This window comes from Poromitra crassiceps (assembly GCF_964638095.1).
Source record: "Poromitra crassiceps genome assembly, chromosome: 7".
Taxonomy (NCBI): domain Eukaryota; kingdom Metazoa; phylum Chordata; class Actinopteri; order Beryciformes; family Melamphaidae; genus Poromitra; species Poromitra crassiceps.
In genome coordinates, this window is record NC_139628.1 from 15,877,965 (window position 1) to 15,950,053 (window position 72,089).

The following is a 72,089-nucleotide window of genomic DNA, read 5'->3' on the forward strand; positions in this document are numbered from 1 at the left end:
ATCATGACTGTCTCTTCCTTCCGGTTCCTACCCAGCCTACTTCCTACTCCAACCTTCTTCCGAATATTATACAGATGCCTACCCGTTTTATTTACATCCCAGTGCTCTTGCCATACTTTCTGCATATATGTTTTAATAATTGACTTACCCTCCGCTTTACTTATTGGAACATCCTCGTTTTCAACTTAAGTGATTGCTTTGCTAATATGTCCACATACTCATTTCCCTCTACCCTTACATGGGCAGGAACCCAAACAACAAACCCAACAGTCATATCTCTTTTATACAGTTCATATTGTAACGTATCGGTGATACGCCAAAGAACGGAGAGTTGTAGTTGGTACAGGGTCTTTATTCACAGGCTTCGTTAGCTCCTAGCAGCTAGCTTCACAACGCTAGCTCCACACACAGCAACCGGTCTCGCTCCCTCCATAGCTTGACTGACCCATAGACATATATAAGGCTAGATGGCTTAAGGCGGAGTCACCAGCGTCGTTGAAGCGCCGCCATCTTGCTACGGCAGGCTTTCTGGTACGTTCTCTGGTAGCTGTTGGAGGGTGCACAGACAAAAATACTCATAACTTGCTGAAATCTTGACGGATTTACAAACGGTTTGGTTTATTACAAGCATATTCCGTTCCCGAGATATGGCAACAACAAAACAAAAAACACAAAAAACACTATATTTTTGATGGGCTCCAAATTACACCAAAATTATACCGAAGCATCTATGCCATGAGAGGGATTCAGGCACAAAGTTTCATGCAGTTTCATCCATTTCCCTAGGAGTTATGATCATCTGATGTGATAATACTAACCCAACAACAGATGCTCATAGCTCCTAGCAAAATGGATGAAACAGCATGAAACTAGGTGCGTGAATTCATCTCATGATGATGATGCTTCAGTTTAAGTTTGGTGTAATTTGGAGCCAAAAATAATAATAAAATGTTAGCGTTTTTTTAACCCATAGATATATATAAAGCTGTGGTGCCGTAGCAAGATGGCCACCATGCGACGACGTCGCTCTCCATTGACCGGCAGCGCGGGTAAGCCATCTAGCCTTATATAATGGTGCGTTCCTTTATCGCAAAAATAACTGGGATGTGGAGGCTAAATGACATCACATCCGTTTTGTTAGCGTTCCATTTGCAGAAAACTTGAGCTGGGAAGTTCACTGTTCATTGGTCAGATCCAGTCGCTAGCCAGGCTAGCCATTGTTAGCCATTGTTAGCAATAAATTTGACAACATGGCATTTCGCGGCAATTTGCGCATACAAACACTGCAGCCTCATGTCCACACAGATAGATGTTAGGCAGTGCTGTGTGTACAGCTGATTTAATGAGACACAAACAAAACAGAAGTGCTAAACAACATTACTACGATTATACTACTACTGTTGTTGCGCGGCGCAGCCATCTTGGATTTTTGAGGTTGGGGCTGCTGAGACTCCTACGAGTTTGGAATGGGACATACCAGCTCTGATGACGTCACCGCCCAGCTCATGACCTTTGAAGTCGTAAGATTACCAGTCCCCAGTTATAAAGGAATGCACGATATGTCTATGGACTGACCCCCGGCACAGCGGCCGCTGGTCCGACCCCGTTTCCCCTAGGAACACACCCACATACATTAGTTCCTAGCTACCGTTGAGACACTTATGTTGCACATCACATTACAGGTAATACCTGGATTACCCGAACACGTTACAATATATAAGATGATGAATCATAAACACAATATCTTGTCTACATGACTTCAAAGAACTAATACTCGCAAGTGCTGCCCAGCTGTCAGAGGCAATTACTGCATTGTTTTTCCTATCGTCTACCAACCATTGCAAAGCTGTTCAAATAGCTATGAGCTCCACTGTGTATACTGACATATGATCTCTGTAGTCCTTTTCTTAATCGGTAGGCCTCATGGATGACGTCCGCTCAGCTCCCGCATCGTCAGCAGACAGGAAGCATGTGAGCGCCCGCAGCCTATCAAACTGGTTAACGCTGTTTATACAATCTATGTGGGAAAAGACGCAGCTCAAAGTAAAAAGGTAAACACGTTTCATATCAGAGACACTGCGTAACGCGTCATCATTCAGAAACCACGCCCAAGACGGGGGAAAACACAAACTCCTGTCCAATCCTGGCGTTCTCCTATGTCACGTGCATGGTTGCGTGTTGCACCAAAAGATCGTATATACGGAAGATGAACACTCCAACTTACTTCTTGACAGCTAGATCCACACTTTTCTTCTCGCCAATTCTCAATGGCTTCCTCGTTTTGCTCAGCAGTACAAACAAACTTTAACTGGCGATTTTTTACATTTGTTGTCTGCGCAGCCCACCACACAACAGCTTTTAGCTATATGTTTCATTCAAGGAAAATGACGCTGGTGTGTGGAAATGAACGGAGCTCTTGATGGGCGTGGCCTATTACATGCAGCGTCTCCATTTACCACGACCTCGCATTGTTGCTCGCGTGACGTTCCACTAACCCGGAAGAGCAACACTGGAGGTCACTCATGCTGGCTGGAGTGTGGGGAGGGAGTGTTGTTGTTTGGTAAACTTTGCTTTCTTTGTTTCATACGGCTCTTCCATCGACACACGTCGTTTGAGAGATTAATCTTCAGAATAAACGGTTCCATCTCTGAACAAAACAGCTGACAGGAGTTTAGCTGTAACCTTACACACCAACAACAGGAATGTGTTGACACTGCGCATCTGGAGAGGCAACCTGCCCATCGTGGACACTACAGTAATCTTTATTCTTATATCCTCTAACTGGTAAACGCTGGTTGGATTATATGGAGTGAAAATGGCTTTATTTCATTTGAGTTCCACTTGTGCATGTCTGAAAATACCTACACACAGGCTGGACAGAGCTAATGTTAGCCGCAGGCACAACATGATGCTAAAGCTATATCGCTAGCCGCAGAGTTTAGGCTGGCTGAGTCGCGCGTCGACGTCACGTCAGCTAACGTTTGCATTATGTTGTTTAGATCAGGGCTGCGCTAATGGGTATTTTAATTGTCGATTATGTTCTCGATTGATCGATCAGTTGTTTGGTCTATAATTAAAATGTCAGAAAATGGCCTGTTTGTTGAACGAGTGAAATACTGGAATTCTGACTGAGGCTACCAAAGCCCACGATTTTGGGTTGTGGAACAAGACATGCAAACATGAAACAATTAAGACATTGATTTGAAATCGTCATTCGCCTTTTTCACTTGCCACCCAATTCACACAGGAAAACACTAAACCTGGATCACCAAATGATTGGACGTTGGAAACCCTCATAATGAGTCATTAGTGTTTTGCTTGCACCTATGTTATTTCCTGCCTATTACACAAAATGGGTGAGTTGGGTGGGAAGTGAAAAAGGCTAATGGCGTTCTCAAATGTCTTGTTTCATCCACAACTCAAATATATTCGGTTTACTGTGATAGAGGAGTAAAGAACCCACAAAATAATATTCACATTTATTATATATTTTTTCCTTAGGAAGTTACTCAAATAGATTAATTGGTTATCAAAATAATTTAGTTGCCGATGAACAACTAATCGATGACTTGTTGCAGCTCTGGTTTACACATAGCCTTAAATACTGAATTGTGATGTAATGTTAGATGCCAAATTAACTGTGGACCCACCCCTCTCTCATTCATGTCCTGCTAAATGAGCTGCTTAGAAAGCAGTCATGAAGTCTGGGGGATTCAGACTGCAAGACTGAAGTTTTCCTCCTGTGTCGTGTTTAGAAACTATGATTTGGACACAATCATGTTATATCTCCAATAGAGCTGTGCATCTTCACTGATCTCACGATTCGATACGATTCGATTATACAAGTCTACGATTCGATTCGATTATACGATGCATCTTAAATCGATGCATCACTTTTTCCGCAATACATGATTTATTTTTTCTCACTTCCTTTTTTCTCACTGTGTGGCTACTTTTAAAATAAAAGTGCATTTGGAATTGCATTGTATTATGATCCATAATTAAAATAAACAACTGCATGTACTTACATTCTATTTTATTTGATTATTAAAAAAAAAAAAAAAATAATTAATAATCGATTTTTGATATTTGTTAATCGATTCAGAATCGTCCTATTAAGCATCGCGATGCATCTCTGAATCGATTATTTTCGGCAGCTCTAATCTCCAACCACGGCATGGGCAAGAAGGAAGAAATCCTTATTTGTTTTAACTTGTGATATGAATGAGATATTGGATACTACGGTACAGTATTTCATTGTAATACAGTATGTAATTTGAAAGTGAATTGTTAAATTCAGTCAATCATATATGAGACAGGATGCTGCTAATTGTCGCCTTTCTTTTAAATGTAAAATGTTAATCTTCTGTGATTTTAGGCCTCTTCTCCTTTGAGAGAGATTTCCCGTTCTGTGGCTGCAGTGGAGAAGATGACGCCCCCCAGAAGCCAGCAGCGGGGACCTTCTGGGTGGACTGGTGGACTGGTCTACTGCATGATTCCACCAGAGCTGCTGGGAGGAGCCGTGGAGGATGCAGGAGGTGAGGAACCAGGATGTGAGGATGCAGAAGGTGAGGGGTAGGGGGGCATATACATCCTGAACGGTTGTGTTAAGGCTCATTTATACTCCATTTTCATACAAAAATAAATCTGTCCGTTTCAAACTGTGTAATCGTCACTGCCCACATACTTCCATGCGTCTTTCACGTTGGTATCATATTAAGCAATACATCCACCAGTGGGCAGTAGAGAGTCAAATGTCTGAGTGTGTGTGTGGTTTTGCTCCGTTTCATGCGTATCCGTAATAGAGTTGCGCGATCTTGACCTCAGTCAGATCGTCCAATCGCCAATGCACAATGTCATCGCAAGCGTGCAACTCCCCCGTGGGCAGACTGTGTGTGTGTGTCATTGGACGCTGATGGCAACTTGCAGAGAGATGCGTGGCATATTTTGACATGTTTCTGGTGTGTGTGTGTGTGTGTGTGTGTGTGTGTGAGCCAGCTGAGCCTCAGGTCTTATTGCAGCCGCTTGTGCTTTGCGTCTCAGGCCGTCTCTTTTCTCACTCTCGTTCTCCACTGGCTTGCCTGCTCACCATCGGCTGGGAGTAACGTTGATAAGATAAGATACTAATAATCTTAAAATGAACAGTGATATGGTCGCACCAATTAAGCACATACGCACACGTAGCCTACAGACCTTTAAAAGTGAGCCTCCCCCCACACAGCGACTTTCATCCCCACCGTCATCTCCGCAAATCTCATGGCAGTTTAAATAATAGCAAACATGTAAAATATAACGCTATACTAAGCAAGACTGTCTGTCTGTCTGTCTTTTTTTTTTTTTTTTTTTTTTTTTGTGTGTGAGTGAAATGTTGCATTGTCTCCCCTGATTCTAAGTCTAAGGCTTTATTAATTAATAGAAAAAGCTTCTGCTGTGGATTTTTTAGCTCAAACAAGCATTGCACCACTGAAGTAAAGAACATGTTACATGACATTGACATTTTCGAAAATAAAAAACAGTTTTAACAATCATGAGTGGTTCATTAAATATTTAGTAGGCTCAGGTCTGAGTGCCAAAGGGGTGCCAAAGTCACCCCCTCTCCCTCTTCATAGGATTTCATCCGCCATTCATTTTCCCATAAACCTTGCTTAAAATGCTTATAAAAATTGTTTTACTTGCTCAAACCAAGCGATTCGACTATACTTAGAATCAGGGGAGACAATGCAACATTTCACTCACATTTTTTTTTTTTTTTTTTCGAATTTCGACTTTCAATAATAAAAGTCGACCTTGATAATAACAACGATTATTCGAAAATTCGAAATTCGATGCCCATCCCTATAGGCTAGTAGTGTTTGTTAACACTTTGAGTGCCACGGCCCTTGGGCAAAAGGTTGCTTGCTGTGCCACATAGGCCGCAATGCATTTTAAAACAGTCATATAATTTCTTTAATAATTACTATGTAAACACTGAACACGCACAAATAACGATGAGACTCTCTTCTATCACCTGCAAAAAAAAGTTTATTGATCCCATTTTCCGTTCTTTAGTTATGAGCCGGAGAAGATAGCTTGATTGAACGAAAAACAGACCTTTTTTTCTACGAGCTGAGATAATGAGCCTTTTGTGAAATTAAACATTTCAAGCACATCACTGACTCTGAAGCTAATTTTCTGATGTAGTCACACCTCAAAAATAATTTCCTTCAATAAAACAGTGAAGGCCAGCGAATTTTGTTTGGAAGAATAATATTTTTAGCTGCAACCAGCAGCGCTGGCCCCTGCGTGCGCTGCTGGTTGCAGCTTCTTGCTTCTGCTGGTGGGCATCGGATATTCTGGCTTGCGTTTGCCAACCCTATCCTGCTGTCTGGGTCTGTCTGGGTCAGTGCTGTGTGCTGCTCTGCGTGCCCCACCTCCCCCCCTCCTCCTCCCCCCCCCCGTTGTGGGAGGAGTGTCTCTCTGCTCTGCTCTGCTGTTTTCTCTGCGTGTGCTCAGCACTGAAAAAGTCCGCTAGATCCAGCTTTTTTACAGCCGCGTGTACCAGCTCCCATGCTTCCAGTTGAGAATAATAACAAATCCACGGCTGATCATGCGAATGGGCTGTTGCAGCGACACGGAGGTGCTCAATTGTGATAGCAGATTGGCTGCTGCAGGGGCACAGCTAAACGTTATGCTTCAATGAAGCAGCTGCATACGGACGGATGCGATGCGATTTCCTTTTCCCCAACACTTCTTCTGTGTGTTTCACTCCACGTTCTCTCATCTGGAGTGCGCTGTTGCCACCTAAGGGTTCTGTAAAATAGGTTAGACACATTCAATAGCTCTCATATTGTAAGAGGCGATGTAAGAAGCTGAGATGGACACCCCCCCGTCAAAAAAACAATTTCGAGTTATTGACGCCATTTGGCGTCGCTGGCACTCTACGGTAAATTTCTAATGACGCCATATGGCGTCGCTGGCACTCAATGTGTTAATGGTCTGGTCTGATCAACATCCATGTGGCAGCGTCACTCAGGTTACTGATCAACACACACTCTGCTCAGTCAAACTGCTGCGTCGCATCTCTGCGGTCAGGGAGCAGCCACACACGGGGGGGCGGGGCCGATCGAAATCGCCTATGGAAAATCAATCGTCATTTCAGCCATTGAGTCGGCAATATACGATCCGATCGCCAATCGGCACAACCCTAATCCGTAAGCTTTCAGATGATGGACAGAAAACGCACCAAATGAAGGCAGAGTACGGACAGAAGGCTCTGTTCGCCTCCGTCTTTAACGTGGCCGAACACAGAACTTGAAACAAACAAAGCCCACATACTCAATTTTATATGTAGATAATCAGGGATGGGTATCAAGCTCCTGTATTATTTGGTACCGGTGCCTGATTGGTCGGTACCAGCAGTATTGACAACGTCCTGAACGTTCGGTGCTGCTATCAGTATTTTATTTTGTTATTATTTTTTTAACGTCCCTAACGATGACGAAGCGCACCAGGCGTTTACACTCCTGTGCTGTCATTACGCTTGCAGCAGGTTTAAAAGATTTAAAACATGAGTAGGCTAGTTTAGTATATTTGGAAGAAAACATGTAGCGAATCACACAACAACAGAGTCTGATAAAGTGAGCGACTGCCCTGTGATGATTGACAGAGAAATCTCTGCCTCGCGCTGCACAAACGTCACGGTGCTTTGCTGAACCTGACCAATTTTCTGACAGTCACAGACTATTATGTGGACTTTACTTTGCCAAATCTGAAGAACTACAAACAGTGACAGTTTTCACTTACCTGTAACGTTACGTTAGCTTGAAGGCAGCTAACGCTACGAGACTGAGCCATCCGTTCAGATAAAGTTGGTCCACGAACTCCACGTAACATAACTCCATCGCGCTGGTTTGTTTCGTAATCCTTTGATAACGGGTGTGCTTTATCCAGACTCGATAAAGAAAACGTTTTGCAAATGAAAAGAATATGCCCCAGTAAAGAGATATATTGCAGGCTACATTGAGTGTCGAGTTTCAATTGACGTGCGCAATGCATTCTGGGTGTTGTAGTATGATTCCCCCTTAATTGGTTAAATGGCTCCAATAAAAAAATTGAATTGCATATTTCTACCACATAGGTGGCCTATTAGGTTTAATAAATCATCATATTGACAGCGGTGAAATAGGCCTTCTCAGGAATTTTCCTTGTAATAAGTAATAGCAAAATAACTGTTGAATCTATTCACATCTTTTCATGCCATGTCTTTATTTTTTTGCACCAAATTATGGAGATTAGTATCGATAAGTATCGGTATCGATAACCAGTACCGATACCGGAACCGGTATGGATAAAATCCAAACGATACCCATCCCTATAGATAATGAGGATATAGGTGAATAGGCATACGTTTAACGGTACCTTGTTTAATGATGATAATGATGATATAGGTGAATAGGTGAATTGTACGACTACGTCACACTGGCATCACGCAGCGTCAGATGCGCATGACGGAGGTAGAAAGACAGAGTCAGCGTCAGATGCGCATGACGGAGGTAGAAAGACAGAGTCAGCGTCAGATGCGCATGACGGAGGTAGAAAGACAGAGTCAGCGTCAGATGCGCATGACGGAGGTAGAAAGACAGAGTCCGCGCAGCCCTGGGAAGGAGCAGATCTGTGGCTGGAACCTAGACGAGCTAGACATGTCTTCGTGTTGTGCAGTGGGATGCCAGTATCAGAAAGCTATTGTACTAGCCGATAGGGTTGTGCCGTCCGGCGATCAGATTGTATATTGCCGACTCAATGGCTGAAATGACGATTGATTTTCCCTAGGCGATCTCGGTCGGGCCCCGCCCCCCCCCGCGTGTGGCTGCTGCCTGACATGTGACACAGCGGTGTGACTGAGGGGCCCTTTACACGAGGACAGTTTCTGGAAGAAACGACACAATAGCGTTTTCTTCACACCTTTAATGTACGCCGTAATGTACATGCCAGGTCGCTAGGTGGCAGTGTGATCACCTTATTCTTTGCCCATACAAGGACGCTTCTGCATGACGTAATTTCGTAATCGTCTTTCCGGGTTTAAACACGGAAGTAGAGTACGCCTTCCGCAGTCATTTAGACTTGCCAAAAAGCTTTTTCAAGCTAAAAAAAACCCCAAACTGTTTTAAAGTTTTAATATTTGTCGGGTGAGAATGTAACATATATGTGACCAGTTTATCAGAATAACGCCTATTGGAAATCTTTAACGAGCAGCGAGGACCGGGAGCGCTGAGTGTGCTATCTGTCAAACCCTACTGTAGTTAGGCTACTGGCAGTGAGAAAACACTGTCGACGTGCTTTTGTAACTAACGTTAAAGGCCGACCGGGTACAGCCATCGGCTCCTCGCAGCAGTAACGTTATGAACATGTAACTGAAGTTGGCCGCAGTGTAGCTTAATTCTGAATGTTGCCAAACTTCATTCATACTGACGTTTTATTTTGAAAATGGTTGCCAACTCGCGCACGGCTATGGCGTAATCGCGTGTGTCGCGTGTGCAGGCACGTCAGAGTTTCTGAAATGTGCCGTCTCAAAGCGATTACATGGAACGATCAGCGGGGGGCGTCTCAAAGAATTTCACTCTGGAAGGTGGTTTCAAAATGTGTCGTTTCCTAAGCCCAAATTCGCCGTCGCCGTCTAAAAGGGAGGCACTAACGATACAATAATTCCCCGTCACCATAGGAAACCGTCCTCGTGTAAAGTGCCCCTGAGTGTGTATTCTTCAGACTATTAGTGAATACATGCTACTACTACTGTTTATTTAAACATGCTTCTGATGTCTGCAATGGGCCTTGTTATTAAAATCTTTAATGACAAATCTGTTGTCATTGTCGGTTGTCGTTTGATCTGTCTCATCTCGTTGTTGTTTTTCTCATTCTCCACATGCCGCGCCGCCTGGCATGCAAAACTAGGCTACTCTGTGCTCAGCTCCATAAGAGTAACGTTATATGTAAACGTAGGCAGGCACAATGACCATGAATAAAACGTTGTTATACCGTAGTTTTGTGCTGCTGTTTTTGTGCTGTCAGAGGCTGTAATTGATCTACCTACCTGTCATGCAGTGCTGTGGAGGGAGCATGAAAATCATGACATCGTGCATTGGCGATGTCAAAGGGTGGCAATTGGACAATCCTACTGTGGTCACGATCGCGCAACTCTAGTAGCCGAGTATTCAGGTCGGCCTATTCACACTTGGTTAATAAAATAATAAACGATAGAGCCAGGCTGTAACGTTATAGCAAGCTTCACCTTTATTCTCCCCACATATCCTGTTCTACGGCAACCCTCGAGGGAACATACACAGCCTCGCATACATGCAATAGAACACAACACAACACTGAACAGTCTGTTACACTATCAACAAAGCAAGGACTAAAGTTTTACCAAATCCCGTCAACTCCTACTCCTTTTAATGCTAACCGTAGGCGTCTTTGTTTGCAAGCCATTAGAAGAACTGATTGGAACGAGGACATAATTAAAAATGCCCGACTTTGCAGTGCTCATTTCATATCAGGTAAGCTGTAGCTGTAGGCTGCTAACAGCCACATCGCTCGGTTAGTTAACAACCAAGTAACGTTAAATAATGTAATTATTGAGTTGTGTGCATTATCAACATAACAATATATCTTTGCAAGTTACAGAATAACTGTATATATGCTATGTAGTGCTGGCCACTCTAGGCTTGGCCATTTGCTTCTCGTCTTTTATCCATTGACAGCGCCAGTGCGTATGGGTCTGTAAGACATATCCCATTAACCAACGTTAATTGCGATGCATAACATTGCTTATCACTAGGCGATAAGCTGTGGTAGTAAGCCGAGAACTGCATTTTAAAACTAAAATCTAACTGTGTGTCGCAGATGGGCACAGAGCAGTCCTGACAGCGGCGGCTTTTACACAGCTCTGTCTCTGTCTTTGCCGGGATCCCGGCTTTTTGACTCCTTGCTGTGCGGGCAGCTCCAATGTTGACAGCTGTATAAGCGGTCTATAGGTATAAGTTTAACCGTAGCTTGTTTAATGATGATAATGATGATATAGGTGAATACGGTAGGTATACGTTTAACGGTAGTTTGTATAATAATAATGATGATGATATCGGTTAATACAGTGGTTCTCAAAGTGGTGTCCCGGGACCCCCAGGGGTCCTTGAGGGGGTTCCAGGGGGTCCCCCAGCAAAAAGGGCAATCATTTATTTTCCATCAGTAACACAATGACGGAATGTATCATATATTTTGGCAGCCGCCCCGTGAAGTAGTGTTTGAGCGGACGACAGCCCAGGCTGCAGGGCGCACTGACAAAGTGCGCGTCACTACAGTATCTTCTCTTTTAGCAATAGTCTCACTAATTCCACAGTGGTTTACCTGCTTTTGAGATCTGCAAAAAATAGTTTGCTTCTGTCTCACCCGTTCTCCCTCTCTCTTTACACACGCGGCGAGGGCTGTGCTCTGTGTGTCTGGCAGGGCAACATTATAAAAACGAGTCCGCACTCCGCACGCAGTCTCTTGTGAAACAATTTACCCGAACTGCCATGTGTTGGACAGTAACGTTAACGTTAATTGATACTTTTCAATCGTCAATTCGACCGCTTCATGTCTGCAGTTTTGTAACACGGTAAAAACTACTGTCTCATCATTGAGTGCGAGCGCATGCATGCGTGTGCCTGATGAACATGCACTGCAGAGAGGGAGGGAGAGAGAGTTAGACCGAATGAGACAGTGAAGAAGTAATGGCAGCACATACGGAGTTAACAAAACTATAGAACATGTATGAGCTGATTGTTTCGCTGCCGGGTGTGTTAAATATTCTGAAATGGTCACCGAGCACATCTGAGCTGTGTGCTCAGCAGCAGAGGGGCGGGGCAGTCAGTGCGCTCACTTCACTGTGACTGCAGCAGGTGTGTGTGCTTCGCTGCGGAATGCGTTTGATCAGACATGTAGACAGTAGGGCTGTGCGATTTTGCCTAAAACTAAAATTGACGATTTTTTCTCTCAAAACTCGATTTTCGATTTCGATTTCGATTTATTATACTATTATACTTCTCTAAACATTTGTTGCCCTGCAGAGCACTTTTCCCCCCTTTTTTCCATAATTGACAATTTACGCTTTTACTCTGAAGGTAGAACAACTCAACTTCCTGTTTTAGCTTGCCGCTGCTATGCTTAACTTCCTGGCTGTTGCTTGCTAACTTGACACTGGTGGATTTGCGTGTTCCTCCGTGAGATAATTATATTAGTGTCTAAGCGACCACCCGTGCTCGGAGTTATATCTGTACTAGAATAACGCAAAGTCACAACAGGAATGCGTGGAACTGCGATAGCAGTTAGGGGGAAATTCAGACACACAGGGACAGGTGAGTCAGCTGAGGCTGCTAACTTACAGCCATGAATACAGCCAATCTATCAGTACTCGGTGGCCTGACGTGTTGTTTTGTTATTATGTGAACTGTAAAGGCAACGTTTCATCGTCCGGTGATAACGTCTGTGTTCGTGTGCGCGCGTGAGTGTGTTGTGGCAATCGTTATCTTGTAGGCTACAGCCCGCAGTGCAACAAGCTGCTTTTTGGTCGGAGGTGTTGAAATAAGTCCATTGCGCTGCTGTTTTTAGTAGCCAGTATCACAGCCTCTAGAGAGACTTTACAGCTGGGAGAATGGACAAGTAGCAGCATGCGTACATGAGAGAGAGCCGCCCCGCGTAACGTACTTACCCTAGTTAAAGTGAAAATTAAATTAAAAAAAAAAAAAAAAAAAAAAAAAAGATTTTTCGATTTTCATTTTTTTAACATCGTCCTAACTAATTAATTCGATTACGATTCAAAATCGATTAATCGCACAGCCCTAGTAGACAGGTAGATAAAATCAACATTAACCATGTGTTTATTTCCAAATCTAGCTTGAGTAACACTTGCCCCATCGTTTAATATACTTATGTTACATTGCTGACCATGAAGGAGGGGGGGGGGGGGGGGGGGGGGGGGGGGGGGGGGGGATCGCCACATTGGCAACACTGTTATATGCAAATTAACATGGAAATTGACCGTTTAACCGACATGCTTAACCAACCAAAGACGTTCTCGGCGGTTAACCGGTTAACGGTTAACCGTCGACATCCCTACCGTAGACTGCAGCTCACCGTCTGTGTGCTGCAGCTCACCGCATCTGTGTGCTGCAGGGTGCGCTCGTTTGTGCTCACAGCACGTGCCGGTGTGAGTTCCTGTGTTCAAAACAGGCCCGAAGGACCCTTTTTGACCTTATCTCTCTCTTTTCTTGTCTGCCACGTCCTTTCTGTCCACCTTGAACCTCAGAAAATGCAGCACAGCAGAAGAGTGAGCAGGTGGGTGCGTCCAAATCCAAACCCAAACGTCACTGCTGTGAACAGTGTGGCAAAACCTTTGCCAGGAAGGACAGCCTCAAAAGACACCACCAGCTCTACCGCTGCACACAGACACCTAATCGCCGCAACCCCGACGGAGGCGACGAAAGCGAGAAGCGACGTTCTCATACGGGGAATAGTGGAAAGCAAGTGGCAAACACCTGCAAACAAAGTGCTGCAGGAGCTGAAGCAGAGCCGGATGCAGGTGAGACGGCCACAGAACCTCTGCTGGGAGACAGAGGTAAAATTCTAAACAAGTGTGGCAGTTAGGTCCTTGACACATACATTTAGTTTGCATTGGTAGGCAGTTAGGTCCTTGACACAAGCTTCGTGTGCATCGGTAAACCCCACTAACTGTGGTCTCAACCTGTCTTTGCGTCCGCATTGCTGTCTTTCAGACGCTGTAGCGTAGGGCTGGGCGATTAATCACATTTTAATCATGATTACGATTTGGGCTTTCCACGATTATGAAAACAAGATAATCGACATCAAACGATTTTGCGGCTCTTGTCACTCGTTCTGTCTTGTGTTGTAAATCAAGCGCACCCCTTCCTTTGCTCGGCCCCTCCCCCAAAGCCCAAAGCACACCGTTTCGTTTCAGCTCAAGTTGTGAATGACTGTCATGTGAAGAGTCACGGCACGTTTATCCTCCCCGGCTATGTCCTTGTTAGCACAAGAATAAGATGACAGAAGTCACAGAAAGAGAGCCGCTGGTCGAGAAGAGAGGTAAAACAACCTATGTGTTGTGGAAACACTATTTTCACCGAGTCAGACAAACACGACCGCGCATATCTTGCATACTAGTATGCAAGATATGCGCGGGCGCGACTGCACCCCGCAACACGACCGCTCTCCCTCTTTGTTTAATCACTTGAAATCCACTCACAAAGTGGTCTATGACCAAGCAATAAACGCTAAACGAACAAAAAGACAAAGCCCCATCTAGTTACTCCTGCCACCGCAACACAGTCATTGATTCAGGACGCTCTTTACAATGCGACCGCATATTCAACAGCTAACGAGCTCACAGATAAACATTAACAATAGCCTATTATGAACCTAAACGTGTTATTGTAAGTCGCTTTGGATAAAAGCATCTGCCAAATGAGTAATTTAATGTAATGTAAATGAATGTTACTCAATAGCGTTCTCATTTGGTTAGTTTTGATGAAATATGAAAGCACTAATTTGCTGTCTGCAACATATGTCCCGACTGTTTTCATTTCACTTAATTAAACAACGGTAAATAAATACCGTTTTCACTGATTGATCACATTGATTTTGGCTAGTGTGAGGTTTAAGGCCTACTAGTTCAGATGTTTACCAACATATTGAATGTAGATTAATAGTTGCAGTTGGTTGTGGCAGTTCACTGCAACATAGTAGGCCTACACTGTATATTTATTTTAGTTTTTATTTTATTTCTAAATCTTTGCACTTTCATTATTTATTTTCACTTATTTATTTATTTTCAATTATATCTAAAATCCAAAGACATCCAATGTTAAAAAGAAAAGCCAGTGTCAATGTTCAATAAATTCATGATGTTCTCAATGTCAATGAGTAATCGTGTTAAATAATCGTGATCTCAATATCAATCAAAATAATCGTGATTTTCAGGACTCGTGACTCGACTTGGACTTAAAGTCCCTGGAAACCAGAAATATTTTTTTATTATTTAGCATTTTGAGTTCATCACATCACAGGAACCTATGTTAACTCATTCACTGCCAATATCTGACTGGCATTTTTGGCACAGGCCAAGTATTTCCATAATGTTTGGTCATCTTTCAAGACCCACAGTAAATTCTGTACTAGGACTACAGTGATGTCCAATACCTCGAAATGAAGATCTAAGTCTCTACTTTCACCCCCAAAAAGAAAGTTAGCTTTTAGCATGTTCTGTACTCTACTTATAACCCTTTTTATACACCCCATGTTCACCAAAAAAGCCTGTCTGGGAAGAGAAAAGGGAGAAAAAAGCATTTTTGTAAAAGGGCACAATCTCAGGCATAACTCACTCTCAATTCTTTTATTTTGAACTGTATTGACATCAGACATGTAAATATTATTCGTTAGGACACAAATGACAAAAAAAAAAAATATATATATATATATATATATACACACATGAAGTGCTTTTTTTTTTACATTCAACAATACAGTTTACTCGGTGTGAGTGTGCAGACAGACAGACAGACAGACAGACAGACAGACAGACAGACAGACAGACAGACACACCGACAGACAGACAGACAGACAGACAGACAGACACACACACACACACACACACACACACACACACACACACACACACGATCCCCCTTTTAGATTTCTAACCCAACATAGGATAAGCAATAACCACGCCCTGTGGCGCTGGGATTGGCCAGGAGCAACACTGGAGGGCGAGCAGCCCAGCGATTTCATGAACCAACTGTAGAGCTCTTGAGAAGGACAGCGGGCTGCTGTGAGTGCCTTCTGCCCGCTGCTGCCTAGCTGTTCCTGTGTTTATTTTGATTTGTTCTGGTACACCGTCCTCGTCCATGTCTCCCTGTCATATCTATGATCGTTCCCGTTTTCCCCTCGGCTATTCAACACGTCCTCACCGCCCTCGCAAACTGATCGATCATTTCCTCATTCCTCCGATGATCAAACACATCTCTTGATTACTTTCTCCCGTTTTCTCCTGGCTGGCACAGAGGAAGGCGACTCCAGCTCGGCGTTACAATGGCGTTTCTCCTGTCTGCACACGGAAGCGTTACCCGCTCTCTGCTATTCCTCTTGCTCAATTTATAAAACAACAGCTGCGGTATGTGTTTGATCGCGTGCTGTCGGCTACCCTTTGAAGGCAGGGACCTGTGTCTGTGTGACAGGCTGGGCAAGTGTTTGCTGCAGGCGCTGCACCAATAAAAACAAAAACACGTCAAACACGTCCTTGGCGGGGAAGGCCATTGCTGATAACACGTCAAAGACGTCATTGGCGGTGAATGAGTTAATAAGCCACCAGCCAAATTTGAACGATGATGAACATAGCAAAGTATATAAATTTAGGTTTGACAGTCATGACAAAAGTCATGAGAATCAATTTTCTCCCGCGGACTGTATGGGCGTGTCCCGTGTGTGTGCGTGCAGGACTGCAGCAGGTCTCCGAGAGAGAGAGAGAGCGAGCGAGAGAGAGAGGGAGGGAAACAGAGAGAGAGGGAGGGAAACAGAGAGAGAGAGAAGGAAAGAGAGATGGAGTGTGTGTGTGTGTGTGTGTGTGTGTGTGTGTGTGTGTTCGCTCGTTGCATACTGACAGAGAGGAAGATCGACTCTGCCGCTGCGAGTGAACAGCGCTACTGTGTGTGTGTCAGTGTGTGTGTGCGCGTGCGTGCGTGTGTGTGATTCGATTAAATCTTATGACGTGATAAGATCATGCATTTTAGCACCGCGCGCACCGCTCTCCTCAATGAGGAAGTGGAAATCCAGACCTTGTAGAAAAGTGGCGATTTTGGGGGTTAGGTTTGAAACGAATGTCCCCTACTTTCTGAGGCACACAATTACTCACATAAGACCCAAAATTTAATACGGTAGTTAGAAGGTTTTTGTGGATTTTGGTTTCCAGGGACTTCAAGGCACTGATGACTTGGACTTGAGCATTCATGCATTTGGACTCGGAAGTTGGAGACAGGGACTCGCCGCTCCGACTTGTTAATTGATAACTCATTTGTAATAAAGTCCCTGCTTGTTGGAGAAGAGAGCGGAGAGGGGCCAGTGAGTGGAGCGAGCACCGCGTCTCTCCAGCTTCCTCTCCGCTCAGACTGGAGCCCCCCCCCCCCCACCCCACCCCCAAGCACAGACACACACGGGTCAAACCGCTCCGAAAATGCTGTTGACTGAAAATCAAACCTGTTCCAAAAACTTCAATGATGGACGAAAGTTTCAGAAGTCTGTGTAAATGTGAGTGTTAGAACATGAGGTCATATTTATTTTCAAACGTGCGACAATTTCAGATGGAAAATACGGACTTGGTGTGCAAAAGCTTTAAGACCAGAAAGAAGTCAAAAGAACAATCTAATGCTAACCAAAAGCCCAGATATATCTAGTCAATAATCACAATATCAATTAGGGATGTTCATATTGAACAATTTCCATAATCGAAATTCGGGAAAATTAACGATCAATTATCGATTATCGATAGCGTAATAAACAAAAATGTCAGGTTACATGATGTAAGGCAATCGGCGTCTTCCAGCTTAGCTGACAGCAGAGTCAAACCCGCGGTAATGTTGACAACCACAATCAGTTTTGTTGGCACAAAGGCCCCCGCCCAGCCAGAAAACTAGAGACTATATGAAGCTCCACCTCACGTTAGTCGGCTGTGCAATGGAGTGGGGCGAGGAGTAGACTCAGCTCTCAGTCTTAATCCGTTTCACTACTGTAAGACTGAGAATATTACTATTTAAATCTTTTCATAATGTTAGCTGGTGCTGTTGGAAGCCTTGCATCGGAGAGCCAATCATGTGTGTTGTGGGCGGGCCTGCTTTCTGGGAGCAGTGACGCTCATGCAGAACCGGTGCTGTCGCGTTTGCGGAGAAACATATTAATCACTTAGAAACAAACATAACCTGTTAATAGGACGTGTTTCATCCGGCCCCGGCAGCTAGAGGTCTTTCCCCCAGCGATAAGCCAGACTCCCGAGGCTACGTTACACAGCCTGCTGTCTGACGACTTCACAGCGCTTCACAGTAGCAAGCGGGCCACTTCTGGGTAGGACAAATTATTGTAAAATAAACAACAGGTATAAACTCTCTTTGCAGCACATCAGTGTCTTGCTCTATATTGGAACTATGAAACATCGCATTGCCGCTACCAAATAAAATTCTAATAATAAATGTAGGTGTGTCTGCTGCCGGCCGGGCTCAATGAACCAGATTTGGAACAGTAAATTCCCAGACGTTTGGTGGTTAGGTGGTGCTGCTGTTGGCGCCGCTCACCAAACGTCTGGAAACCGAGACTAGGTGAGGAGGAACGAATTCCACCCAAACCTAGTCCGCAAAAAAAAAAATCGAATTGATGAACATCCCTAATATCAATATTAAACAACTTGCCCAGTACCAATCTAAAGTGAACTGATATTGTCTGCTCACCTTCCCCAGAGATTCATCAGAGAAGCCTCTCTCTCTTGGGTCTGAAGGAGCTGTCTGTCCGCCTGGTGGATTGCATGAAAACACCGGGACAGGATCATCAGAAGAAGCCTCCGGACTGCACAGAGGCACTGGAGCCAAGCATCGCCAGCATCAAAGTCGAGTTAGAGGAGCAGGAGGAGGAGGAGGAGGAGCGGTGGGAGGAAGGCGGCTGCTTCCTGAAGAGTTCTCCAGAGTCAACGCCACAGCTCAAGATCACGTCTGTTAACTTGGTGAAACCTGTGCTAGACCAGCTGGAGTGTTGGGAGGGTGGGATTGAAATGGAGAAAGACTTGTACAAAGAAGAGGATGACCGCCTTCCGGAAGACTCGAAACCGCTGAGTAGCTGGACGGAGGGAGACGCTGAGAGGAAGGAAGCTGAACGTGAAGAAACGGCCGAGTCACAGCTGAGTTATGCGGAGATGGATGTTGACATGGAAGCATTCCAGGAGAACGACGGTGGTTTCAACGCGGTCACAGAGCTGATCCAGGACTGCACTTTTTCCGAGTCCCTCAAAACGCCCCAGCTGCGTGATGCTGACTGGGAGCCGGACCAGGAGGATGCAGGCCGCTCGGATCAGTCAGAACCAAGTCCAGACACCAGCCGCTCCAATGGTGCCGAAACACCTGAACAAAGTGCTGCAGGACCTGAAGCTGAGCCGGATGCAGATGAGACGGTTGCAGATGCCGATGAACCTCTGCTGGGAGACGGAGGTACATTTCTGAACGAGTGTGCATTGGTAGGCAGTTAAGTTGGTAGGCAAATGAAGTTAGAGTTTAAGGTCTGTGTAAGGTGCAGTATCCACAGAAAGCTTTTTATCCCCCATAGCGGAGCCCTTTGGATATCGTGCCCAGAGCATTTCCAATGTACACAGATGGAGCTCACTCTGACAATAGTAGCTAATGTTGGCTAGCTAGCATAGAAGATAAAGCTAACATCAAACCAACAAGATGATACTAGAGGTGCTCCGATCGATCGACACGCGATCGGAATCTGCCGTTTTTGACCTCAAATATGCCATCGGCATAGATATCGATCTATGCAGCCGATCATGCTGCACGTGAGAAACATGAGACAGCCCATTTCTCTGCGGAGTTAATTTCATGATCGAAAATGTCTATCGTTTCACGTTCATATTGTGCTCTATTGTTTATATAATTTTGTTGCAAATCACGCGCTTTGCTTTTGTCAGTGTGTTTTTTACTCGCCTCGCCTCCACACCACACCAGACTCTGTCAACACGCCCCTTGCATCTTTGAGTCACACAAATCAGCCGGTGAGTAGAGCAGGGATAAGTTATCTCCAGTCCTACCGCCTACCGAGGCATTTGCGCTGTGTTAAGTCCGTGTTTGATCCATATTTGCGTGTGTCCTCCTAACATTAAACCGGGCAAAACATCTCTCATCCTCTCGTCATCACAAGGAAATCCATTGAGGAGCCGACAGACTTGACAACAGCTGTTCTAATCTTGTAATCAACTAGCCAACTAATTAACTAACCGGAACTGACAACAGCTGTCACCAGCCGTGCGTTGGCAAAGCTTCGGTTAATAGCTTTGGTTAGCTTTAGCAGCTTTAGCTTATAAATCTATAAAATAGTTTCCTTTGGTCTAAGTTATTTTTCTTGTGTAACAGGGAAATAGAATAGAGTATTTCTGTTCCTTTAAAACTGAACTGAGGGAACTGGACTGAACTATAATGAACTTTCTCATTCTTAGTCTCAACACAGTCTTGTGCTCCAATTATCTAAAAAAAAAAGATCATGTTGGTGGTTTCCTTTAGCCTACACAATATAAAATATTGATGTCGGAAAAAAGAAAATGTGCTGCACTTTCAATTTGATGCATGTAGCCTATATGGAAAATAGAAACTGTTCTAATAGACTGCTATAGCTGCTTAAAAAAATCTGTGATCGGCAATCTGTGATCAATCGGTGATCGATCGGCCAGATATTTCTCATCGGCGATCGGTGGCAAAAAAAACGTGATCGGAGCACCCCTAGATGAGACAATTCATAATTCTCACTGAGCCTCTCCTCCGCTGTGTTTGTTGATCTTTTTAGTCCCGCCTCTTCCTCGAGTTTGCTTGGTTGATCGAAAGAAGTGACACTGATGAGCAGCACTGTTCTCCAAACGTTGACATGTTTTCTATTTGACAGCTGCAACACCAGGCACGGGGCTGGGAAGAGGAGCGCTGCTAGAGCGTCCTTACCATAGAGAATACATTGCAGAAAGTCGCTGGCAGCTCAAAAAAAGCTTTCTGTGGACACCGCACCTAACTCGAGTGTCTTGGATTGTGTATCTGGAGAATTTTGTTTTCACTCTCCACTCACTTCCATTGTCTACAAGAACATTCTAAAAAATCACTTCTAACATATACTGTAAATGCCAACAAAGCAGATTCTGACAAGATATTAAACTCACTGAATTATTTTTAAATGAATTGCTCTCCACGTTTATTACACCTTTTAAGTGGGGTCGAGGCGATGGAATCATCCATTAACGATGTCGGGCACAGCCGATGGCCTCAGCCCGCACCATCTTAACATCGTGATGTCTAGTGTAAGAGCCGTGTGCGGCACGCATTTCTGTCTGGCGCACCGTGGAGAAAAGCAAGCAACGCATTTACAACCCGTGCTGAAGCATCATTATCTACTGCTGTGCTTTATTCACTAGGGGTGCACGAATCTGCAGATTTTCAGGCTAAATATGAGAATAGAGAATTCCGATTTATGCTTTTATGCGCCGATTGCCAAAACCGATTGATAACGCAAAACACGTGAGCCAATCTCGGTGGAGAAGCAATAGTAATAGTAATCCTTTTCAGTGGGGCCCTGGCTTCACTGCAAGCATGAATTAATACAATACAATAAAATCCTTGCAGCAGACAGTCGCACAGGATGATACTGCAAGCCACGGGTTCCCAACCTTTTTTGTGCCAAGGACCGGTAGATACATGGAAAAAAAAGTTGCGGACCGGTTGTCAATTTGAATGGTTTTAGTTATATTTAATCACCAGTAGGGTGTACCACGAAGCAAGATTAGTGGCTTAGCGACGTAACTTCAGGTTTAACCCTAGGTTTGCCGTACCACGACGCTAGTTAACTTCTTACCAAGATAGATCACCATAGCAACTTATGCTCTACAGCTAACCTGCTTTGTAGCAGGTTAAGTTCAGAGGATAAGATCAAAACCCATGAAAGGCCACCTGCTTACCAATCAGCTCTCTGGAAACAGCGAGTCGCCATTCATATGGTCCCCATATGAAAAATACATTGCATTCAAAAGAAAAGAAAAAGAAAAAAGAAAAAAATGGCTCCTGTTGAATTAATCGAGGACTGAAGCCTTGCACTTGTTGCAGGCTAAATTTAAATTAAGCCCTACTTACCACTTTGGAATATGTTTTTATATATTCATTTGTGTGCTCTCAAGTAGGCTAGATACTAGGGGTGGGAGAAAAAATCGATTCACCTAAGTATCGCGATTTTTAATGTCACGATTTTTTGAATCGATCTTTTATTCCAGAATCGATAATCGCAAAAGCAAAAAAAAAAAAAAAAAAAAAAAAAAAAATTGTGCCCACAGTCAGGCCACTCACTGAACAGCAGGCCAGACGCCGCCTACTGGTTTACTAGTGGTTTTATTACTTTATTAGTTAGTCTGAAGTAATAATTACACTTCAGGGTTAAAGTGGGTGCATCTTTGGGCTTCAAACGTCGGCCCATATCGGCCTGGCCTGCTTGGTATCTAATGCCCGGCCTGAATTATGATCCTAGTCCGCCCCTGTTTTTAACTATATCGCCCAGCCCTACTCATGATATATAATATACAGTCTCTAGTGTATGATTCAACTTTTCCCATGTTCTAATCTAGTGTAAAAAGCAAACAAACTGAAAAAAGAAAAGAAAAAAGAAACAAAAATCGCAATAAATCGTAATATCGAATCGCAATAATCGTAGAATCGCAATACTTAAGAATCGCAATATATATCGAATCGGCACCCAAGTATCGTGATAGTATCGAATCGGGAGATAAGTGAATCGGCACAGCCCTACTAGATACGTTGTTTGAGCCCGCCGATCGATTGCAGCTGAATGGTGAGTGGAGAAATATCACTAAACTAAATATCACTATGGGGCGGCTGTAGCTCAGGAGGTAGAGCGGGTTGTCCACTAATCGCTTTGGATAAAAGAGGTCGGTGGTTCGATTCCCGCCTCCTCCACTCTGCATGTCGAAGTGTCCTTGGGCAAGATACTGAACCCCAAATTGCTCCTGATGGTGTGCCAGCACCCTGCGTGGTAGCCTGCCGCCATCGGTGTATGAATGGGTGAATGTACCTAGTGATTGTAAAGCGCTTTGGATAAAAGCGCTATATAAATGCAGGCTATTTACCATTTACCATTCATACATGTCAGAATAGCCTACTACTATCTAAGCAATTTAATATGGGATCGCCTGCACACAGCTGATTCATATCTAGGCTACTCCTGCATTTTGCAGCTGCAACTGTGTTGCTTTTGACCTTCATGATGTGATTGAACTTCATATTATTTCCAGCATAGTCCTTGTATGAAATATGGAGATATGCGACTCTGCTGCCAATAGCCTATAGGCCTATGTGACCACAAAATAGGCTATTTTTTATAGATGAAATCTATGCCCGCACGTACCGTGTCGATTCAGTTCAGCAGCCTTTTTATGCCTCCGCCGCCGGCGATACCCAGGCCGGAGGCATTATGGATCCGGGTTGTCCGTCCGTACGATGTTCGTTAACGCGATATCTGAGGAACGCCTCGACGGAATTTCATCAAACTTGCCTTAAACATCCATTTAGGCTCAAGCATGATCTGATTAGATTTTGGTGGTCAAAGATCAAAGGTCAAGGTCACTGTGACCTCTCGAACGCCATTTTCAAGCTTGTTAACGCGATATCTGAGGAACGCCTTGACGGAATTTCATCAAATTTGCCTTAAACATCCATTTAGACTCAAGGATGAACTGATTCGATTTTGGTGGTCAAAGGTCAAGGTCACTGTGACCTCTCGAACACCATTTTCAAGCTTGTTAACGCGATATCTCAGGAATGCCTTGATGGAATTTCATCAAATTTGCCTCAAACATCAACTTGGACTCAAGCATGAACTGATTAGATTTTGGTGGTCAAAGGTCAAGGTCACTTTGACCACTCAAATGCCATTTTCAAGCTTGTTAACGCAATATCTCAGGAATCCCTTGACGGAGTTTCATCAAATTTGCCTCAAACATCGACTTGGTCTCAAGGATGAACTGATTAGATTTTCGTGGTCAAAGGTCAAGGTCACTGTGACCTCACGAATGCCATTCCCAAGTTTGTTAAAGCGATATCACAAGAACGGCTTGATGGAATTTCTGCCAATTTCGCTCAAACGTCGACTTGGGCGCAAGGATGAACTGATTCCATTTTGGTGATCAAAGGTCAAGGTCACTGTGACCTCTCCAACGCCATTTTCAAGCTTGTTAACGCCATATATCAGGAATGCCTTGACGGAATTTAATCAAATTTGCCTCAAACATTAACTTGGCCTCAAGGATGAACTGATTAGATTTTCTTTGCCAAAGGTCAAGGTCACTGTGACCTCACGAATGCCATTCCCAAGTTTGTTAAAGCGATATCTCAAAAACGGCGTGATGGAATTTCTGCCAATTTGGCTCAAACGTCGACTTGGGCGCAAGGATGAACTGATTCCATTTTGGTGATCAAAGGGCAAAGGTCAAGGTCACTGACTTCTCGAATGCCATTTTCAAGCTTGTTAACGCGATATCTCAGGAATGTCTTGATGGAATTTCTTGGAATTTGCCTCAAACGTCCACTTGGACTCAAGGATGAACTGATGACATTTTGGTGGTCAAAGTTCAAGGTCACTGTGACCTCACACACCCAATTTCCAAGCTCTGTAATTTGGAATTGGAATTTCTTCCAATTTGCCTGAAATGGCGATTTGGACTCAAGAATGAACTAATGGCGGAGACATAAGTCCGCGTTGCGGTCGTTCTAGTTTAATTTTATTATCATTATTTTTTTATTGATTAGCCTATAGGAATTATGCCATCAGTGCGACCAAACACATCATGAGATCATTATTATTCATTGAGCCTAAAAGGTCTAAAAACGCCTACGGATTTTGGAAATAGACATGCAGGTTATATTGAGTTTATTGAGAGGGTGAATTGAGCTGCTGTAGATAGCCTACGTGGAGGCAGAAACCGCTCTTCAAAGAAATTACTGATGTGAATAAAAGTGGTAACTTTTAGACAGTCATTCGGGAACAGACTAATAATATCCAACGCAGATTTTTATTCTGACATACAGTAGTAAAGCTTCATGATTTGCGCTTTGAATGAATGAGGAAATAGGCGTGTCTGGCGCTGTAGGAGTTGGAGCAGTCCATATTGCATTGTGATTGGCAGTAGTTAAAAACCATGCCTCTTTTGCGGGCACGAGCTCCTGTGCACGGGCATTTTCATGACATGTGCACGAGCTCTCAGCTTGATTAGAAAAACCTGGTTCCACTTAATAAGTGGCGATCTACCTTCGTAGTACGAGTTAACTAAAATCCAGCTAGATGGCAATTATCTGGTTTAGCCAAACCAGATCAAGGGACAGATCCTGGATCTTCTTATACAACATTCGTGGTACAGCCTACAGGTGGTGACAAAGGGTAAATAACAGCCTTTTCATCTGTCAATAAAGACACTTTCACAATTATGCACAGTGATTTGATTTTACCCTATATAATTTCTAAAAGTAGATATTAATGATCAAACATTTCCATTTATGTAGCCTACAGTATTTATGTTTTTATTTCAACTACAGACATAAATAAACATAAACTTGAAACTATGTTTCAACTACCACACACAGCCTATAATATTATAGCCTATGTTTATATATATATATATATATATATATATATATATACATATATATATATATATATTGGACCGGCTTGCAGCCCGGTACCGGTCCGCGGCCCGGGGGTTGGGGACCACTGCTGTAAGCAACTCCTCATGTTTCCAGACCCGTGCAGCACTCAGGCTAGCTAACGTTAGCCCTAGTTAGCTTGCTACCATTTAGCCGCTTGGTAATGTTAGCGTTTGGCTAGTCTTCAGTCTTCCTGGTGACATTATTGGTGACTATTATTATGGTGACTTATTATGACATCAGAGTGGCATGCACACCAAACGATGTAAGCGCCCCCCACCCCATGGGGGGGGGGGGGGGGGGGGGGGGTCTGAACAAATTAATTGTGTTTACCAGTAAGAAAGCAAACTAGTGGGTTTTTTTAACTGCCCCTGTTTCCCTTTCTACTCTGTTTACCTTTATGTTCCCTCTTCTTTCTCCTTTCTTGTTTCCAATGTCCTTTCTGTCCGCCTTAAACCACGCAAAATGCAGCAGAGCAGAAGAGTGAGCAGGTGCCTCCATCCAAATCCAAACTTCACTGCTGTGAGCAGTGTGGCAAATTATTTTCCAAGAGGAGCAACCTCATCAGACACCAGCACTGTCACGCCACACAGAAACTTAATCACCACAACCATGACAGAGGCGTGGAAAGCAAGAAGCGTCATTCGTGCGACAAATGCAGCAAAACATTCCTAACGCAATTCGGTCTGAAGCTGCATATGTTTTCTCATACGGGGAATACTCGAAAGCAAGCACACCCAGGAGCAGCCAAGAGTGCTCCACGGGAGAGACGGTACACTTGCGATCAATGCAAGAAGATGTTCCACACGGTGCAACAACTCCAGCTGCACCTCCGCACGCACACATCGGAGAAACCCTACAGATGCGATGTGTGTGGGAAACATTTTGCACGAGACAGCTGTGTACGGGAACACCAGCTGATCCACACCGGGGAGAAGCCGTTCCAGTGTGACCAGTGCGGCAAGCGCTGTGCCAGGAAGGGCGACCTCCAGATACACCAGCGCAGCCACTCGCAGGAGAAACCATACGGCTGCGCGGAGTGCAAGAAAACCTTCAAGCATCTGCAGAAACTGAAGGAGCATCAGCGGCTTCACACGGGGGAGAGACCGTATGAGTGTGTCACGTGCCACAAGCGGTTCAGTCACCACAAAACGCTGGTGACGCACATGTACAGCCACACCGGAGAAAAACCCTTCAAGTGCACATGTTGCACCAAGAGCTTTAGTGACAAATCTAACTTGAGGAAACACCAGATGATCCATTCCGGAGAGACACCACATAGCTGCTCATACTGTGGCAAGACCTTCCGTCTCCTGCAGCACAAGACGAGCCACGAACGCATCCACACCGGGGAAAAACCATACCAGTGTGGTAATTGTGGGAAAGGTTTCTCTCAGCCATTCAATCTGAAAAAACACCAGGCTACTCACGAAGCGACAATGGCAGTAAACTGCAACCTGTGCGCTAAGCGGTTCGTCACAGCCTCAGATTTGGATGTGCACGAGTGCCGTCAGACAGTGGAGAGACCGTACCGCTGCGACCAGTGCGGCAAATGCTTCGCTAACTGGGTCAACCTGAAGAAACACCAGTTCATCCACTCGGGGAAGACACCCTATGACTGTAAGGACTGTGGGAGGAAATTCAATGACAAGAGCAACCTCACCAAACACGAGCGCATTCACACCGGCGTCAAGCCCTTCGCCTGTGAACACTGTTTGAAACGCTTTAGGCTCTTTCAGCACCTGGAAGGCCACCGGCTAACACACAAGAAAGTAAATGTCAGTTGAGTCAGCAGTTGGAGCAATTATTTCAAGCTGTCTCTCATACAAATGAGAGCTTGCTTTTAAGGACCTCCATGTATAAATAAGGGTTAAATAAAAATAAAATAACTTCATGAATGAACTCATCAATTCTAATTCAGGAACTGAGGAATTGGAATTTGAAAAATTCTACAGGAAATTGAATTGGAATTTCAGGAAAGTGAATATATTTCAATGGAATTCTGTGAAATTGCCAACATGTCCTCCAACTCATACGACCAATGACGTTGTAATACTGCAATACGACCATATACCACGTCTGCTAGACTAGCGTCCCTCAGTGGCAGAGAAAAAGTACTGCAACATATCTTCCAACTCATATGACCAATGGCGTCGTATCACTACAATACAACCATGTACAACGTCTGCTAGACTCGCGCCCCTCAGTGGCAGAAAAAACTACTACGCTACTTCCAAGCAAGTTGAAAAACAGTATTTTCTTCAATAAACGTTAGGATTAGAATGTGGGTTAGGTTGTGGGTTAGGGGTACGGACCGCAACGAACTGGTGGTTATGACAGGCAGCTGTCAAGCCAGCGGCCCCAGGTTCAAATCCCGCACGACTCTCTGAGATTGGGCTGTTATTCACAGCGGTCGCTGAACGTGATTTTCAGGTCGTATTCAGCTGGAGGTCAGGCTGGAAATTTGCTTTTTTTTTTTTTTTTTTCTCTCACCACAGATCTGAGATTACACATAATGTTTAGAGATGCAACGGTTAATCAGTTAGTCGATGAACAGACAATCGGTAACTATTTCTTATAATCGATTAATCGTTAGACTCATTTTTATGGAGGAAAAAACTAAAATCCGTTGTTCCAGCGCTTCTTAAAATGTAATGTGAATATCTTCTGGTTTCTTTAGTCTTCTATGACAGTAAACTGATTATCTTTGGGTAGTGGACATTTCAGGATTTCATCTTGGGCTTTGGGGAAAAAGTGATTGGTATCTTGTTCACCATTTTTGTGACATTTTATAGACCAAGCGACTAATCGATTAGTCAAGAAAATAATTGATTACGGTAATCGCTAATGAAAATAATCATTAGGTGAAATCATAAATCATAATCCATACATTGTGATTGAATGTATTTGACAGATTGATGGCAGCATTACTGACAGCATCAAGGTAGGGCCCTATAGTTTCGGTGATAACAGAATCACAGACAGAATCGCATATTTGATCATTAAAAAAAATCTATAGCAGATTCCAAAGGGCAGAATATTGCACAAAAACATAAAAAAACACCAATTAGATATTAAATGTGTGGTGGCCTGCAAAACCCCTTCACATGGTGAAAAACTGACTGGTTTGTTTATTTATATTCCCATGAACTAGAAACTCCCCTATATTTTTGAAGGACTGAGATCGCTCTCTCAGATCAAGCGTTTTTTTTATCTGTCTAAAAGGAAAAAGTGAGAATGACTAAATATTCAATTTTCTCCAGTGGCGTCCCTGACTTATTAGATTGATAAAGATATTGACCTCTGTTATCCATGTTTTTTGTCATCATTTACTTTGAGAACACAGTGATTGATTTTGGGTTAATGAATCCTGTAGTGTTTGTGTGTCTCTGTAAATTGTCAGATTTAGGACACTTAGGCCGCATTCACACAGGATCAGGTGCTCAGAAATATCACTTCAAGCTGAAGTAAAAACGTATAGTGTACCTACTATATAGTATACACCAGGGCTTCCCAACCTTTTTTGTGCCAAGGACCGGTAGATACATGGAAAAAAAAGTCACGGACCGGTTGTCAATTTTAATGGTTTTAGTTACTCACCAGGTGGCGACAAAGGGTAAATAACAGCCTTTTGTGTTGTACTGTATATAGCCTATAGCCTACAGTATTTATGTTTTTGTTTTAACTACAAACATAAATAAATGTCAACTTGAAACTATGTTTCAACTACCACACACAGCCTATAATATTATAGCCTATGTTTATTTTTTTTAAAAATGGACCGGCTCGCGGCCCGGTACCGGTCCGCGGCCCGGTGGTTGGGGACCACTGGATACACTACAATAAACTAGACCAGGGGTTTTTAAAGTCTGAGACTGTGGGCATCCCCCCTGACAAAGCTTGGAAAATGGAGCCCTCCTCACTCAATTGGATGGATGCCTATTGGATCATGATTGTTATTTGATCCCATATATACACTCAACAATTGTGCCAAGATAGCCTGATATTGCTGTTTGACATACAGACTTACATACATACACCAAATATGTCTGAAGGCAATAGACCCCTTATACGACTACGTCACACTGACATCACGCAGCGTCGATGCGCAAGACGGAGGCAGAAAGACAGACTCCGCGCAGCCCTGTCAAGTAGTTTTCCAGTGCCTGTGAATCTATTCGAGCAAGACATGTCTTCGTGTTGTGCAATGCGATGCCAGAATCAGAAAGCTATTGTAGCAGAGTATTCGGGTCCGCCTATTCACACTTGGTTAATAAAATAATAAAAGATAGAGCCAGGCTGTAACATTATAACAAGCTTCTCCCCACATATCCTGTTCTAGGCAACTCGAGGGAACATACACAGCCTCACACACACGCAATAGAACACAACACAACACTGAACAGTGTTACACTATCAACAAAGCAAGGACTAAAGTTTTACCGAATCCCGTCAACTCATACTGCTTTTAATGCTAACCGTAGGTGTCTTTGGTTGCAAGCCGAAAGAGGAAATCGTTAAAAATGCCAGACTTTGCAGTGCTCGCTCATTTCATATCAGGTAAGCTGTAGCTGTAGGCTGCCTACTAACAGCCACATCGCTCGGTTAGTTAACAACCAAGTAACGTTAAATAATGTCATTATTGAGTTGAACTGATTGGAACGAGGACATCATTAAAAATGCCCGACTTTGTAGTATTCATTTCATAATCAGGTAAGCTGCCTGAAGCTGTAGGCTGCTCAGCCACATCGCTCGGTTAGTTAACGACCAAGTAACGTTACATAATGTCATTATTGAGTTGTGTGCATTATCAACATAATATATCTTTGCAAGTTACAGAATAATTATCTACGCTATCCCCAGTTATAAAGGAATGCACAATATGTATTGCTGGCCACTAGCTTGGCCAATTGACAGCGCCAGTGCGTATGGGTCTGTAAAACATCCCATTAACCAACGTTAATTTCGATGCATAACATTGCTTATCACTAGGCGATAAGCTGTTGTAGTAAGCCGAGAACTGCATTTTAAAACTAAAATCTAACTGTGTCGCAGATGGGCACAGAGCAGTCCTGACAGCGGGGCTTTTACACAGTTCTCTGTGTCTGTCAATGCTGGGCTCACGGCTTTTTGCCTACACGATGCGCGCGCAGCTCCAATGTTGACAGCTGTATAAGGGGTCTATTATTTTGTTTCTGACGTGAAATTTTGATAAAATAGTAAAATTCGTCAAAACTACTTACTGTATCTCTTTAACCAAATCACATACATTTAGGCTACTCTATGTATCTCATTTTGATAATGCAAACATGTAATATGTTTTCACTTCCATTCACTGAGCCTCCCCTGAACCTGCTTGGGGCACCCCTGGGGAGGCCCGCCTCTCACTTTGAAAACCTCTGAACTAGACTACACCACTGGCAGCAGCTGGATGAACGGGCACTGCACTATTATTAGCCATTAAGTCTTAGGCCATGTTCACATTACAGGCAAATCCGATTTGCTGCTAAAGTCATTAATCATCATTATCTTGATTGCTTTCCCAAATCTGATTTGGGCAAGTGTTCAAGTCGGATCTGTGTGTGTGTCCAGACCGCCATATGTGGTTTGGGACAAGTGACACAAATCAGCCTTGGAGCGTCCAGACTCATAAAACCAATCTGGATAGAATAATTAAGAGCTCACTAAAGTTGACAAATCAGATTTGGCCTCCTAGTCTGAACATGGCCTAAGTCAACGAAAAGCTAACAGAGATAGAAGTTGCTCAACACTGATTAGAGAGGACGTGAGATTACCAAAACGTGAGTCAACACAATTTTTTTTTTTTTATTAACCCACGTTACAATGAAATGAACAAATTGTTATTTTTTGAATGTGTGGACCCAGTGAGAATCACTGAAAAGAAAATCATTTTAAATGTAGATGTGTTTTTTTTCCCTCATGCACTCCATTCTTTTCTTCTAACTTCTAAAGATGATTTTGCCTGAGCAGTTTTACAGAATCACTCTGGGACAAAAAAGGATAAGAGCCTCAAATTACTCATGTGTCATTCATGTCTAAGCTTACCTGTAAACAAAAAACCTCAAATAAACAACATACATCTTACCTGCATAACTAATAGTAAACACAGGAGAAAAAGTAACTAAAGAGAAATCAGGGCTTCTCACCCTACAATTATAGCAGAAAAATAGCAAGGTTATACGTTTCAGTGTTAACAGCTAGATTAACAAAAGTGAATAGGCTAGCTCCTGGGTGGCACAGCCTGGTTTGGAGGAGGGAAGGAGAGAGTGAAGAGGCCTCGGCCCAGGATCCTTTTAAGGCCAGCCTCATCAGCCTCCCAACCAATCACCAGCCGCACCTGTAGAAGAACACAGGGGAATGGAGTGACAGCTCCACCAGGGGTAGGGAGGAAAAACACATGTCAGAAGTCAGTACAATTGAATAGTTTCTACCCAGTGTGGACTATCATGGCAATGACCCACACTGGGTCATTTATTTACATAACACAAACACCACTAGAGGGAGCTGCATGATCAGTTTCGGGGGGTTTAAGGCTTTCCTTACTGCCATTCCATGCTTTAGTAGTGGTTCACAAACTTTTTCACATTTAAACTGACGCCCATCTCATAAGATTTTGTCGAGGGAGTCCTTGTCTCACACACACACACACACACACACACACACACACACACACACACACACAGAGACGGTTCACATTCCAGGATTGTAAATTTACATTTGAAATTGGTAAATAAGGGTCTTGATTACTGGTAAATAAAGATAAAAAGCAAAGTTAATTTTGGACCCTGCTTTTTAGAAACCAACCAGCATTGATGATGAGAGGCTGCAAATGAAATCTGAGGGAAACTTGTGGATTGGATTAGATTTACCTGCCATTGGACAGAGCTAAGACTCGTTGATATATATATACCGTATATATATATATATATATATATATATATATATATATATATATATATATATATATATGTATGTATGTATTTGGATATAAAACGAAGGAGCTATGGAGACCTGGGTGATGGGAGGCTGATGCGTCATCTTGTCTGAGAACAGCCGGCTTCCAACATGACAATTTCATTTGAGGCAACTTTTACATTCACTCCTACTTTACTCAGGCTACTTGTTGCATTATGGGGCCCAGTTTCAATGTCTTTGAAACTGCCTTTTTTTCTCAGCTGTGAAATACAAACGATTAATATAATTTGTATACTTGATTTACCTGTGCGCCCAGTCATTTTTGAACATGATTTGTTCTATACTGGCCTATATTGTCTGTCTTGGAAAGCAACTGAAAACAGCTGTGAGCCCAAGTTCTGCTTTTTTTCTTTGACATGATACAGAAACGCCTCTAATCTCTTAGCAGCAATACTTATTGAGAGCACAAAGGGTTTGGAGTAGAAATATGTTACAGTACATGTCATCTGTTTGACATTTAACACATTGACTGCCAGCCCTTTTTTCAATGCTGTAGGTAGCTTCTGCCAGGCCGTTTTTTGAGGATTCTGGCTCATTTTAAAAGAGCCGAGGATTCTTTTCTGCCTGGAGTTTGTGAACACAAAGTTCACAAAAGTACTAATAGAATGTGTGCTTTCTCTGTCTAAAAGAGTTAGTTTGTAGAGTTAGCAGTTATGTAGATATTAGCCGTTGAGTACAGCATGGTTTCAGCTGTCTGAGAGTGGAAGCTGAGATAATCGCAGTTTTGTGAAATTCAATCAAACAGGCAGAACAGTCACTTTAACCATTTATTTTTGGCATCAGTGAGAGATCAGACATCCAAACAATATAGTTCCGAACGCCCTCTCCTTCAACTCCTCCCTCCGTGGGCGTGTCTAGTGGCTTTCAGCCTGCGTTTGTCACAAGCGAGTGCTCGCTGCAGCCTCGCTCCCTGGCAGCGAGTTTGAGCAGCCTCCCTCCCTGGCAGCGAGTGTATGAGAATGAGGCTCGTTCGTTTCTGGGTTTTCGGAATGCGTGCGATTCTGGCCTTTCTGCGGGCGTTTCAAAGTGTGTTTTACTCATAATATATTATGCAAATTTGCAATCCCCCGTGTGCTGCTGCTGGCGCGGCCCGAGAGCGGCGAGTCTGGTGACTGATGACTGTAAAATCGGCAAGCCATTTCCTTGTGAATGGAGGAAGCACCCGCCTGAGGCGGCTGCTTTTGGTTGACTTTCTCTCTGTCGGGAGGGCACCGTCGCCACCTAGCTGGTCGGTAAAATAGATTATACACATTCAATACTTCCAATATCTCCATAGGAGACGCGGGGGGCATTGATCCACGTAGCACCGTCAAAAAAAATTTTTTTTTTTTTTGACGACTCAACTCGTCGTTGGCAGTGAACAGCTGGATTGTGTTTGACGACTCAACTCGTTGTTGGCAGTCAACGTGTTAATTACTGTAAATAAACACAATTTCATTTGGCCAAATAGGGCGAAACAGGTGACATGACAGGTGTATTTTTAGTTTTACATAAACATCTTGCAGCTTTTTCTTGTGTGCCCATGATTTATTTTCTTTATTTCTATTTTATGTCTTGGGTTTATCTGTAAAGTGCTTTGGAATCTTTTTGAAGTGTTATAAGCCTAGACTACATATAGCCTAAGTTACGCTTATTATTACTATAAGCAGTATAATTCACTAGCAGTATTATGCATTATTGCAATGCATTGTAAATAGCCCCTGAAAATAAGACTCAACTTTTAGGTTACATATGGGCTACAAATAATTTTGACGTATATTCATTTTTCTCTCTGCTCAAGCCGGGACTCTAATAATAATAATAATATTTCAATTTAAAGCAGCTACAAGCAAGACTTTCGATTGTTATTAAACAGTAAATTTAATATCGATGCCTCACATCTTACCTCTAATATTCCAACGCTGAGTAGTCTCGCTTGAAAGCAGAGTGAATCGGCGAGTGTTGTCTTGATGATTAGTCTGTCTGCGGGCCGGTGTCATCAGGAAGTGAAATGAAATGGTTTGCGGCAGCCACTTCGGCCATAAACACAAAATTACTAAATTACTTTCAAACAAACTGTTAGAATATAACAAGAGATGTTCGCGAGAGCAGAAAGTAGCGAGGGCAGCAGGAGGGGAAGCCATCCTTCTTGTTTTGGGTCTGTTGCTAGCCAGAGCGAAACGGTTTACGGCCGTAGCAACAGACACAAAACAGCTGCCCTCGCTACACTGGAGGTAATGTTGGGTGGAATGTGGGGAGTCGGGAGTGTTGTTTGATAAACTTTGTTTTGCTCTTCCATCGACCACCATCATGGCATTATTGGAGTTAACAGCTTTATTTTGAGTTCCACTTGTGCATGTCTAAGAATACCTACACACAGGCTGGATATAGCTAAAGTTAGCCGCAGGCACAACATGATGCAGATGAATCAGCGTGACGTCACTTGCCACCCAGAAATGCGGAGCCCCGTGGCAGTTAATAGTATAAGTTGTGCCAAACAAACGACAATATCTCAAAAACTATACATCACATCGCTTATATTTTGACATTCTGAGTGAGAGCAGAAGTAGTCAAAGAGTTTGATGTATAATATATGCATGTCGTGTTAAAGTTGTGTGAACTTTAGCAGTTTTTAAAATGTAAACAAGACTCAGCCGGCTAGAGTCAGACACTCAAGCCTCCCAAAGCTCACGGTCCATAGGGTTCCATTGCCGTTGCCACCCAGTGACGCAAAATGCTGCTCAGCTGATCCCTCATACTGTATATCAGTCAATGCAACCGTGCATACCAACGGCGAAGTTTCACTGAGCGTTGTTGCGGCGTTTATTTTTTCGGACCACGGTCGATTTTTCAGAAATTCGCTTCCGACGTGTGCACACATCTGTGGCTGTGATTGACAGGTGGGTCAAAATTCGCATCGCAATTTCATGCTGTATATTCACATCGCTCTTGGTGTGTAACAGCCTTTATTGTCAAGGCACACAGGTAAATGTCACACACATACATGCTCTGAGTACATGAGCCCCTTTCAGAAACTGTTAAAACTGTTAAACTTTTAAAAAACTGCCTTGAACTCTGCAGTTACCCAGAGGCGACCCGGGTGGCGGTTTATGTATGAACACAATTTGGAGAGGTATGCACGCTCGCGAGACCCTCCTGCTACGACCCGCCTCTGATACCAGATCATAGCCTAGTATGGTACTAGGGCGAGTTGGTCAGAAACAGATTTTTTTTTTCCCCTGCCACTGCACCAGTGAAAACCTGTCCCGAGACACTGATATGGACTGTTAATATATATAAATATATAATATATATAAACTGTTAATAGACCGTTTCAACTTGACAACATTCGAAATTGGCCGGAGCCCTGCTTCCTGTTGCAGTGTTTGCTAATACAATAACTGACAAACTCCACACTGTTCCCTACCAACTGAATTTCCGGTGAAACGGTCTATAACCTTGACGTGTGGATACATAGATGTAAGCTGTGACACTTGTGAATAATTCTGCTGCCTGAATAGACCTCCTTCCTTATTCTACCTCATTCTGTTATGTTGTTTCTTTAGCATAACTTAGTTGCAGACGGCCTTGCCAGCTCAATTGAATGACTGCTTAAATACTTTGACGGAGTTACCTTAGTGTTGTTCAGGTTATTTAGGATGATGTAGTTAAACTCAATTCATGGAAATAGTAATCATTTCCATAGTGCACCTATTTTATAAGGTAGTTTAGATTTGTTTAAAAAAAAGATCACTGCATAATTCCATTTGTATTATTTCATAGTTTGGATGTCTTCAGTCTTCACTATTATCCTTACATGAAATAAAAATAAAGACAGAAAATGTGCCTGTCCAGACTTTTGACTGGTAGTGAACCTGACAGATGGTCGATGACTGGTTTAACTGAGGGTGCTGCTACAGCTGCGTCTTCCCCAGCAGTTGCCTTAGCCTACAGCAACCCAGCCGGTCCAAACTTCAGATGTCCGTCACTGTCGGGAAAAGCCAGCTCACATATCGAACCCTGACCAGCGCAAACATGTTTGTGCCAGAATTTAGGCATGTTTGCCTGTGTGAATGTGGGTGCGTGTGGGTGTACAAAAACTATGTACAAGGTCCAAAAGATCCTGAGGAGGATAGCGTGATTGCCTGGAAATGACTTGTGGGGACGTTTTGGCCAGACTTCACAATGGAAAAGCATATTTTTAAATATATATATATATATATATTTCCCCAAGGGGATAAATAAAAGGATAACTTAACTTAACTTAACTTATATATATATATATATATATATATATATATATATATATATATATATACCGGTGTATATATATATATATATATATATATATGTGTGTGTGTATATATGTATGTATATATTATATATATATATATATATATATATATATATATATATATATATATATATATATATAGGGAGGTGTTTTAGTGCAACAATAATTGCACTAAAACACCTAAAAATCCATGTTGTCAGTTACATAGATTTTTTTTGTTTTGTTTTTTGTTTGTTTTGTGTGTGTCTGTGTGTGTGTGCGTGCGTGCCCCATTTTTGCCATCTCTAGTGAAGAGAAACATAAACGACTGGGGAGAGGAAGAGAGAGAGGGGATTCAAACCCAGAACACCAAATTATTATTTTTTATTATTATTAAAGTCAGTGTCTGAGTTATTAGATTGATGAAGATATTGGCCTCCTTTCATTGTTACAACAGTTTTTTTTTCTTCACCATGCTTTGAGAACAAAATGATTTTACGTCAATAAATCATCATGGCAGTGTTTGTGTACAGTATATGTCTCATTCGATGCAAGTTGTCAGAGCTTGAGGACACTTGGACCGAAAGCAGCCTGTACATTGATCGAATAGCAATAGTCAACGAAAAGCTAACACAGATCGATGTTGCTCAACACTGATGACTCAGAGAGAGGAAAGGAGGTTACCAAAATGTGATGAGTCAATCAGGAGGCTTCAAATGAATGGAAACGGACAGCAGACAAACATTCACCACAGAGAGAGAGACAAAGATGGAACGACAGAATACACTCGTCTTTCTCGGCTTGCTGTTTGTGGCTTTGACGGTAAGTGACAATGCAGATGAAATGAGAATAAACAGGGGACAGTAACACCTTACAAAATGAAGGTACACAAATCATGGCACTTTTGGGAGGGTAATACGTCATGACTTAACTTTTGAGACCTCAGGAGGACCACAATGGAAATACGTGTAACGACTTTATTGTGATATCCTAATTAATTATCTTATACTGTATGCTTGTTGGTGTATTGTATTTTTTAATTTGTCAAATAAATTAAATCAATCAAAATCCTAACAAAATTATGACCGGATCCTCAAAATTCTCAAAGACATTGAACAATGCGCATTATTTTTTTTTCCAAATGGGTATATAATATTTAGAAATGATTTATTCATTGGAATTCAACTTAATTTGGAATTAAAACTACATTTAAATGGGTTAGATTTGACATACCCTTTTTTTTTTATTCAAATTACAGTCAAATAAGCTCATACGATATCTGAAATGTAGATGTTTTTTGCATTCACTCTATTCTGCTAACTTTATTGTGGCTAAAGGTGATTTAGCAATATATAACCCTTTTTTACAGAGTCACCGATGATTAAAAAAAAAACATAAGAGCCTCAAGTAATTATGCTTAAGAGAAGTGAATTTTAACTCTGTCTGTGTCTCTCTCTCTCTCCAGGTCCAGACGGTGGTTGACCCCAGAGGGGCGCGACCCATCGAACACGGCTATAAGGCAGATAAATGTGCCACGCAGAAGGAATGGCCTTTCTGCACGGATGACGACTGGGTGTGTTTCCATGCTTTTTACCTCCTACTCTGCTCTTAACTCCTCTTTTTCTCTGCTCAGCTGGTTCAAATGCAAATGGGAGTTGGTAATTAGTATTTTCATAATAATAATAATAATGATAACCTTTATTTGTAGAGCACTTTTCAAAAAGCAGAGTTAACATAAGTGCTCAACATTCAAACTAAACAAACAATACATGTGTAAAATAATTAAAAATAATCATAAAAAAATACACAAAATAAAACGGGAATAACATTTATTAGAGGGTTAAGCATAAACAGAGAGATAAAAGGGCATGACAGTTTATTCTCGCACAATAGTTTTAAGTATTCCTAATGTTAGATTTGTACACTGCACTACACTATACTAGTTTATTGTCAATCAATCAATTTCATATGAGGGACAGTTTGAAACCTAGCTTATTTCCTGTCAGCTATTGTATTAGCAAACACTGCAACAGGAAGTAAGGGTCCATTTAAAATGTTTATGTTGTCAAGATCAAACCGTCTATAGTGTATAGTCTATAGTGTATAGTCTATAGTCTATAGTGTATAGTCTATAGTGTATAGTCTATAGTCTATAGTGTATAGTCTATAGTCCCAAATCATAACAAGAGTTATCTCAAGCAGCATTTGCATACTCAAATATTAATAATCGTATCAGCAGACCAAGTCTAACCAAAAACCCATTCAAAAGTCCCATTGACTTCCGGATGAGGGAACCCATGCGTAACACATTTCCGCCTTTTAGGAGTTATTCCTGCACCACTAAGGAGCATGGAGGCTAAATTATCTCTTCCTCTCCATCCTGTCTCTCCTCTCTTGTCCTCCCCTCTCCTGTCCTCTCTCTATTATGTCCTCCTCTCCTCTCCTCCCTTATCCTCTCCTCCCTCTACACCTCTCTCCTCTCCTCCCCTCTCTTCTCTCCTCCTCTCCACTCCTCCTCTCCCCCCATCTCTTCTCCCCACTCTTCTCCTCTCCTCCCCTCTACGCTCCTCTCATCCCCTCTCCTCTCCTCTCCACTCCTCCTCTCCTCCCTCTACACCTCTCTCCTCTCCTCCCCTCTCTTCTCTCCTCCTCTCGACGACTCCTCTCCCCCCATCTCTTCTCCCCACTCTTCTCCTCTCCTCCCCTCTACGCTCCTCTCATCCCCTCTCCTCTCCTCTCCTCTCCTCTCCACTCCTCCTCTCCTCCCTCTACACCCCTCTCCTCTCCTCCCCTCTCTTCTCCCTACTCTTCTCCTCTCCTCCCCTCTACGCTCCTCTCATCCCCTCTCCTCTCCACTCCTCCTCTCCTCCCTCTACACCTCTCTCCTCTCCTCCCCTCTCTTCTCTCCTCCTCTCCACTCCTACTCTCCCCCCCCTCTCTTCTCCCCACTCTTCTCCTCTCCTCCCCTCTACGCTCCTCTCATCCCCTCTCCTCTCCTCTCCACTCCTCCTCTCCTCCCTCTACACCTCTCTCCTCTCCTCCCCTCTCTTCTCTCCTCCTCTCCACTCCTACTCTCCCCCCCCTCTCTTCTCCCTACTCTTCTCCTCTCCTCCCCTCTACGCTCCTCTCATCCCCTCTCCTCTCCACTCCTCCTCTCCTCCCTCTACACCTCTCTCCTCTCCTCCCCTCTCTTCTCTCCTCCTCTCCACTCCTCCTCTCCCCCCATCTCTTCTCCCCACTCTCCTCTCCTCTCCACTCCTCCTCTCCTCCCTCTACACCTCTCTCCTCTCCTCCCCTCTCTTCTCTCCTCCTCTCCACTCCTACTCTCCCCCCACTCTCTTCTCCCCACTCTTCTCCTCTCCTCCCCTCTACGCTCCTCTCATCCCCTCTCCTCTCCTCTCCACTCCTCCTCTCCTCCCTCTACACCTCTCTCCTCTCCTCCCCTCTCTTCTCTCCTCCTGTCCACTCCTACTCCCCCCCCCTCTCTTCTCCCCACTCTTCTCCTCTCCTCCCCTCTACGCTCCTCTCAACCCCTCTCCTCTCATCCCCTCCTCTCTTCCATCAGCGTGTTAAATGCCCGTCGGGCTGCAGGATCCAGGGCCTGATGGATAAGTACGACCACACGGTGCTGAAGAAGATCACAGAGATCCGAGATGGCCTGACCAGGAACCAGGCCAAGTACCGCTCCACCGACCAGGCCAGCAAGCAGACCTACGACTACCTGAGGGACAAACTCACCACTGACGCAGGTGATTGAGTGTGTGTGTGTGTGTGCGTGTGCGCGTGCGCGCGTGTGTGTGTGTGTGTGTGTGTGTGTGTGCGTCGTGACCGTGTGTATCTCAAGAGTTGAGCAAGGCGCTAACACTAGGGTTCGGGCTTGGATTCTAGGGATGGGACGATCTATCCGAAATCAATATATCATGAAACAAAAGTATGACAATACGTATTGTGTGTAATGAAAATGAATGACGATATCAGTTGTGTGTTATTCTGCTGTAGTAATCACGAATGAGACACTTGACCATTACATTTTCATAAGCTCACCATCCAAATTATATTACTTGCAATGAAAGAAAAATTGAAATTGAGGTTAAGTGTGTGTGTGTGTGTGTGTGTGTGTGTGTGTGTGTGTGTGTGTGTGTGTGTGTGTGTGTGTGTGTGTGTGTGTGCGTGCGTGCGTGCGTGCGTGCGTGCGTGCGTGCGTGCGTGCGTGCGTGCGTGCGTCAGGGATGTATTACCGAACAGGCCTACCGGGCCCAGGGGCCCCAGAGCTCAGGGGGCCCATCACCCAGAGCCTCTTCACAGGACCACCGCGTCTCTTGCCCGGGCCTGGGACCAAATGATCCTTTATAGTATGGCCTCTAAAGAATATCTAGATATTTTTCGCCTATATCGCGATACACGATTATATATCTCGATATTTTGAAATCTCTCATAAATGCTCAATTTAACCCTTCAGGGTTCATACACATTTTGACCAATGGATTTCCATGACTTTTCCATGACTTTAAACCAAATTTCCATGACCAAACATTTTGTAAAGTCTCGGTGTATACATGAAAAAGTCAGTGAGTAAACATATTCTATGTAATGTAACTACTAACAGATGACAATAATTGAAAAACTAACATGGTCATTTAGTACTAAAACACGTTACTAGCCCCAACACTGACACCAACAAAGATCTTGAGTAGGGCTGGGCGATATAGACCAAAAATCATATCTCAGTATTTTTAGGCTGAATGGCGAAATATGATATATCTTGGTATTTTCTACAAAGTGGGCTAGATTTTCAATTGTAAATTGGGCCGGGCGATATGGACTCTTACAAAATATATTTACACAATGTGATTTTTGATTTAAAAAAATCATCAGTGAATAATGATATAATGAATATCGTTAAGTGGGTAAAGGCAAATAATAGAACAGCTAGAACAGTCTGTCTGGTAAGCTCAGAAAATGACTTCACTTTACTGCAGCCTTTAAAACCAGGAAAAGACGAGTACGCAGTATCACGATATTACCATAACAAAATCTAAAACGAGATCTAGGTCTCATCTAGTCACAATATTGGCCAGACCTAACCTTGAGTGCCACGCAGAAACGCTGAGACACAATTAGCAGAAAAACATTATTAAAGTTGATTATCAATCTGCTTCTTTAAATGGTGTAGTGACGATAAATTACTTAGTTGTGAGACACGCGCGCGTGCTCACACACACACACACACACATGCACCTCGCTGTGTTGACTTGACTCACTGGGGTTGACTTTATTATGGAGCCGACGGGTTTGGTGCATGTTTTGCAGATAACCGTTGTTTGTTCAACATCGTCCTTGCGATACCCAAACCACTGCCAGATGATGGATCCAGTGCTGTTTATTTTTGCAACAAATTTGTCTGCCTCCGGCTCCATTTTCCATACCCATTCTCTACTACTGGCTCTCAGGTTCTTGCTCTCGTCCTCCACGCTGCCTTGATGGCGTCTCTTTTGGGCGACTGTCTGTGACGTCGCGTAGTGCGGGCGAGTGTGTCAGCTGGGAATATACTTGACGGTTTGACGCGTTTTGACGTATGCATGTGATTCCCCCTCCCTTCCTGTTTGTTGAGTGTGAGAGAGGGAGAGCTGACAAGAGGAAACGTGAAGCGAGTCATGCCGGCGGCTTAAGTTATAAACAATGCGTGACAATTATACTCGAATGTTCACGATATAGTCATTTACTACATCTTACGTGGCACAAGCCGAGATACATCGAGTATATTCGATATATCGCCCAGCCCTACTTTATAGGGCCCCAACCCTTCATTTATTTTTTTTATCAAATGTTCCATAAGCTTATGAACAATTAGAGGGTTATTGTGCTTTTGGCTTTAATTGAGTGTACCTGCTGTAAATCCTGTTTTACTGAGACAGGGTCCAAACTTAGCACAGCCACCAGCCAAATGCTGGTAAAAGTGGCTGGTAGATTTGCTTCACTCACCTTTCAAAAGAACAATGAGTTGAGTGGCTGGTAAAATGTGAACATTCACTGGCGACTGATGGACTAAAAAGTTAATTTTGTTGCCTTTATGGAGATCCCGGTGAATGTATTTCTTGTGTTTGTGCTGTTGGCTTTGAGTGTTCAGGTGGCTGTGATGTAAATCCTGTTGAGAGTCAGGTGTATGTATGTCTTAGGTAGTTCTTATTCTGGCCTTAATTCTGCGTATGTGTGCTGTGAGTTGGGGCCCTACTGTATATGTGTCCAGGCCCAGGGGCCCATCATGTCATAATCCATCATGTCATAATTCGCCTATGGCGTGCATGCGTGATACTTTAAACTCTTCAACGTTGTTGGAAGCCATTGTATCCGAAGCATGTTCACTGTCGGTATGTTTGCTGGGTGTCTATGCATTTTCCTGCCTGCCTATCATTCCATCCTTCCATCCATTCCTCCAGGTGGCGACAACGACTACTATAACTTGGCCCAGACTCTGCGTCAGCGCATCGTCGACATGAAGATTAAGATCGACAGACAGCTGAGGATCCTGGTAGAAATGAAGCAGCAGGTTAAAGACCAGGTCATCGAGATGCAGAGGCTGGAGGTACGGAGGCAGGTCACGGACAAAAAGCACAGGATGCACTTTCAAAATACATTCCGACGGTTTTCCCGGAAACGATACAGTTCCGAAAGGGGCCACTCAGGCCTGCCCTATTACTAACAAACACCGCAACAGGAAGTGACCTGGGGTTGATTTTAGAATGTCAATTCAATTCAATTCAATTGTATTTGTTTAATAGGGTACAGTGTACATTAATGAACATTTTAGCAAAATGTAAATGCACGACAATTTCAGTCACAAGACTGATTTTCATTGTTAGTCCCCCTGCCAGAAGGTACAGGCCTTGTGTCCTGATAGGGAAAAAGTAACATGGTGCAAATATACAGGATTAAAATAGCATCTTATCTCTAAAGGCAAGTGCAGCAAGAGAAGGAGAGCTAGCTAATACACAAGTATACAATCAGAATAACTATACTCTTAAAAAAGTTTAAGATCTACATATAAAGATTTAAACAACAAATATGAAAAGAAAAAAATGTACAGCAAACTACCCACATAGACAATACAGTAGAACCATTCTAGTTCTTTACCCCTAACTATGTGTACAGATTTGAGTGGACTTCAGCCATCTCTTCATTTGACCTTTAGACGCTCAGCATCTATGTTGTCAAGTTAAAACCATCTATAGAGACTCAGGGTACAGCTCCGTTTCCAGCAGTATCACCAGTCTTTCGAATGCCTGTTTCAAAGTTAGTAATTCTACGAATTCTAAGCAGACAGGCAAATATACAAAATCTGACATCGCATCAACATCACGATGGGCATCTTATGGCAACAGATCTCCAGGTTTTGGAACTTAAGATTGGTTGATCTGAAAGTATATTGATTGAAGTTCAATATCAAATCAAAGAAGTACAAAATAACCAGTGTGAAACTAGAACGGTGGCGCAGTCAGAGGCGGTCCTTGAACCAGGCCGAACAGGCAGCCGCCTGGAGCCCCGTCCACTAGAGGGCCTCGCAGATTTTTTTTTTTTTTTTTTTTTTTTTTATTAACTGATAGACCGACAGCAATAACCGAACAACGACGTTAGCGACGGTTAATCGATTAACGGTTAACCGTTGACATCCCTAGTCCAAGGAACAAGTGAGTGTTATTATTTGTTGTTGTCTGTGTGGAATGACGTTTATACTGTGTTCTACATGCGGTGGATTCGTCCGCCATGTGGCTCCTTGTTCATGCTAAATTGCAGTGCCCGTTCGCTGTCCACTGATAGTGCCTTCATTTGAGTTATTGATGTTTCTTTGTATTGTGGGAGTGCCTTATTGTTTACTTATTATTTACACATTGATGTTTATTTGTAGATTGATGTTGAGTTGAATGAGTGATCTATATTTGGTTTACTGTATAAAGATGACAAGTGACAAAGATAAAGATATGATTATGAAGATTACAAGTGATAAAGATATAAAGATGACAAAGATATGATTATGAAGATTACAAGTGACAAAGATAAAGATATAAAGATGGCAAGTGACAAAGATATAAAGATTACAAGATTCACAAAGAGAATGAGAGAGGATGCAGAGGGTCATGCCCATTGAATCTGAGGGGGGATGTAACTTCAAACAGCCTCTAAATATGGCAAAAATACGTCCAAAAAAGGTCAAAATTTTTTCCGCCGGCGCCCCAAAGGGGCGCCACCGGTAGGGGCCTCCTTCGTGGCTTGGCCTGGAGCCTCCAGATGCCTAGGACCCCCTCTGGGCGCAGTGGTACCGCTGTCGCATCACAGCAAGAACGTCCTGGGTTCGATTCCTGCCTGGGACACTGTGTGAGCGCTGAGTGTGTGTGTCCCCATGTCCTCAGGGCCTACGGCCCAGGTGGGGTCATGAAAAAAGGGCCTGTGTGGAGTTTGCATGTTTTCCCCGTGCTCCAAAGCCCCCACTAAAAAAAAACATGCAGTAAAAAAATATTTATTTATAATAGATCAATATAATTATACCAGCTTTCGAGTTTTGAACTGATATCAGGAAGATATTTCCGACCAAATTTCACAAAATGATGCAGGCAGCAGCTCTGGACGACTACAAACATCTCGGCTTTTGTTTTGGTGCAAAACCTTCCTGGGTGTGTGAACATTGGTGCAGGCTATGTACTGTATCAACACCAACATGTTTGCTGCATGTTTGTGTGCATGTGAACGCGCTCATTACTAAAGCAGAGAGCTTATTTCTCTTTTTTCCCCATCTTCTCCCCAATTGTAATTGGCCAATTCCCCCCCGCCGCCCCGGTCGCTGCTCCAACCCTCTGCCAATCTGGTTAGAGCCGTAGACACACACACATGCTTCCTCTGATACATGTGCAGTGGCCAGCCGCTTCTTTTCACCAGACAGCGGGGAGCTTCACCGGCAGGACGTAGCATGTGGGAGGACCACGCTATTCCCACCAGTTCCCTTCCGCCGCCCCGAACAGGCGCCCCGAGCGACCATAGGAGGCGCTATAGAGCTGTTCATATGAAAAGACTACCTGACAGTTTCGACTGCTGCTTCCTGCAATCTTTCGTCAGAGACATGATAGCCACGCCCCCTGTTGGCCGGTAGTTTATGGAGGCGACGTCTCTCCGACGTGACGTCTCTGATGAAGATTGCAGGAAGCAGCAGTGGAAACTGTCAGGTATTGACAAAAAATACAACCAGTCTTTTCATATGAACAACTTTATAGTTGACGTCAGTTAGACGAAATGAACTTGTTTGGACCATAGGAGGCGCTAGTGCAGCGACCAGGACACATACCCTCATTCCGGCTTCCCACCCGCAGACACGGCCATGGACGCCCGACCAAGCCGGAGAGGTAACACGGGGGCGCGAACCTGCGGCCCTCGTGTTGGTAGGCTGGGAATCTACCACTACCGGGCGCCCGCGGGGAGCTCATTTCTAACCCTCTGCCTCCTTTCTGTGCTTGCCGTCAGGTGGATATCGACATCAAGCTGCGTTCCTGCAAGGGTTCCTGCCAGGGCTACACTGAATACACTGTGGACTACGACAGCTACGTGGGGCTGGACAAACAGGTGAGGACAAGCATTGCATTTTGCAATGACGTTTTTAAATTGCTGTTCACATTCTAGCAAGCCAATGCCACAGCTAGGAAGATTTATGGCTCAGAAATCAACATAAATGTGCATATAATGTTGAGTTATCACATTGTAGCGTGGGTGTGTCGTATATTGTGAACCCCATATTACAGTACGTGTTGAAACGTATTGTTGGATAAGCAGATCACTGCATCCCTAATTATTGTGAGGGTTAAAAAATAGTGCGTAACGTACAGTGAATTGAAAAGAATAGATAGATGAGGACATACTTTTCCACATCCTGTACACATAGAAATATAAATACAAAACACAACATCCAGCAAATGCAGAGACATGGGGAGGCACAGAGCCAGTCACAAAAACAGAACAAGGCCCTACAGAGGGGGGGGGGGGGTGCAGAAAAGAAGAGAGAGAGTATAAACCTGAACAGCTCTCTCACTCTCTCATACGACTTGCTAAAGATGGGGTTAAACTTTTTGCATGTGGCTTTGATACCTTGTGATTGAGGCTCTTTTTTTTTACAATGAATAAACCAGATGACAGATTAAAAGATAACAGATCCAGATACAACAGATACAATATGAAATATTGTATATTATAGAGAGGCAAAGTGGCCGCCTACTTCCTGCTTCAGCACTGTAGCCTACCAGAGATTTTCATCTGACATTTATTTTTCCATGGACATTTCGTAAAATGCTTATAACAAATAGTTTTACTTCGTCAAAAACCAAACGGTTCAGCTATATTTAGAATCGGGAGAGACCATAGAACATTTCACTCTGACCAAAACTTTAAAAAGAAAAAACACGGAAAAAATATTTTCTTTAAATCCGCGATTTTTCAACGTTTTGGTCCGAGTGAAATGTTATGTGGTCTCTCCTGTTTCTAAATATAGCTGAACCGTTTGGTTTGACGAAGTAAAACTATTTTTATAAGCATTTTACGAAATGGCGGATGAAAATCTCTGGTACAGTGCTCAAGAAGCAGGAAGTGATGTTGCACTTTGGCTCTCTATTATATATATAAAGTATGAAAAAAGATGTGGCTGTCAGCTCCTCCCTTTTGAATTATTGCTCATTTGTTTTCTTTTTGGGTTTTTTCTATTGCTGACAAAAATGTGTTATTGTAAGTCGCTTTGGATAAAAGCGTCTGCCAAATGATGTAATGTAATGTAATGTAATGTCTGTAAGAAGTCCTGGCAGAACACTGCACGGTACAGTTGATGCTTTTATCACCATCCATCCATGCATCCATCATCTGCGTTTCCCCCTCTTCCCAAATTCAATGTCCCAGGTTGACCAGCTGGAGGCCCAGTCAGCCCAGAGCATCGACACTGCAGGGACCCTGTATGTGATGAAGAGCAGGCTGCTGAAGGACGTGGTCGTGGACGACCGGTTCAAGGCCTCCACGCTGGACATCGACAGCGGAACAGGGCAGCAGAGACAAGAGCTGTTCGCTGATGTAAGGATGCAGAGGATTGTGTCGTCCTAGTAGTAGTGGTAGTAGCGTCTTTAGTTGTAATAGTAGTAGACAGGGTTCCTGTGTCCTTGAAATCCTGAATGTTTGTGAATTCGAGGGGGGGGGGGGGGGGGGGGGCCTTGAAGGTTTTTGAAAATAGACATAAATAGACATGGCTCATTGAAAGTGCTTGAATTAATATAGTTTGTACAGAATAGAAATTGAAGTTATTTTGATATTTACAACCACAGAGCACAGTTGATGCAGTTCACACTTTCAAGCCTGTCTCTCCTTTTAATTGTTGTCTGCCTGCTAGTTCTCATTATAAAAGTTCTCAGTGTTGTAACAGTAATTCACTTTTTTTTTTTTTTTTATCCTTTATTTAACCAGGTTAAAAAACCCATTGAGATCAATGATCTCTTTCACAAAGGTGACCTGGCCAAGAAGGCAGCACAACATGTCAACAGTACATAGAAACATACAACAATACAGCAATACAATAATATAAAATGTGATTCTACAAATCTAGTTGCAAAGACATTGACCAATGGTCTCACGTTCTCACCTTGACCATATCTCAAACGATGCCATGTTGCGTCCTTGAATTTGATTTGGAATTGTGCCTGGAAAGTCCTGGAAAAGTCCTTAGATTTGGGGCCCTATTCTCCCACAAGCCTTCGGCGCTAAAACGGGCCTTAAACGCAAAAAAACGTGCCTTGCGCCTGTTTTGGGACGATATCAATATGGCTTTACGCTGCCAAATGCGCTTTAGGCCGAATGGGCGTGGCGCAGTCCCAGAATGGGCCAAAGTGGGCGTGTCGGCGCTAAATACCGGCGTACTGCTATCTTCCGAGCTGGCGTTAATTTAGCGCCTTGCGCCTTTGAAAAGCAGGCCTATTCAGTGGGCCAGTCCCTCCCCTCTCTCCTCTGTCACCCTTCTCTGTGTCACTCTCTCCCTCTCTCCTACTGACAGGAGCAGGCATTGGTGTGCGTTTACCAGTTTATTGTGAAATAAATCCTTCCGCGTTGAGTTACTGTCACAAGCCTGTGTGACAACGCGTCCAGCCTGGGTAAAACAACTCCGTCCGTACCGCTTTGAGGCTGCAGGCAGTCTGACAGGCACAATACGACTGTCTCTCTCTGACTGCCTGTGAATGCCCCAGCATGCAATTGGGTACTCAATTTCGCTACTAAATAGCAACCAAATGAGGCGAAATAGATATAAAAGGTCGATCTAAAATAATGTGTAATGGTAACACAGCCTGCAATTGTAGAACATTTCAATATTGGACCAAATAAATCATCGAAATTAAAACACCACCCTAAGTGAAACATATATGTCCTCCTGGGCCTATATATATCCTTTGTCGATTTAACGTCATTTAGATAAGTGTCAGCGGAACGCGCTTCAGAACGCGCTTCTACTGTCATGTGCTATACTGTGATGTCCGCTCCAATAACTTGGCCCAACTTCACATTTAGTTTTACAATAAAAACACATTTATGCAATGACTTTACATAATGTAGGGTATATTTATGTGCATCATTCTACCTGCAGCAGGGGAGAGAAAACGATATCGTTCTGAACAAACTTTCACCAATATAAAATTAATCTCATCATATAGGGATAGGCTATATTTTTGTAGCTGATGCCTTTAGAACATTATTTTCACTTTGATCTTGCTATAGTGTAGCGTATTTACATGCTTGCAGTATTGAAACTGCACTTAGATTGGTTTGAGAAGCATAATAATATGGAATAATAGCCTATAATGCAGACAGACAGACTGGATGAAGGGAGGGGGGGGGGGGGCAGAGCGTTTGGCTTTCGTCTGGTTTTGCGGGATCACTGGAATTGGAGCTAAAAAGGCAAGCGTGCGATTCGTTTATTGCAGTTATCCAATGAGCATGACGGTGCATAATTTTACGCTTAAAAGGCGTGGTTGTAATGCTTTAGGCTGCGTGTAGCGCCAGCACGACGATATCAAGTGCGCTGGTCCACGCCCACTGATTTGGGCTGGGCCAGGCGCTCGGCCTAGAAACAGCGCCGATGCAACGATAGGGACCACGATGTTTAAGAAGGTGGGAACCCAAGTGTCCATGTAATTTATTGTAACTAGAAAAATCACGCTTTTCACGTTCTCATCTCTAGCTTCGTGTGTTTCGCGTGCTCATTTCTAGCACACTCCGCAGTTGTGGAACAATTGTGCACCGCGTGGAACCTTATTATAGTCGTGAGATATAAATGGGAATTTATGCACTCACACACACACACACATACACACTAAAGTTATTCTTCTCTTTTTCTCTCAGGTGAATACCGTCCAGTTGGTCCTGGAGCAGGAAGGCTCCAGCGTCTCATCCCCAGCCACCATCTCCAAGGTCCCAGGTACCTACTCACCATCCTCTTCCTCCTCGCCCTCGCCCAGTGTTAACGGCGGGCCCAGCAAGTCCCTCACTGAGCTTGGGGGGCGCGGGGACAGCGGTTTATTTCCTGGTTTCGGCGGAGGGTTCGATGCCTTCAGCCAGCAGGCCGCATCCCACACATCCACCGGATCCACCTGCACTAAGAGCATCCGGACGACCATCGTCCACACTAAGGACGGGCCGGTGGAGAGGACGGAGGAAGTGACGGAGGGAGGCCCCGGGTGTCAGGGGATGACCGACCTCACCAGGGGAGGGTTGGACTCCTTCTTCCCCTCCCTAAGCCACACTTCCTCCTCGTCATCTGCCCCTTTGGCCAGCAAGGCCGTGCATAGCGGCGGTACAAAGGGAAGCCTCTTTGGCAATACCAAGACCGGGTTTGGAGGTTTCGGCTCTGACCTCGGGATTGACCTCGGGGCGTTCCTGGCAGACAACGCCGAGGACGACGTTCCCGATTTCCACGCCCGGAGCGTGAAGAGCACGCGCATCGAGCGCCAGGCCGATTATGTGGGAAAAGGTACCACAACATCAGACCTGGAATAAATTAATAAAAAAAATCTAACAAGAAATCTAACAAGGCCCATAAGCAGCCGTTTAGCTAGACAGCCTGTTAGTTTCAGCTAGCTTGCTAACTAGCCATATGTACCAAAAAGAGAAGTGAACAGAGTAATTGTTATTACTGTTTGTTGCTGTAAATAAAATATTTTTAGCATATTCAGGGTGTGAGGTACTGTAATTGATTGCAGACATGTTAACATCTACAATTTACAATTAGTCACACTGAATGTGTTAAAAAGATTTGACACAATAGTCTCTTCGTTGCTTACAATACAAATAAGAAACTTTATGGAAACAAAACGAGGACATTTTGGTCTGTTTTTGCTTTATGGATCTAATCAGCTATTGCATCTTGTAATAATTAGGAAGATAATTGATAACATATTGACATGGTATTAAAAAAAGATAATTATAGGGAAAGGTCTTTCTCTTGCGCCACACATTCCAGCTGATTTTCCAAAGGCACATAGTCAAAAAGATCTGAAAGGGGCGAAATGTAGCAAACACTGCCTATTTAGGCCTTTCGACAGGCAAAGTGACGTTGCTGTTAGCTCTCTCATCACTGCAGTGCATTTCAGCTCAGCAAGGCAGGGCAGGTTTATTTGTAAAGCATATCTCATACACAGAGCTTTACATAACATTTAAGATCCAAAAGATCACAGTGCAAAATTATTACGCCAAACAACAAGCCCGTCCAAGCTAACTGGCGGCCCCCCCGGTGTGCCCCTCTCTGTTCGCAGATTGTGCCGACATCCAGCAGAAACACCTGCAAGGGGAAACCAACGGTCGCTTTCAGGTCAAACCTGGCGGCTTGAACTCCAGCGAGGTAGTGGAGGTTTACTGCCAGCAGGAGGGGCTCATGGGCGGGTGGCTGTTAGTCCAGCAGAGGGAGAGCGGGGCGCTGAGCTTCAACCGGACCTGGGCCGAATACCGCGACGGGTTCGGCTCGGTGGACGCGCGGGGCAAGGGCGAGGTGTGGCTGGGCAATCAGAACCTCCACCAGCTGACCAGTCGGGGCGAGACCATGCTAAAGGTGGAGCTCGAGGACTGGGAAGGCGGAGTGGCCAATGCCGAATACACCGTCGGGGTGGGCTCCGAGGCGGAAGGGTTCCCGCTGCACGTTTCTGGGTACACGGGGGACGCCGGGGACGCTCTGGTGAAGGGAGCGTATAGTTTAGGCTCGTTTCTCTCCCACAACGGGATGAAGTTCAGCAGCTTCGACAAAGACAACGACAAATGGGAGGAGAATTGCGCCGAGCTGTACGGGGGCGGGTGGTGGTACAATAACTGCCAGTCGGCTAACCTGAACGGGGTTTACTACAGAGGCCAGTATGACCCAGGCAGCAACACTCCTTACGAGATCGAGAACGGAGTCGTGTGGCTGACGTACAAACCGGCCGAATACAGCCTCAAGACTGTTAGGATGTTCATTCGATCCGCCGCTTTTTGACGGGACACGTGGAACGATAGAGAAGGGCGATGGACGAAAGTGGGAAATAATAAAAGAAGATACTATTTGGTAGATGCTTTTATGCAAATACCGTCAGTACCATACCTTTTAGTGTGGGTCACCACCTGTGGTGGAAACCACAAAATTAGCAACATGTGGAACAAACTGAGAGGATGAAATAGGACTTGGGGAAAGAGATAACGGAGCAAAAGAAAAAAATAAATATATATAGAAGGAATAAAGGTTCAAGTGTGATGAAAGCATTTACAGACCTTGGAGGTTGTTGATCTGTCCGTAAATCATTGTGGGATTTCAAAAGCATGTCAAACAATGTCGCCATGTTGCCGTGTTATTGATTCTTTTTTGTCAATACTGTCTGTAAACGACATTGACCTTCTAGAATGACCTAACCAGTGTTCGTAGAATAACCCGAGTGTACCTGGGAATGTTCCCAATGTTCTCCCTGTTGCTCAACCCAGGCAAACCTCTGACCTCTGTACAAACCAATTATTCAGCCAATAAAGATGACGTGTTCACTTCAACTTCTGTGTTTTTTGGTTTTATTCCAGCAGAGCAAAACATCACAGAAAAGTAAGGGTAATAAAAACAAGTAATAAACACATCCACAGTTGTGGTCTTTGACTATTAGAATCATTTGTGCTTTTGAATTTATGGATGAATTACAGGTTGGATTGTCGTCCACCCCCGTCCCCCCCGAAGGAAAAGAAAAAGATAGTATAGCATTTTAGAATGAAACAATTTACAATCAGAACATGTTCGATGAATATGTCATATCTGTATAACACACAGCTTTAACACTAGAAGGACCAGAATTCCATAACTACTAGAACGGCCGTAAGTGGTCATTTTGACCACTAGATTCCAAACTCTATAATCTCTCATCATAAATACCCAATTGAGAGATTAATGCATTTATTGTGTTAAGATATATTTTAAAAAGACAAAACAACACCAAAATGTGAAAATATAGACTAAAAAATAGGTCTAGAATTCAGTGAGGTCAAAATGACCGCCTATGGTATTTCTAGGTAAAAAATGCAAATATTTTCTTTGCCTTTTGTGTAATTCATATACAAACTATTTTAAATGACAGTACAGACACTTTTCGGAAGTGTCAGGTACCAGCAGCATTGTCTTTATTCAGTAAAGTTATTGCACATATACATTTCAAAAAGGTCAAAATGACCACTGTGGTCTTTCTAGTGTTAAAATGGTCTTCTCCTGGATGTAACACTCAGTAAGTCTGCAGATAGTTTTGCTTACACAGCAAAGCACAGACACCGTAACATTTTATTCTTCATAAGGAAATTAATATATATTAACTGAAACTTCATCGCTGGCGTGTTATATTATGTTGCCAGTAAAGGTGCACATTTATTAGATGTTGACATCAATTGTGTTCCTACTATCAAATACACCTAGCTGTCACCTTCTTTGCTGGCACTTTGCATTTATACTTTAGCCATTTAGCTGATTAGCAAAGTGCAGTGAGTGCAACTGTAGAATTGGATTCAATTTCTAGATCACTGACAGCCAACAGGAGAAGGTAAAAGGCATCAGATTGTGTTTAAGGTAGTATTCATATCTGACACTTGGTATTGATTTCAATGGGTTGTTTTGGTATCACCAAGTCTTAGACCACCAGTCAAACATTTTGCATTATTTTAAAGCCAATTTGATCTGAAAGATTCTGCTTAAATGCTTGAAATGTTTCTCAGACCAATAAAAACAGTTGATCATATGAATTTCTTTCCAAAGCCTTTGCCTCCTTTCACACTTTTCTGTTGCTGTATCATTCCATTTATTTCATAGATTTGATTATGAAATGTGGAAAAAATGTAAATAAATAGACAGTGATTACAAGAGAGTCTGTTTACAAGTTGAATTGTCACTGAGCTGAATTGCCGTTTTGTGTTTCCAGTGTGTTTGAGGCTGATGCAGAAGAGCCAAGGTGGCCGACATGCCCCCAGTCACACACACAGAGACGGGAGGAGACAGTCTTCTGCTAAATCACACTCCCCTCTGTGTTTAGATGACGACTGGGTGAGACGCGCGCACACACACACACACGCACACACACACACATGCACGCACGCACGCACGCACACACACACACGCACACACACACACACACACACACAAACAATTTACAAATTGATTTACAGTCAAACCATAAAATGCATACCTACACATAGACATGCATAAAAACAGATAAAAAAGCTAAAACACTCACGCACATGCACGCATGCACATGCACACACACACTTATGTTGGAATTTAATTCAGTTACGCAATTAAAGAATTCTTGTATGTTTACCCATCTTTCCAGCCTGAGTCAGTATATCTAAATGCACAAAACCAAATTGTTTGTAGAATGACTCACCCCACCACCTGGTCATTGGTAAGGGAAAACATTTAGAAATAACATTATTGTGAATGACATGAAACAATACAGAAGAATACAATTTTACTGCAGGTTTTCTTCTGTAGCTGCTTATGTGGCCAAGGAGGAACCTCCATCATATCGGAGGTGGACAACACAACTGTCCGATATCCAATATTTAATAAACTGCCAATTAGCCCAATATTGGTAAACTGCTATATCACTACTAAATGTTTCTATGTTCTCCCCTGCCAGGTCTCTAAATGTCCCTCAGGCTGCAGACTGCAGGGTGTGATGTGTTTCTATGTTCTCCCCTGCCAGGTCTCTAAATGTCCCTCAGACTGCAGACTGCAGGGTCTGATGTGTTTCTATGTTCTCCCCTGCCAGGTCTCTAAATGTCCCTCAGACTGCAGGGTCTGATGTGTTTCTATGTTCTCCCCTGCCAGGTCTCTAAATGTCCCTCAGGCTGCAGACTCCAGGGTCTGATGTGTTTCTATGTTCTCCCCTGCCAGGTCTCTAAATGTCCCTCAGACTGCAGACTGCAGGGTCTGATGTGTTTCTATGTTCTCCCCTGCCAGGTCTCTAAATGTCCCTCAGACTGCAGGGTCTGATGTGTTTCTATGTTCTCACCTGCCAGGTCTCTAAATGTCCCTTTAGGCTGCAGACTGCAGGGTCTGATGTGTTTCTATGTTCTCCCCTGCCAGGTCTCTAAATGTCCCTCAGGCTGCAGACTGCAGGGTCTGATGTGTTTCTATGTTCTCCCCTGCCAGGTCTCTAAATGTCCCTCAGGCTGCAGAATGCAGGGTGTGATGTGTTAATATGTTCTCCCCTGCCAGGTCTCTAAATGTCCCTCAGGCTGCAGAATGCAGGGTGTGATGTGTTTCTATGTTCTCCCCTGCCAGGTCTCTAAATCTCCCTCGGGCTGCAGACTGCAGGGTCTGATGTGTTTCTATGTTCTCCCCTGCCAGGTCTCTAAATGCCCCTCAGGCTGCAGACTGCAGGGTCTGATGTGTTTCTATGTTCTCCCCTGCCAGGTCTCTAAATGTCCCTCAGGCTGCAGAATGCAGGGTCTGATGTGTTTCTATGTTCTCCCCTGCCAGGTCTCTAAATGTCCCTCAGGCTGCAGAATGCAGGGTGTGATGTGTTTCTATGTTCTCCCCTGCCAGGTCTCTAAATGTCCCTCAGGCTGCAGAATGCAGGGTGTGATGTGTTTCTATGTTCTCCCCTGCCAGGTCTCTAAATGTCCCTCAGGCTGCAGAATGCAGGGTGTGATGTGTTTCTATGTTCTCCCCTGCCAGGTCTCTAAATGTCCCTCAGGCTGCAGAATGCAGGGTGTGATGTGTTTCTATGTTCTCCCCTGCCAGGTCTCTAAATGTCCCTCAGGCTGCAGAATGCAGGGTGTGATGTGTTTCTATGTTCTCCCCTGCCAGGTCTCTAAATGTCCCTCAGGCTGCAGAATGCAGGGTGTGATGTGTTTCTATGTTCTCCCCTGCCAGGTCTCTAAATGTCCCTCAGGCTGCAGAATGCAGGGTGTGATGTGTTTCTATGTTCTCCCCTGCCAGGTCTCTAAATGTCCCTCAGGCTGCAGAATGCAGGGTGTGATGTGTTTCTATGTTCTCCCCTGCCAGGTCTCTAAATGTCCCTCAGGCTGCAGAATGCAGGGTGTGATGTGTTTCTATGTTCTCCCCTGCCAGGTCTCTAAATGTCCCTCAGGCTGCAGAATGCAGGGTGTGATGTGTTTCTATGTTCTCCCCTGCCAGGTCTCTAAATGTCCCTCAGGCTGCAGAATGCAGGGTGTGATGTGTTTCTATGTTCTCCCCTGCCAGGTCTCTAAATGTCCCTCAGGCTGCAGAATGCAGGGTGTGATGTGTTTATATGTTCTCCCCTGCCAGGTCTCTAAATGTCCCTCAGGCTGCAGAATGCAGGGTGTGATGTGTTTCTATGTTCTCCCCTGCCAGGTCTCTAAATGTCCCTCAGGCTGCAGAATGCAGGGTGTGATGTGGCAGATGGAGAGAGAGGCGGAGAACAGGATGAGGAAGGTGTGTGAGACAGCCAAGACGCTGGAAGATACAGCCAAGGTGTCCATGGCAACGACCGCACACATCTACAACTCCAACCGACAACTCCTAGTCAACAGATACGGTGAGAGACACCGACATATGGGATGGGAAAGAAAGAAAGAAAGAAACCGAAAGAACGAGAGAGAAAATTGAATGAATGAATGGATGCATGAATGAATGAATGAACAGGAGAATCGAAAGAAAGAGTATAAGTCTACAATAATGCTGTGTGTGTTCTCCAGTGTCGGAGCTCAGGTACGTGGAACAGGCCGAGGCTCTGGCGAGGAACCTCACGGCGCTACGGAAACGATCAGACACGTTGTCAAGGCAACTCAAGGAGCTCCGTGGGAAAGCCCAGGAACAGATAGAGGAGGTGTACCGAACAGAGGTGAGGAAGAGAAAGAGTCTGAACAGAATAGAGATGAACAGCGTTGAGGAAGAGAAAGAGAGTCTGAACAGAATAGAGATGAACAGAGGTGAGGGAGATAAAGCGAGTCTGAAAAGAATAGAGATGAACAGAGGTGAGGAAGAGGAAGATGGTCTGAACAGAATAGAGATGAACAGCGGTGAGGAAGAGGAAGATGGTCTGAACAGAATATAAATTAACAGAGGTGAGGAAGAGAAAGAGAGTTTGAACAGTATAGAGATGAACAGATGACATTTGTGGAAGTTTATGGCATGCTCCATGGTAGTTTGTGGCAGTTTATGGCATGCTCCGTGGTAGTTTGTGGAAGTTTATGGCATGCTTTCTGGTAGTTTGTGGCAGTTTATGGCATGCTCCGTGGTAGTTTGTGGAAGTTTATGGCATGCTTTCTGGTAGTTTGTGGCAGTTTATGGCATGCTCCGTGGTAGTTTGTGGAAGTTTATGGCATGCTTTCTGGTAGTTTGTGGCAGTTTATGGCATGCTCCGTGGTAGTTTGTGGCAGTTTATGGCATGCTTCGTCATACTTAGTGATAGTTTGTGGCAATTTATGGCATGCTTTGTGGTAGTTTGTGGAAGTTTATGGTATGCTTCATCGTACTTTGTGGTAGTTTGTGGCAGTTTATGTGATCCTTTGTGGTACTTTGCAGGACTTTATAGCATGCTTTGTGGTAGTTTGTGGAAGTTTATGTGATGCTTTGTGGTGCTTTGCAGGAGTTTATAGCATGCTTTGTGGTAGTTTGTGGCAGTTTATGTGATGCTTTGTGGTACTTTGCAGGAGTTTATAGCATGCTTTGTGGTGGTTTGTGGCAGTTTATGTGATGCTTTGTGGTACTTTGCAGGAGTTTATAGCATGCTTTGTGGTAGTTTGTGGCAGTTTATGTGATGCTTTGTGGTACTTTGCAGGAGTTTATAGCATGCTTTGTGGTAGTTTGTGGAAGTTTATGGCATGCTTTATGGTACTTTTTGGTACACTGGCAGTTTATAATCTCTCAAGACTCACCTTCATCGAAAATCTGTCGGCAGGCTCCGTCAAAAGGGGTGTAACGCACGCATGCTGCGCTTCACCTGATCAAAATGAAGTGAACGTGACCGGTGTGTAGTCAAAACTTACCATTTTCATCGTATAGCAAGTTGCTACTTGCTACTAGCAACGAGCTAGTTGTTACTGTTGTTTCATAGCGACGGACGGATTTGAGAGCGACACGACATAAATGCATTAATGGAGCCAATGACAGAGCTTGCAGGGAGCGGAAAGGGATTTTCTTTCCGCTACCGACCGCGCCTCTTGTGTTCCTGTTGCACCACATTGAAATGGGGCTGCTGCCCCCAGAGGTTAGAGATTTTTGTTTTTCTTGTCTGACCGATGGGTTCCCAGATTGGGCAGTTTATGGCATGCTTTGTGGTTCTTTGTGGTAGTTTGTGGCAGTTTATGGCATGCTTCTTGGTACCCTGTGGTAGTTTGTGGCAGTTTATGGCATGCTTCTTGGTACCCTGTGGTAGATTGTGGCAGTTTATGGCATGCTTCTTGGTACCCTGTGGTAGTTTGTGGCAGTTTATGTCATGCTTCTTGGTACCCTGTGGTAGATTGTGGCAGTTTATGGCATGCTTCTTGGTACCCTGTGGTAGTTTGTGGCAGTTTATGGCATGCTTCTTGGTACCCTGTGGTAGTTTGTGGCAGTTTATGGCATGCTTCTTGGTACCCCGTGGTAGTTTGTGGCAGTTTATGGCATGCTTCTTGGTACCCTGTGGTAGATTGTGGCAGTTTATGGCATGTCTTGTGGTAGTTTGTGGAAGTTTATATCATGCTTTGTGGTAGTTTATGGCAGTTTATGACATGCTTTGTGGTACTTTGTGGTAGTTTGTGGCAGTTTATGACATGCTTTGTGGTACTTTGTGGTAGACTGTGGCAGTTTCTGACATGCTTTTGCACTCTGTGGTAGCTTATGGCATGCTTTGTGCTACTTTGTGGCAGTTTCTGACATGCCTTTTGTACTTTGTGGTAGTTTATGGCATGCTTTGTGTTCTTTGTAGCAGTGTATGGCTTTTCTAATGCTTTTTGGTACTTTGTGGCTCTGAGGTACTTTGTGATTAGTTGGACCCTCTGCAGATTAGTCATTGTATTGATAACATCCCTCTCTTGTTTACCTTACCAGGTGGACATTGACATCAGGTTACGGACGTGCCGTGGGTCCTGCCAGTCGGCCCTCCCCTTCAGCATCGACCATCCCAGCTATCAGACACTTCAGGCCCACATGGACCAGCTGGAGAACACTTTGAACCAGAGAAGGAAGGCCACCCCGCCTCCTGAGGACATCCCACACATCAAGCTGCAGCCTGTAGACGTTGGCCCGCTACCCTCTGGAGAATATAAAACCATCCCGGCGGTCCAGAGGGAAGTGCTGACCCAGTTTGAGGACATTGGACAGAACATGGTAGTTCTGGAGGAGCCGCTGAAGAACTCTTTAGATATGGAGCTTCTGGATCACCCGGACCTGGAATGATTGTTTGACTGAGGAGGATAGAGTTTAGGGGATTAGTTTAGAGAACAGAAGCAGGTTGTTTGGGATTAGTTTAGAGAACAGAAGCAGGTTGTTTGGATGGAACTTCCTGTTCATCATAGGTTCAAAACATAAGTTAAAAGGTACTGAATGGGATGAACAGGTAGTTTCATCGCGGTCCACCCGCTATACCGAGCACCCGCAGTGCCGACAGCCCGCAATGCCGACGTTAGATTTAGGCATGGGGGGTGGGAGAGGTTAGGGTTAGGGTCTGGGGAATGTTAGGTTTAGGCATGGGGGGTGGGAGAGGTTAGGGTTAGGGTCTGGGGGAGGTTAGGTTTAGGCGTGGGGGTTGGGAGAGGTTAGGTTTAGGCGTGGGGGGTGGGATAGGTTAGGTTTAGGCGTGGGGGGTGGGAGAGGTTAGGGTTAGGGTCTGGTGGAGGTTAGGTTTAGGCATGGGGGGTGGGAGAGGTTAGGGTTAGGATCTGGGGGAGGTTAGGTTTAGGCGTGGGGGGTGGGAGAGGTTAGGTTTAGGCGTGGGGAGTGGGAGAGGTTAGCTCCAGCCGGTCCACCGACACCCTGCACGCCGCCTCGCTCAGCTGGTTCTGCTTGCGGGCTGTCGGCACATCAACGTGGCATCGTTTCATCTAGGCAATCTGATCGGGATCCTTTTGTGCTGATGATATATCCTATACATGATTTTTCTGAACTCTTGTAGCCAGGGAGTTAGCCATCTTGCTACTGCTTGCTTCTTTCCCTTATCCTTTGGTGGCATAAAGCAGTTACTCTTCAACACTGATCATTACATAAAGCAGTTACTCTTCAACACTGATCATTACATAAAGCAGTTACTCTTCAACACTGATCATTACATAAAGCAGTTACTCTTCAACACTGATCATTACATAACGCAGTTACTCTTCAACACTGATCATTAGATAAAGCAGTTACTCTTCAACACTGATCATTACATAAAGCAGTTACTCTTCAACACTGATCATTACATAACGCAGTTACTCTTCAACACTGATCATTAGATAAAGCAGTTACTCTTCAACACTGATCATTACATAAAGCAGTTACTCTTCAACACTGATCATTACATAACGCAGTTACTCTTCAACACTGATCATTACCATTTTTACCATCACTCCCTTGTAAGTACACGTGTAGGTGTGTAAAAGCTCCCAAATACACCAGTGACCACTAAGCAGTGACCATAAAATTAGTAACTGGAATAAGAGGCAGGTGTTAGAAAAAGGCAAATGTTTGAGTTTAAAAAAAGGTAAAAACCTAGTATACTGTAGGAAACCTAGTATACTGTAAGGTTGTTTGGTGCCGTGGCAATGAAGAATTTAAAAACAAAGAAAACCAAAAACAACTGTCCCAACATGTCGTACTTAGCAAACTGGATGCTGATGTCATCAAGAATAAGGGACATTCCGGTTTTTTACACCTCAGACCTTATTTCCAGCTTAAAATATGATGTTTTACTCACCCAAATAACTGGTTTCATTCAGATGCCCACAGAAGATATTTAGCTCAGAGTAGACTCCTCAAACAGGCTATAACGGGCGCAAATGGGGCAAGCTGCATGTGCTCTGTAAATAACACCTTTTCTCATATCATATCCTCATTATATGATCCATAAATACACGTGAGGCTGTTTGTACGCTTCCGGGCTGTTCTGGTCTCCTCATACGGGGTCTGTGAATCCAAATCTCGTTTGCACCCGTTATAGCCTGTTTGAGGAGTCTACTCTAAGCTAAATATCTTCTGTGGTCATCCGAATGAAACCAAAGTTATTTGGGTGAGTAAAACATAATATTTTAAGCTGGAAATAAGGTCTGTGGTGTAAAAAAAAGAAAGAATTCTCCTTTAAGGGAGATACAAAAAAAATTAGAAGTTAAAATATGGTAAAGTGACCAGATTTCTCAAATTAAAATCTAGGCCATTTCCAGTTCAGCCGTCAATATATCATTAAGATATGCAATATCTTAATGATATCTTAATGATATCATTAATGATATAATGATATAACTTAATATCTTATAATGCATATTATTATATATGAAATAAAAAAGGAGAACCATTCCGGTTCATGTTTTTTGACCATGGTAATATGTAATGGACTATATCCCTCTAAAATATCACATTAAGACACCAATCCTGAGGAACACCATAGAAAAATGCATGCTACAGTATGATTTGATATCAAATACTTTTGACATTTGGCGATTGCACTAAATGACTAACATCTGTAGCATGACATGGTATGGATGCCTTAGGTCTTCTAGTTTCATATGATATGAGTATCTTCATTGTTGCTTTCAAAATGAGCTCGCTGGAGCCTCTGAAAGACAGTATTGTCAGGACGAGGAGTAGAAAATCGGGGACAGCTCCAGCCGGGGACAGGTCACCAAAAACGGGCACTGTCTCCGTAAATCTGGGATGTCTGGTCGCCTTAAAATATTGGGTAGGTACTGTAGGTACAATAATAGCGTATATACTGTTGTTGAAGCTTTAAGCAGCTTCTACCATACATGTACATCCTCAAGAGTTGTCTCATGGACCAAACAGTAAACATGGACCAAATGCAGGAGGGACCAAGCCTCTGCCTTCTCTCTGTAGTCCCTCTCCTCTCCACAGCCCTGGAGGCGTATGTGCCACATCTTTTACTTAAATACACACACTGCTCTGAAGAAAACAATTCAGACAGTACACATGTATTGTTAACCAATGTATAAAAGCCATAATACTCTAGAAATGTGAATGATACCTTTACATATTCCACTGAGAACACACTCCTCATTCTTCCTTTGGTAGATTATTTATTTTGTTCATGTTCTGATTCACCATGTCCATTTTCCTACAGGGATCTCGGTAACTAGATTTATAGAACAATAAATAAAAATGTCCTGTTTGTGAATTATGACTGCAATCGAAATAATTAAGCCTTTGTGTGTGTTTTTTTTAATGCTTGGTGATTCTTAATGTAATGACTGCAATGTAGTGTTATATGGTGTGTGTGTGTGTGTGTGTGTGTGTGTGTGTGTGTGTGTGTGTGTGTGTGTGTGTGTGTGTGTGTGTGTGTGTTCTGTAATCTTCAAGTAAATTACCTCGTTGCTCATGCTTGGTGCGTTCATATCCTCCGTGTGTGTAGTTTCTTATCGCTCTGTTTCTGCACTAATACAAGTTTGACTTTCTGTGATGAATGGAAAACTTTTCACTGATCGTTTCATCTGTAGCCATCAGCTGCATTGTGGTCACCTCATATTTGTCTTTGACATTATGAAGACATGCAAGTATGGACCCTTCTCACGGGGGCCATTTTGTGTCAAAAAGGCAGGAGAAACACAGGTGCAAGCAAAACACTAATGAGGGTTTCCAACTTCCATGATTGGAATTTGGAAACCCTCATTAGTGTGTTGCTTGCACCTGTGTTTATCCTGCCTTTTCGGCACAAAATGGCCCCCGTGAAATGGGTCTATTGAAATCAAATGTGTCTCTTCCTCCATAGAGACACTGCATGAAATAGGCCACGCCCATCACGGGGAAAAGCTCTCCATTCACTCCCACACACCAGCATCATTTTCCTTGAATTAAACATAGCTAAAAGCTGTTGTGTGGTGGTGGGCTGCACAGACAACAAATGTAAAAAATCGCCAATTAACGTTTTTTTGTTCTCCCGAGAAAAACAAGGAAGCCATTGAGAATTGGCGAGAAGAAAATGTGGATCTAGCTGTCAAGGAAGTAAGTTGGAGTGTTCATCTTCCGTTTATATGATCTTACTGTGCAACACGCGACATAGGAGAACGCCAGGATTTTGGGGGGGTGGGGGTTTGTTTCCCCCCGTTTTGGGCGTGGTTACTGAATGATGACGTGTCTATGATTTCACAAGAAAGGTCAAAGTGCAGAGGCAGGTAGGGGTTCAGTGTCTTGTTCAAGGACTCTTAAAAAGCGATGTAATTATCAGCTTTTGTATACTACTACTGTATAGTAATGTCTTTTACCTTCTGGGTACTGCAGTCTCTTTAATCAACAAGTCCTACTCAAGCACTTGAATGAAATAACAACCAGACAGAACGTATAGGTTCCTCAATGTGTTTATTGAGTAGCGGAGGACAGGAGGCACACAGGCAAGAGACAGATCACATCGCATTCACTCACAACCACAGTTTCTCTGCGGAGACCATCTTTCAAATACTGCGTCTTCTCTTTTCGCTCCCCTTTCTTTTTGTAGTCAGTTTCAAGGAGCTTCTTGCTGCTCAACTTCATAGCATTTTTCCTCAAAGTAAAACAAGGCCAAAATGTCTTTCTCTTTTCATATTTGCTGAAATGTTGACATTTTATATTTTCTATATATCTTCTTCCTTTCTTGATCTCTTGACCCTATATCCCCCCAGACTCCCTGTCAGTTATTATGTGCATGTGTGTGTCTAGCTCCATGTGCATGTGTGTGTCTGTGTCCATACAGGTTAGGTTACTGCCAAAATAAAGGAAAGGCTTGAGTAAATAATTAGATCAAAAGAATATTGAAACCGGGGTTTGGTCCTGAAAATAATGAAGAATTTAACTTCCCATGGTGCTTAGGGCCCGACTATGGGGGTAACTCGGTGTCAATATTATTGTAAATGAGTCACAAATATATATTGCTATTTGTAAACGCAAAACATTACCTACAAATAGATTCGAAATCCACAAACAACTGATGATCCGCAAATATAAAACACAATCCACAAATAAATTGAAAATCCACAAACATATCGTGATATATAAATAGAATTCAGTGACTTGTACTTACAATCCAAAATTTGAATGAATGCAAAATGATTTGTCTGCACGTGTTGGTCATATTCTATTTGCAGATCATGACGTGTTGGTGGATTTTCAATCTATTTTGTGATCATATTTTATATTTGCGGATCATGAGTTGTTTGTTTGCGGATTTCAAATTTATTTGTAGGTCGTGTTTTGCGTTTACAAATTGTAATATATACCACCCAGAGTCTATCAGCCTGACCACTAATAAGGCTCTGGGACAGACCGCCGATATTTTGTGGTTTCCAGTGTTGAGGGCATAATGTTCCCGTCAAGTTGGAGCTGATCGATTGTAGTTGTTTTCAGGTCCAGATGGCATTTTGGCTAAAACATGTTTTATGTGTATGAAATGTGCTACAAATAAACTTGCCTTGCAAAAAACACTTATTACAAATAATATAGCTACATTATGAGACGTCGTCAGACTGTAAACAATGACGGAAGCGGACGTCTTGGGGCGGACATATGTGCTCAACACCAGAAACCCAGAAATATCAGCCGTCTGTCCCAGAGTCTTATTATCTTATTATTCGTCAGACTGGTAAATTCTGGGTTCCCAGATTGTATATATTTGTGACTCATAATCTGCATTTACATTGTTACATTGGCGTTTCCTTCATTTTTTGCACCTGTATTTGGACTCGCTCCGACCTGCTGTCTATCTGTTGGCAATGTACGGCCTGATCTTCATGCTGATGGTCTTGAGGGAATACCAGCTGCCCTTCCAGTTCATCCACACCACGCCGTCGTCCGTGCCGTGCTTGGCCATGTGCCGCGTGTAGGCCCCGCCCATGTAGTATCGGCCGTTGGGATTGGCCGAGTGGCAGCGGTTGTACCACCAGCCGCCTCCGTCCTCCTTGGCGCACTGCTTGGCCGGATCACCGGGGGTCCTGGATCACGCACACAGAGAGAAAGGAGAGACGTTATTAGCAACAACGCCCTACTCTTCCTCTGATTGGCTTACCCTGATATTCTTACCCTGCCCTTAACCAATCATCATTCCTTAAGCCTAAACCTAACCCGCCTCATGCCTAAACCCAACCAATCAGAGGCAGAGCAGGGCCAGTCTTGCCAAGAAATGTGGTGCTATCCATAATTCTGAATCACAGGGCTACATTGCCATTAAAGACTGAATGCCTTTATGTGCAAACTAGACCTACAGTATCGCTTATCAGTTCTATCAAATTGTCAAATAAAGTTCAATCAAAAATTATTTGCTTGTGCTGTTCCTTGCTTGTTCTTTACCAGATGGGTGGGGTTTGTCACTGTATTACTGATCCTGTGCAGTGTGCACAGCATGTTCACGTCATAAATACTCGCACGCACACACACACACGCACACGCACACGCACACACACACACACACACACACACACACACACACACAGGAAACCCACCAGTTGTCATTGTCTCTGTCGTAGGTGCTGAACATCATGCCGTTGTGAATGGTCATGGTGCGGTTTTCACCAAACAGCTCATAGGATCCCTCCAGGAAGGTGTTGCCAGCGTTACCGGAGTAGCCACCCACCGCCAGTATGTAGTTAGACGTCTCTGATTGGATGGTGAACTGGCTGTACTGTGCGTGCACCTAAACAACGCCGGTAATAGTTTTACATGGAGTTTCGTTCCAAAATTAGATCAAAATTTGCATATTGTTGAAGTCCACTAAGGGGATTTGCTGATGATATTTGCTGCACTTGTCTTGTTGATGTAATCTGTAATCTATAAAATGTCCAAATGTGCTATTTTATGATTTCAGAATTTGTACGTAAAATGTTGTTCTGTCAAAGTTGATTAAAGTTCAAACTTCTTCATAGCTGCTTTAAACTTTAAATTCATTAGACTTCTACTACTATTACTACAATCACTACAACAACCACTTATAATACTACTACTACTACTACCACTAATAATAATAATAATAATAATAATAATAATAATAATAATAATAATAATAATAATAATAATAATACATAGTGGTAGAAGACCTTTAGAGAGGCTAAAGTTAAAAAGAAAAGTCTAGTTCTAAAAGAAAACTCTTAGAAACCCCATTGAGGCCTGAGGTGGAAACATTATGGACTCACCTTGGTCCCGGTCCAGTCAGACATCTCAATGAGGACCTCAGTGGGGCCCATCTTGCTCAGCTGACTGATGTGGTCGTTACCCAGCCAGTATTCACCTGTCACATGACGAGGGAGAGAGGCGAGTTAGCAACAAGCTGTGAAGAGCTGTGCGTGTTTATATAGGTATATGATACAGTACTATATAATGTATATATAATATAGTGTATATAACTATATATATACATATAGGTATGTGCCAAAGTGATGGGAAAGCCATGGCCTTCTTCCATAAATTCAGACCCTTGTAATTTGACTCCATCAAGACTAATCTGCTGTTCCTCACCAGGTGTCTCACAGTGGCCCTTGCCCACGTCGAAGGCGATGTTGCCGAAGCCGCGGCGATAGTCGTCCCAGCGACGGCCGAATTCCACGCTGCCGTCCAGCCTGCTCTGGATGAGGAGCCATCCTGGGGAGGGATGCAGAGAGAGAGGGAGGGGGGAAGAGAGCAATGTAAGACAAGTCTACAAGTCTTCTCAATAAAGCTTGTTGCAGTTATTAAACTCAATTTTCTTGATCTAATGAATCTCCCCCCCCCCCCCCCCCTTCTATGTTTTATGAAATGCATTCGGATTGTGTAATTTGACATAGTGCCCCCCAAAAAACATTTAATAAAGGGTTGGTATTTTCAAGGGACCTCTGTCTGAATTCTGAAGTACAGAATGTGATTTGCACTGGAATTTTTGCTTTCCACATGACACATATGGCAGTTTTTCCACATAATCAAAATCACAAACAACCCATGCGGGCGTTAAAGAATCACTGGACGTCCCCAGGTAACGTCAGTCCAGAGACAATAGGACTCCGGAGACTGAGAGGGAGGGAAAGTTAAAGGTCGCAGACAGAGCTGACAGGATTTAATGTTAGAGAAACATCTGATGTCTTTGGTGGCTCACCTCCATTCTGGGTGGTCTGATCACAGAAGACCTTGTATGGAGGGTAGAAAGAGTCCGGCTGGATCATGTACATCTGGGAGTCTTTTCCTCCACGGCGATAGATGTCCTCACACTCCTTACCTGAATCACAGACGAGAAGAGGTAAAGGCACACATGTAAAATGTACAGTATGTCCTGAATGGGCTTCCATACAGTGGCAGCCACTCAGAATTGTCACTACCAAACGAAGGCCTCTCGGCTGCCAGCCGGGTGCCAGCCTGTTCCTAGCCAATTTCCAGTCATTTGTCGAGGACCACAACAGAAAAGGGTTTTTCAAGTAATTCCTGTGCTTTCTGTCATCAAATATATGTGAATTGTTTAATATGATGCACTTTATTTTTTTATATTTCCAAAATCAAAACAACCCCCAAACACTTACCAGACACCACTGGTATGGGACACGTGGTCTTGCAGGGCTCCTTGCACTCCTCCCTCTGGGCCAGGACCGCCTTCTCCAGCTTCTGGATCTTCTGCCTGATCTTGTCCAGGACGCCCTGTGACCAGACGACGTTAAATCCCATTAGATTCAGAAAGAGCTTCATCTATTGACCCGTCTCCATTCATAACAATGTTTTTCATATGACATACTTAATTCTGTTTCTGATTAGATTCAAATCAAGACTGCCATTTATCAACTTTTGAATTCCTGGCGATTTTTTCCGGCGTATTAGCACTTTAAGTGGTAATGTGCACTTTTTGTATTTATTTTGAAGACGTCTTTGGTGCCAAAGCACTGAATAAGCAGTCATTCTTGTGGTGTTTTTGCACTGCACTTCCCAGAATCCATTGAATCTTAGACTAATGCAGGGGCATTTCTAGGGAGGGGCCAGGGGTAGACTTAAGGGTGTTTTGTGCAACCAATTTTATTTTAAGGAAAATCTTAACTGAACCTCTTCACTGGAAGAGGAACTCTCAGATAGAATAAGCCTTTACATTAAAAAAAAAAAAAAAAAAAAAAAAAAAAAAAAAAAGATTGAACATGAAAAGAGCCCTGGCTCGTAGTTGTGGAACATGCAAAATGTACAGTGTAAAAATAAATTGCCATTCTCAACTACATAATACAAAGGCACACTTTTTGCCATGATCTGTCTCTTTTCACTTTTCAGATCTTCTTGGTTTTCCAAGAGCAACTTTTTTGACACCAGCAACCGTTTTTTATGGACATTTTTTGTAATCAATCTTCCATTCTAGAAATAATAAGCTGTAGCTGTCAGGGAGGAACCTGACTACAGCGTCATATCATGACTGATTGTGTTGGTAAACTGATATAGTGGTCAGACCTCGGCTCTGTTTGACGCTGGTCTGAGCTGCGTTCAGTAAGCAGACAGATGTTTACCTGCAGCACTCTGATGTTGGAGGGGAAGACTGTGTCCACGGTCTCCTTGATGTAGACGTGTTGCTCCTCCACAGAGCCGGTGTACTCACTCACCACCCTGTTGTTGGCTAGGAGAGGAGAGAGGAGAGGGAGGTCAGAGAAGATCCAGAGAGGAAAACGGACTTTCTACAAGTTTAAATTGTAGAAACCTTGTGTGGGTACCATGTGACAGAGTGAACCCTGCTCAAGACCCAACTCAGTCTCTAGTCTAAATGTAGATACCAAGTCCATAATGTCATTAATGACAAGTCTCAAGTCCAAATGTAGAACAGCAAGTCAAGTCAGAACAAATCAAGCCCAGTATTAAGTTAATATCTTGAAGAAAAGTAAATAGTCTATCTATAGGAGTTTTCAACGCAATATGGTTTTGGTAAGATCCCCATGAGTTTGATTTCTATCATCACTTTCAACTTCAATAAATTCAGTCATTCCATACAAATTCAGAAAACATAATTTAAATTCAGTCGTCTGCTGCAACAAATCTGATCACTTTCAATCTGAGTCATTTACACAAACACCAGATCTCAAGTCAAGATTTCAGAAAGCTTTTCAAGTCATCAAAATACAAGTCAGAGTCAAGTCGCAAGTCACTAAACCCATCTTTATCACAGTTCAGTGTCCTTTCTCTGTGTATTACTCTTACTGTTGACAACCCTCTGCCTCTCTCAGTGACTTGGACATGCTGTCCACATACTGTTAACGACCCTCTGCCTCTCTCAGTGAGTTGGACATGCTGTCCACATACCGTTAACGACCCTCTGCCTCTCTCAGTGAGTTGGACATAATGTCCACATACAGTTAACGACCCTCTGCCTCTCTCTCAGTGAGTTGGACATGATGTCCACATACAGTTAACAACCCTCTGCCTCTCTCTCAGTGAGTTGGACATGATGTCCACATACAGTTAACGACCCTCTGCCTCTCTCTCAGTGAGTTGGACATGATGTCCACATACCGTTAACGACCCTCTGCCTCTCTCAGTGAGTTGGACATAATGTCCACATACCGTTAACGACCCTCTGCCTCTCTCTCAGTGTGTTGGACATGATGTCCACATACCGTTAACGACCCTCTGCCTCTCTCTCAGTGAGTTGGACATGATGTCCACATACCGTTAACGACCCTCTGCCTCTCTCTCAGTGAGTTGGACATGATGTCCACATACCGTTAACGACCCTCTGCCTCTCTCTCAGTGTGTTGGACATGCTGTCCACATACCGTTAACGACCCTCTGCCTCTCTCTCAGTGTGTTGGACATGATGTCCACATACTGTTAACGACCCTCTGCCTCTCTCTCAGTGAGTTGGACATGCTGTCCACATACCGTTAACGACCCTCTGCCTCTCTCTCAGTGATGTATTTAGCCATCTAAATGGCTAAATGTCTGTTATTCATACTGTAAATCAGTCTTCCACGAAATAAAATAGTCCCTCCCACTTCCACCACCCTCCGTTTTAAAGCCGACTCAAACGTTAATTTTATCACAGGAATGCGGGTTTAACGATGTTTTGCGTTCTACATTAAATGAAGACATTACCGTTTGGCAGCTTGCTTTATTTTGTATGATAGATACGTATTGGCCAAGTATATTAACATTTAAGAGCGAAGAGTTTCAGGAAGTGACAGAGCAGCGGGGGCTCGCACTGCGTGTGCTGTTGTGGTGACATGCAGAGAGAGTTCTCTCTCTCTCTCGCTCTCTCTCTCTCTCTCTCTCTCTCTCTCTCTCTCTCTCTCTCTCTCTCTCTCTCTTTCTCTCTCTCTCTCTCTCAGGCCCCCGCTCGTGCACGAGCCGAGGGAAATCTCCTTTGTCGCCGAGAAGAGCCTGGTGACGCGAGGTTAGAAATGTCCGAAACGAAAATCAAAATTGTAAATAAGAGTTATTTTTGATAAACTGAGCACACAGGGGTGATTTAAATACTTACTTTGACCGAGTCAATTTTTTTCTCAACGTCCAAAATTGTCATATTAACCCTTAACGGGGGTATAGAGCTCAAACTGCTCTCCTGATAACACTGATGAAACTATGGCGCATTGATATGAACGGTGAACAGACCATTTAGCTAGGTGTCCATTATCACTGTACAATATCACAAAATAATGGACACCTTGCAGCCAATCAGAATCGAGTATTCACCCAGACCATGGTATAAATACGAAATTTTAAAAATTTTAATTATAAATTTTGCCTCTCTCAGTGAGTTGGACATAATGTCCACATACCGTTGATGACCCTCTGCCTCTCTCTCAGTGAGTTGGACATGATGTCCACATACCATTGACGACCCTCTGCCTCTCTCTCAGTGAGTTGGACATGCTGTCCACATAGTTGTAGATGTTGTTGGAGGATTGGGACAAGTCGTCCACCTCAGACTTCAGGTCGTTCACAGACTGCGTGACACAGATGAAGAAACAGATGATCATTCAACGGCAAAGGTTTTCTCAGTGACTATGGTGCTCTCACCGAATTAACACCTTCTGCCATCCTAGTGCAGGTACATTTTGTCTGTGTTTTAAATTGGAAAATCAATCATATTATTGCCTACTGTATGGGTTGTCCCCTCAATAGTTTAGTTTAATTTAGTTTAGTTTAGTTTAGTTTAGTTTAGTTTAGTTGGTGCAGTTATTTTAGTTATGTGATACCAGCACATAAGCCCCATACCGAGCAAAGCAGACTATAAAAGCCCAATTCATACTGACTGCTATAAGCACTAATACTATAGTTATTATTACTTATTATTAAACCCATAGTTAGTGCAAAATAAGGTGCTAATAAGTGCTAATGAATACTATACTAACATGCATGTTCATAAGAAACATTAATAGTTAAGTCATACCAAAATAATTAAGATGGCAAAGCTATCAAATGTGATGGTTTGTGATTGGATGCGAGGTGGGTATGATTATTATTTGGCTGATGAAATCGTGAACATGGCATAATTTGGAATCCGTTAGCCCACTCATTGATGACTGATCAGTGTGTTACCTGCTTGACGTTCCTCTCTTGTTTAATCAGTGCGCTCTTCAGCTCGCAGCCAGTGGGACACAGAACGCCCTGGTGGTGAATGGGAGAAATGCTGGTTAGTTCCATGTCCAGTTAGGCTGCTGTTTTTTCAACCTATCTTATGATTTCTTCTTATAGCATTTGTTCTGTTTCCCTCTGAATAATTGGATCGCTG

At 43.5% G+C, this 72,089-nt stretch overlaps 2 protein-coding genes across 2 annotated transcripts in view; one reads left to right on the plus strand and one right to left on the minus strand.

Annotated features, from left to right (window-relative positions):
- The first annotated feature begins 18,918 nt into the window (after nt 1–18,918).
- On the plus strand, nt 18,919–52,818 carry fga (fibrinogen alpha chain). Its single transcript, XM_083639636.1, has 8 exons — nt 18,919–19,262; nt 38,222–38,329; nt 40,322–40,505; nt 43,194–43,339; nt 46,264–46,362; nt 47,680–47,847; nt 50,158–50,785; nt 51,567–52,818. The coding sequence occupies exons 1-8, from the start codon at nt 19,083–19,085 to the stop codon at nt 52,274–52,276; spliced, it is 2,223 nt and encodes a 740-aa protein (XP_083495762.1). The 5' UTR covers nt 18,919–19,082; the 3' UTR covers nt 52,277–52,818.
- A 12,323-nt stretch (nt 52,819–65,141) lies between these two features.
- Nucleotides 65,142–72,089, minus strand: part of fgb (fibrinogen beta chain) — a gene marked incomplete at both ends in the record, with an annotated part of 9,998 nt that continues 3,050 nt past the window's right edge. Inside the window, 9 exons of the mRNA XM_083639970.1 lie at nt 65,142–65,373; nt 65,881–66,071; nt 66,568–66,662; nt 66,890–67,012; nt 67,500–67,619; nt 67,918–68,032; nt 68,875–68,981; nt 71,187–71,301; nt 71,897–71,965. Coding sequence (XP_083496096.1) covers nt 65,142–65,373; nt 65,881–66,071; nt 66,568–66,662; nt 66,890–67,012; nt 67,500–67,619; nt 67,918–68,032; nt 68,875–68,981; nt 71,187–71,301; nt 71,897–71,965 — 1,167 coding nt within the window. The remainder of the gene's footprint in view (nt 65,374–65,880; nt 66,072–66,567; nt 66,663–66,889; nt 67,013–67,499; nt 67,620–67,917; nt 68,033–68,874; nt 68,982–71,186; nt 71,302–71,896; nt 71,966–72,089) is intronic.

Coding starts and splice junctions, on each gene's coding strand:
- fga (XM_083639636.1), top strand. CDS start 19,083: ATGCTGACTGGGAGCCGGACCAGGAGGATGCAGGCCGCTCGGATCAGT. Junction 38,330..40,321: donor TCTGCACGGATGACGACTGG/GTGTGTTTCCAT, acceptor CTCTTCCATCAG/CGTGTTAAATGCCCGTCGGG. Junction 46,363..47,679: donor ACGTGGGGCTGGACAAACAG/GTGAGGACAAGC, acceptor TCAATGTCCCAG/GTTGACCAGCTGGAGGCCCA.